Source organism: Vigna unguiculata, chromosome 10 (genome assembly GCF_037176805.1).
Source record: "Vigna unguiculata cultivar grain cowpea cultivar isolate G323 ecotype 2 chromosome 10, ASM3717680v1, whole genome shotgun sequence".
Lineage (NCBI taxonomy): Eukaryota > Viridiplantae > Streptophyta > Magnoliopsida > Fabales > Fabaceae > Vigna > Vigna unguiculata.
The window spans coordinates 49,669,025-49,741,113 of NC_140801.1; the positions used below are offsets into that span (position 1 = coordinate 49,669,025).

General features: G+C 27.7%; 4 protein-coding genes and 1 long non-coding RNA gene across 15 annotated transcripts; 1 reads left to right on the plus strand and 4 right to left on the minus strand.

Annotated features, from left to right (window-relative positions):
- Positions 1-8,845: 8,845 nt before the first annotated feature.
- Positions 8,846-13,142, plus strand: CIPK9 (CBL-interacting protein kinase 9). 2 transcript variants are annotated; one of them, XM_028052735.2, is made up of 15 exons: positions 8,846-9,346; positions 9,549-9,611; positions 10,141-10,212; positions 10,351-10,458; positions 10,590-10,664; positions 10,876-10,929; positions 11,021-11,146; positions 11,229-11,318; positions 11,474-11,596; positions 11,721-11,828; positions 12,081-12,200; positions 12,273-12,329; positions 12,423-12,497; positions 12,625-12,696; positions 12,778-13,142. In XM_028052735.2, exons 1-14 carry the CDS (start codon positions 9,170-9,172, stop codon positions 12,685-12,687), a joined length of 1,311 nt encoding a protein of 436 aa, XP_027908536.1. In that variant the 5' UTR covers positions 8,846-9,169; the 3' UTR covers positions 12,688-12,696; positions 12,778-13,142. The 2 variants fall into 2 exon arrangements, with proteins under 2 accessions (XP_027908536.1, XP_027908535.1); XM_028052734.2 differs by having other exon boundaries at positions 8,851-9,346; positions 12,793-13,142.
- A 2,061-nt stretch (positions 13,143-15,203) lies between these two features.
- LOC114165037 (uncharacterized) lies at positions 15,204-19,026 on the minus strand. 2 transcript variants are annotated; one of them, XR_003599680.2, is made up of 3 exons: positions 18,901-19,026; positions 16,386-16,456; positions 15,204-15,680 (listed from the first exon to the last, which is right to left on the minus strand). It is a non-coding gene; the product is annotated as an uncharacterized LOC114165037 (long non-coding RNA). The 2 variants fall into 2 exon arrangements; XR_014985015.1 differs by lacking the exon at positions 18,901-19,026 and having other exon boundaries at positions 16,386-16,512.
- Positions 19,027-24,246: 5,220 nt separating this feature from the next.
- LOC114166177 (putative L-gulonolactone oxidase 6) lies at positions 24,247-28,887 on the minus strand. Of its 3 annotated transcripts, none has more exons than XM_028050858.2 (5): positions 28,756-28,887; positions 28,047-28,657; positions 25,531-25,786; positions 25,307-25,408; positions 24,247-25,205 (listed from the first exon to the last, which is right to left on the minus strand). In XM_028050858.2, the coding sequence occupies exons 2-5, from the start codon at positions 28,578-28,580 to the stop codon at positions 24,490-24,492; spliced, it is 1,608 nt and encodes a 535-aa protein (XP_027906659.1). In that variant the 5' UTR covers positions 28,581-28,657; positions 28,756-28,887; the 3' UTR covers positions 24,247-24,489. The 3 variants fall into 3 exon arrangements, with proteins under 3 accessions (XP_027906659.1, XP_027906660.1, XP_027906658.1); XM_028050859.2 differs by having other exon boundaries at positions 28,798-28,882; XM_028050857.2 differs by lacking the exon at positions 28,756-28,887 and having other exon boundaries at positions 28,047-28,748.
- Positions 28,888-36,545: 7,658 nt separating this feature from the next.
- Positions 36,546-39,563, minus strand: IQD17 (IQ-domain 17). Its single transcript, XM_028051975.2, has 5 exons — positions 39,099-39,563; positions 38,679-38,975; positions 38,322-38,567; positions 37,963-38,100; positions 36,546-37,758 (listed from the first exon to the last, which is right to left on the minus strand). The coding sequence occupies exons 1-5, from the start codon at positions 39,228-39,230 to the stop codon at positions 36,937-36,939; spliced, it is 1,635 nt and encodes a 544-aa protein (XP_027907776.1). The 5' UTR covers positions 39,231-39,563; the 3' UTR covers positions 36,546-36,936.
- Positions 39,564-46,059: 6,496 nt separating this feature from the next.
- Positions 46,060-48,667, minus strand: LOC114166117 (RNA-binding (RRM/RBD/RNP motifs) family protein). Of its 7 annotated transcripts, none has more exons than XM_028050784.2 (6): positions 47,977-48,667; positions 47,669-47,860; positions 47,352-47,460; positions 47,229-47,265; positions 46,888-47,150; positions 46,060-46,793 (listed from the first exon to the last, which is right to left on the minus strand). In XM_028050784.2, the coding sequence occupies exons 1-6, from the start codon at positions 48,181-48,183 to the stop codon at positions 46,660-46,662; spliced, it is 942 nt and encodes a 313-aa protein (XP_027906585.1). In that variant the 5' UTR covers positions 48,184-48,667; the 3' UTR covers positions 46,060-46,659. The 7 variants fall into 7 exon arrangements, with proteins under 7 accessions (XP_027906585.1, XP_085523840.1, XP_027906584.1 ...); XM_085667714.1 differs by having other exon boundaries at positions 46,888-47,134; positions 47,352-47,454; positions 47,728-47,860; positions 47,977-48,664; XM_028050783.2 differs by having other exon boundaries at positions 46,060-46,799; positions 47,977-48,663.
- Between the last annotated feature and the right edge of the window lie 23,422 nt (positions 48,668-72,089).

Below are 72,089 nucleotides of genomic sequence, written 5' to 3' on the forward strand. Positions count from 1 at the left end.
ATTGTGACGTTTGAATTTGTGTTACACTCTTAAGTAAAAAGAACTACACTCTGATTAAAAGTTATAGCTTTTAGTCTAGTAGTAAGCATTCTCTAATAATTGGTATTAGAGCCAAAGTCACGAGTAGACAATTGTTTTTGTACTATAGCTTTTTTGGTCTAATAATAAATGTCCGATCAAACAATATCGGCAACCAGCTCTGCATATGGTTTAAACTAAGATTAAATACTACTTCCTTTGATGCACACGTGTTGTATGTTGGTGAGACATTATGTGATAACTATAGTAAGTAGGTATATAGTAGATGCTGTGTTTGGTTTTTATTTTCTGATTGTTGTTGGTATCAAATAAAAAGTGTATTCAAGGTTTTGTTTCGGTTACGGCTACTAAATCCTCATTCCGAACTTAATCCACATCTAAATATTAGACAATTTTATGTCCTGTAAAGTGTAGTCACAATTCACTCTATTAAAATACAGAAAATACAAGTAAAGAAGAAACAAATGGAGAAAATAAGAATCCTTTAATTGATTATGGAACGAAATAATCAATTGAGAGTCAATTTTGAAAGTGTGATGGTGGTCCAATGTTGTTGGATCTGAAGAGTGAAAAACTTTGGTGAAAAACAAAACTCAAGATTCTGAGTGTCTTAGTGACAAAAATATAATTGGAGGTTCCATAACACTGCACAATGGCTTAGTATGATTTTAGAAGCTCACGTGATGGATTAACTTACAGGATAATTGAATATGATACAAGTTCAATTTATGAGTCAACTTCATCTTTTGTTCCATTCTATTGATGTAAGTCTTTATCTGTATAAATAACACATTTTTAAAAAAGTACAAATTTGATTATATTTTAATAATTAAAACTAATATTCTAAGTTTTTTCTTCTGCATATTTATTTTCTAATATTTACTAAAAATATAAAACATTAAAATAATATATATATATATATATATACTATTAATTAAATAACATAGAATAATTAAAAAAAATTGTATTAGAGACACACAAAACAATGATAATTGTAATTAATATAAAATAACTGCACAATGATATTAGAAACATCTCACTAACTCGTGATAGTTATAAAACATATAAAATAGTTAAATAATACAAGATTAAAGATACCATAGTAAGATAATTATGAATAATATAAAACAATTAAATAAGATTTACCCCAATAATTATAAAAAACATTAGATAATTAAATAAAATGAGATTAAAAATACTTCCAAACAAATATAATTGTAAAGAACATAAAATAATTAAAGAACAGAATATTATAAAGTAAATAACCAAGTACAAAAACAATAAATGTTTTCTTCTTTTATTGAGTGTACATTGAGTTTCAAAATAATAAAATATATAAATTATCTAATAATAATATGATTTAAAATATTAAATTAGAAAATACTTTATTATGAGTTAGGAATATTAAACATCACTAATATACAATTTTTTTTTTCCAAAAACAAGGAAAAACATAATAGATAGTTGAATTATATTTTATTTCTTTTTTCAAAACTTTTTGTAGGTACCTACGATGATGTATACTCAATCTATAATTAGTTTTGAATTAAAAGTGATGGGCAGTGATTCTTGTATCTTAGTACACCGAATGCAACTTTATAACAGTTTTTTTTAAGACATTTTAAACACGTATTTTCATATCCACTATCCTTTTGAAGTTAGTACAAACAAAAAGTAAAAAAATAAAGTAATAAAAAGAGATAAAGATACATCATAAAATTGGTTTATCTGATTAGGGATACTTCATAAAATTTTTAATCTAAAGAAATTTAGTTATATTTAATAGAATATGTTGCAAAGTATAATATGAATAATTTTTGAACTCTTAATCACTTGTAACTAACTTCTTGAATATTATTTGAGTTATTAGACACTCCTCACTAACATCTTATAATACTCTTTATATAATCATTGCTAAACAAGGTATTATTTCCACAATTAGGTCAACAAAGTTTATTTTCATAAGTCATTTGTAATTCAATCAAATATTCTTCCTGATCTTAATCACTTCTAGGTGATTATTCAAGTATTATTTCTATAAGTTATTTATGAGTTAATAAAATGTTTTTTTCCAAAGAAAAATATCATCTATTGACATATATAAATGTGTGGTCTCTTTTCTAGTTGACTAATTAAACACAAACATTGTTTTTCATGAAACTGTTTATACAAAGTAGTCTATCATTTTCTCTTCTTTTTAAATTGCTTTATATAGACTCTAGAAAAAATAATTGTTGTAAATATGTTGGTCATTGAACAACTTCAACTTTTCTTAATGTTATTTTTGCCAATGAGCTTAATTGTGAAAGACATATTGAATGCACTTCATGCAAAATTAAATGTTATTTTTCTTATTTTCATAACCTTTCAATAGCTAAATGTTCTTATCTCTTTTCACAGGGTGCTCTTACTTGAGTTTGACTAAAGTGCATAGTAGGAAGCAAATAACTTTTTCAAAGTGAACAATGCAAGTACCAAGGTATTATTGAAGAAAATCAACTTTAACTCTTTATCCAAAGATCATATGATGTGACTTGTGCTTTTGACATATTTTATTGGCAGACGAAAGTAATAGACATTTCTTGTAACATAAAATAAGCATGCATATGGTTTCATGTAGAATGAGGTTAACTTAAGTGGATCTAATTATCATTTGGACATATTCATATATTGTCAAACATAAAATAAGACTAGATAATGTTGTGTCGTTTGTGAGAATGGAATACATGTGTCTTACATTATCTATTGGTGAATTAAACTATAGTTTTACAAATGAAACACAATAATATTTTATACTATATTGTTTTTCAATACTTAACCAAAACCATAAAGTGTTTAACTTTTTGCTTTAAGAAGCTTACATTTTATTAAAGGTCTTTTTATACTATAGTAAGAAAAATAAGTAAAAATAGATAAAAGAATAAAGTAATTTCAATTTAATGTTGAACTTTAAGTCTAACACACCTCACAAAACTGACTCATAAAGTAAGGTTTGCACACACTTATATCTATAGTCAATATGATATCTCGAACATACTTACCTCACACGAGGCATATACATCGTGGAATTAGACATCGATGGGTGATCTAATAGCGACTCGATAGCGGGTGAAACAATTGATCTGTTAGCACCATATAACGATGAAGACCCATAAAATCATTGTCTTAAAGTTTTTGGTTAACAGTGTTGTTAATACTTTATGTGGTTGAACTTATGTCTAATTAGTGTTGTGTCTTCCCGATGATTCTCTCCTTGATAAAAACCTAACATGACCTAGAAAACAACAACCCAACTCTAACTCATAACTATGATACTATGTTAAGAAATGAATTTGAAAATTTTAAACCTAACTCAACAACAAACAGACCCTAACTCAAAACTATAATACATTTTAAAATTTTAAACCTGACTCAACTTCACAAAACTGGTTTATAAGAAATGAATTTTTCCCTTGATAAAAAGACCTAACATGACCTAACAAACAATAGTCGGACTCTCTAATTCATAATTGTGATACCATGTTAAAAAATAAATTTTAAAATTTTAAATATAACTTAACTTCATGAAATTGGGATTTGCTCCCTCTAATTCACCCAATATTGTTAGGCATCTATTACTGAGTCACTTGCTTTTTTCTTGCATTTCTTACCAAAAGAGGTAAAACTTGATTAAAAGAAATAAACTTGAAAAGACAACAATATGAATACGGCCCGCCCTAGCAGCCCAACAATTAGCCCAAACGCTTAGCTGGAATCTCAAACCTAAATTTTTAACTTACAAAAAATAAATTAAATAAACCGTTAACCAATCCATTTTAATCAATTTTAAAAAGACGATAATAATTTTTAAGTTTTTAATGAATTTAATAAAATGAATCAAATATAAAATTGAATACACATGTCCAACTAGTATAGTGTGTGGGTGTAAATGTGTCTGTGAATCAATTGATCGACGAAAATGCCTTTTTGGATTTATCTCAGAATATATAAAATTAGTTTGAAATATAATTAATAAGATTTTAAATAAATATTCATACATTCAGTTTCCTATAAATAAATTTACATTAAAATAAATTAAAATAATTATTAACATGCCACATTAGGTGATACTAAACTCAATTTTCTTAACTAAGGTTTTAGGTTTGTTTTCATTAAAAGTGTTTAATAAAGCTTTTGACAAAAGTTAACAATTTACAGTATTAGTAGGATGGTTAAAATTTTAAATATGAGTTTTATAAGAAAATGATATTTTATTTATTTTTAAATTTAGTTTTAATCAGAAACAATTTTATAAAATTAATATGTATAATTGAAAATCGTGTTTTTGTGAAGCTCACACCAAAAAGACCACTAACTCCACAAAATATGCAATGATACGAATGGTACAAATGGTACGGTGAAGGATAACCACATGGGTGGGACCATGACCCAAACAAATATCAACTATGTGGTCCAAACTATGTTGTCTTCTTCTCCATCTTCATCCATTACTCAATAATGTTGTTTTTGGACTTTCTTAATTATTAGTTTTACTCACACACGTGTCTTGATTAGTAACTATGAACATAATCTGGACATTTGCACATTTGGTATATACTTCTTCCGATTAGAATCACATGGTTAAATTAGAAATAAACACGTCTCTTACAAAACTTCTTAAATCACAATAGAGAATGTAAAGAGAAGCATTCATCAAATTTGTTAATCTTCATTACCAATAGCAAGATATTTTACCTCTTCAAAGTACACCATTTATGGTATACGGGAAAGAGCCATTTATAGTACAAGTTCTTTTTGGTACCTATTTATGGTACAAATTTGTTGTATCCTAAGATATTTTTACAACAAAAGTATCCTAGGATATTTAACTCCATAAAATAAAGTATGTTTATTGATATAAATGTGACGGTTTATGTAAATAATGTTCCTTAAAAAAATATATTTTGAATGAAAAGAAGAAGAAGCATATTTTAGGAATTAATATGAGGTTATCGTCAAACTTATTACATCAAATTGAACCCTCAATTTACCTAGTTTAGTACTAGAGTAAATGAACATTGAAAGATTTTACAAAAACTATTTTACCGAGCGAGAGAATATGACTTCCATAAGACATAATTTGTTTAATGCCCAATCTTCTTTAAATTCTTAGAGTTTTCACAAAATTAATTTTGTTCAATGAAAATTTGGTTCTTCTAATGAGTTTTTATATCTCTCGAAAAACTCGAATAGTAGATTAAGTATTCAAATTGACTTTTTTTTTTCGTTTTTCTTATCAAAATTTATATAATTAATTCAAATAACATCAAACTAAATCAATTTGACAGAATAACAAAAAATTAGACTATCAAAGATACATTTGTCACTCAAGTCAAAACATATCAAATTAAATAAAAAAATTCAACAAGATCATTCCATTTCCAAATTCATATTCTCTAACCAATAGTATTATGGTTGTAACATCCCTGGCGTACCACGCCCAGAGCATGTCAGGTTACTATAGCCCAGAGGTGTTAAAGGTCAGGTTGGGGGTTCGATTCCCACTGGCAACAACCCACCCAGTATGAATGGACGGAGAAGGGTGAGGGGTTGGGGTGCATCGGACTATAGTAACCTGACATGCTCTGGGCGTGGTACGCCAGGGATGAAACTAACTTCCTTTAGTTAAATTAAGTTTCTTAACTCTAAAAAAAATTCAAAAACTTACATTTTTCACGTGATATAATACCTGCACACACAAAATTCAAATAAACAATTTAAACATATCATAACAATTCTAGATAATCAGAAATTCATCTTGAACTTACATAAGTCACATGTAAGTATTACCCTACTCATACATGCAAAACTTTCAAAATCTAAGTAAAGATTAACTTACTCAAATAAATTTTTTTTATTAATAAGATTATTGTACTCACACCATGATATTTACGACAAATCCTATATTTTTTTAAAGATGAACAAATCATTTAAAAACTTAGAGAGAAGCTATAAAGAAAAAGAATAAATAATTTTGAAAAAATAGTAAATATTTTAAAATTAAATATAAATAATGAATTTTTCTATTTATGAGTTTTATATTGTAATAATAAAATATTCAAATTTTATTTATTAAATTTCACTTATAAGTCCATATTTAGCAAACTAAATAACTTTGAACATATATTTAGACCACATATTATCTTAATCAAGCTTAATTTTTAATTTGTAACGCTTCGTGTGTATCTTGACTGAAGAGTTTATTATCATGACTTTTTTCTTCAATTTTTAAACTTCTATTATTGTCTCGTTCGTTTATTCATATTTGAAAATAGAATAATAAGACCATTATATTTTTAATGTATTTTTCAATCATTAAACCGACATTTAATAATTTAGAAAAGAAAAATGTCCATATATACTTTCAGAGTCAAAGGTGGATCACAATGACGAGGACAAAAATATGCACAAAAGATAAGATATACACTGCATCCTCATGTTTTAATTTCTTGATTCTTATTATGAAAGCAAATATACTACGTTTCTTACGTCATATTATATTAATTTGAAAAGATAAGCCTTTGTTTTGCATGTTATAATCCTGAACGTAGTTACAAAAGAGTCCTCAGAACTTCTTCATATTTTAACTCCTTATATTAAATATTATTTCGGCAAAAGCATTAATTATGCAATTTTTTTTCAAAATTACCAATCGTGTAATTTCCAAAAAAAAAAAATATACAAAAGATAAACAAGTCAGATAAATTTGTGATGACTTCATTATGAGAAATTGTGCTAACTTGACACAATTTTGATTAACTAAAATGGAATTGTGTCCGGTTGACATGAGTGTTATTAAAATTTTAAAAAAATTATATATGTTTTTAATTTTTAATCACTTAATTTTTATTAAATTTATAATTAATCTTTTTAGAATTTTTGGTCCAATCTAATCTTACAATTTTAAAAATTTAAAAATTTAATATTTTTTATACATTTTTACTTTAATATTAAATAAATTTAATAAAATTTAATTAAAATAATTAAATTTATGAATATCTAACATGAAACTAAATTAGAACAAAGTTTGATGGATAAATTAATTATAATGTTCACCGAAAATTAAGAGAGAAAAAAATGTATCTAACTCCATTTAAAAAACAAAAATTATAATGCATTGAAGTTATGCAAAACTGGCGTAATTTAAGTTTATATCATGATGCACTTGTACGATTTTAATTAAAATAATAAAAAAAATACAACTTACCAAACTTCACTTTAGTGAATCGAGAGGGTATTAATCTGGTATAACTTTTTCATAATAATGAGATCGTACCAAACTAACAAAACTTACCTATTTTTATATTTGTTTTAAAAATTTGTACCATTTCAATAATTTTAAAAAAGAGTGTTTTGTTTGACATTGTTTCACATTCAACCTTTTTATTTGCTTATTAGCTGTTATGTCTTTCTTCTTTTATATAACACACTTATATTAAAAATATAATAGTTCTTCAATTGTTTATTTGCATTATATTTAATTACTTTAAATACATTCGTCGTGAGTACGTATATTTAAATATTTGTTATTGTAATTTATCAAATTCAATTAGTTTAGTTTATAAACGGTATAATGAGACGATACAAATATTTAAAAATAATGAATAATTAATAAAATTATTAGAAAAAAATATAACTTTTTAGAGTTATAAAATTATGATTACATAAAATAAAAAATATAGGTTAAAAGATTCAAACTAGTAAAAATAAATAAAATATAAAGGTGAAAAAAAATTGTAAGTTACAGATATATTACCAAATAAAATATAAATAATTTTTAATAAACATTTTAATCTAAATCTAAATCTGAAAGTACAACAACTTACAAAGTATTATAAAATAAATGGTTATATATGTTTTTGGTCCCTCAAGTTTCAGTGAATTTTGGAATTTGTCTCTCTTTGAAATTTTACATTAATTTAGTCATTTATCTTTAGAGATGCGTGAATATTAGTCTTTCTTACCAAATTTTGTTAAGTTTATTTGACATTTTAAACGCATTTTATGATAATATATGAGTTAACATTGAAGCGAAAATATGTCAAACAATATAAAAAATTCAAATACTATCATGAAATACGCTGAAAATGTCAGATAAATTTTACAACATTTGATTAAAAGAACTAAATTCATACATTTTTAAAGATGAAAGACTAAATTGATCAAAAAGTTTGAAGAGAGACTAATTTCAAATTTCACTAAAATTTGAAGGACAAAAACATATTTAACCATAAAATAAAATATAAATCTTTTTGTAAAAAATTTAATCCAAATTTAAAAAAATAAAAATCAGTTCAATAAATATATAAAAAAGAAAATAAAATTCAAATTGGTGATAATTTTATGCATCTGTTCTTAATAAATAAGTTAAAAATTATATTATTAAGAATAAAATATGAAAAATAAAAGTGTGTGTATATATATATATATATATATATATATGAATGTAGTTTTTTTAAATATATTCTTATATCTTAATTACTTATTTATTTTTATATTTTTCTTAAGTATTTTTTATAAATATAATTATATTATTTAACTAAATTGATTTTTATTGGTAATGTCCGAGAAGTAGTAAATAAAAACTAACATACTGTTTTTATTTGTATTATAGGCGCAAACAATTCTGTTTATGCATACAGAAAAAGGAAAAGATTTAAGTTGTGTGTTTAAATATTTAGCTGAAATTATATTATGTAGAATGTGGAAAGAGGGGGTATTTTGGGAAAGGAATGAACTGAGCAATTTCCAGGAAGGTGCATGAGCAATGCAAGCAAAACCACTAAAGCAAAGAAAGAGATGGTTGATTGAGTATTCTTGTATTCTATTCTGTTGTGTTCTTCTCTTCCCAAAACAAACAACTACACCAAGTGAGGGGCCACGTTTTCCCACACGCTTCGAACACGCAATCTTCAAGCACATTCGTTTTTCTTTTTTTCTCAATCCATTCACAAATCTCTCGCCACTCTTCTCATCATTATCTTCATCATCATCTCAAACAGAAACATATTTGAAGCAAGTGAGAGATTCATACTCATTTATCGAACCTGTTTCGTAAGACCACACAGACAAATATCGTAGGAAGCGAAAAATGAGCGGGAAGCCGGTGAGACCTCGTACACGTTTGGGAAAGTACGAGCTCGGAAAAACCATTGGCGAGGGAAGCTTTGCCAAGGTCAAGTTCGCAAAGGACGTTGAGAACGGAAACCATGTAGCCATCAAAATCCTCGACCGTAACCACGTACTCAGCCACAAGATGACGGAACAGGTAACAGTCACGCTCCAATTCAACCAGACATCATATACTACTTAACCTTCTGATCACTTTATTATAGTTTACTTAAAGTAACCGTTAGTTTCGACTTTTTTAAGGTTGCTCATTACTAATGCAGCCTTTGTAATTTGTGTTTCTTGTGCCGATAATTTAAGTTATGGAGGTTTTGTGCTTTTTCTGCCTTTTATTTTCGCAGCTGAAGAAAGAAATTTCAGCGATGAAGATGATCAATCATCCAAACGTTGTCAAAATTTATGAGGTATGACACACTTTTCTCCTTTTTTTCTTCATCTGAATAGTGAACAACAGCGAAAACTCTTTCAACATTGCGGTCAGAATTTAGAAAATTAAACTTTTTCATAAAATATTATTGCTAATGTTACTGTTAATATTATCACTGTCTTTATTTTTTTTCGTGGTAGATTGTGGAAATGGCAAGGTCTCTGTTTTTATGAGAGAGGATTCTTTATCTACAAAAACGAAATTCTTTTTTTTCTTATAAATAAAAACAATGAATGAAACTGAAGTATCATATCTGGTGGAGCACGTGATAATGTAGCAGATTTTGTTGGAGTGCGTAAAGAAATAAATTGAGGTTAACTGTACTCAGCTTCTGATGCTGTGGGCCCAATATTCCTTTTTTCAATGAACTCGGTTCTTCTGTGTTTTAAGATTTCGGTTCGGGTTAATCTTACTTAGTTTAGAGATAAATAAAGTCTTGACTAAAATTGTATAATGTGAAAACTGTGCGTACTCAAAGTCATTAACTGTTCTCTGTTTAAGCATAGGTGATGGCAAGTAAAACAAAGATCTACATTGTGCTAGAGTTGATTAATGGAGGAGAACTATTTGACAAAATAGTAAGTTGCTCATTCATTTCATATTATATATTTCTACTGTTTCACAATTTTTTTTCTTCTCTTGGAGGTGATATTATTAGAATAATAACTTTCAGTACATTGAGATTTTCCTCGGATCTTGCATAATTTGATTTGTAGGCTCAAAGTGGGAGACTTAAAGAGGATGAAGCAAGAAGTTATTTCCACCAACTAATCAATGCAGTTGATTACTGCCATAGTAGAGGGGTGTACCACAGAGATTTGAAGGTCTATATTATCTACCACAATCCTCTCCACTAATTTAATTAACAGATTCATAACTCATATGAGTGTGAGCAGAAATCAATTATTTTTCTTCTCGAGTGAGACTCATATTTAATACTCAATGTATTTTGCAGCCAGAGAATCTTCTTCTGGACTCAAATGGTGTTCTGAAAATTACAGATTTTGGATTAAGTACCTACGCACAGAAGGTAAGATATGAATATACATTTTTGCCTTGCCATATTCAAATACCTTATGTGTATGTTATGCATTTCTGGTTTGTCCATAAGAAATATAAGTGCTTAAACTTGAAAGCATACCCTATTAGTTGTTATAACTTTCATTGTGTTGAAGAGTGATTACATGATTGCATGAAATTAGGAACTTGTTTTAACTCTTAACTGAATGTATTGATTACAGGAGGATGAACTTCTTCGCACTGCTTGTGGAACTCCAAATTATGTTGCTCCTGAGGTACCTACTTTATAATTTTAAGTATCAGATGCAAGACTTGATTTGTAACTCAACCTGCATTGGAAATTATACGGTGAACCGTTTATGTTAGGTGCTTAATGATAGAGGCTATGTTGGTTCTACATCTGATATCTGGTCCTGTGGAGTCATTCTCTTTGTGCTGATGGCTGGTTACTTGCCCTTTGATGAGCCAAGTCAAATGGCGTTGTACAGAAAGGTAAGTAATATCAGAATATAATCCATGAGAAGAATGAATGAAAGAAAAGTTGCTTATGTCAAAACCTGAACATGTTTTCCAGATTGGCAAGGCTCAGTTTACATGTCCATCATGGTTTTCCTCTGAGGCAAAGAAGCTATTGAAGCGTATTCTTGATCCAAACCCTTTAACTGTGAGTTCTGAACTCAAAAGCTTTCTTATTTTCACATGTTCTACCTGCTTATAATATATAAATTTATAATCAATTCAGAGGAATTAAAAATTAGTTCATTTTGTTAATAGTAATTTTGGTATATACTTTTGTTAACCTTGAGTTGCTTTTTGCAGAGGATAAAAATTCCTGAAATCTTGGAAGATGAATGGTTCAGAAAAGGATACAAACCAGCAATTTTTACAGAGGAAGAAGATGTCAACGTAGATGATGTTGCTGCTGCTTTCAATGATTCTAAGGTGCTTTGTTTATGACAATACTTCTATCCAATTTTCACTTACATTGTTACTATTATTTGGAAGTGCAAGAAAGAGACTGTTGAAGCTGTTCTCAAGTTATATATTTGTTCTCTTTGATATGTAGGAAAGTTTTGTGACGGAGACAAAAGAGAAGCCAGTGTCAATGAATGCTTTTGAGCTCATATCTAGGTCTCAAAGCTTTAATCTTGAAAATTTGTTTGAGAAGCAGACAGTAAGTAAAAATTAGTATTCTTTCATGATGCTAAAGTGTAATGCATTGCAAAAGGTTTTATTCAAATTACAACTTACAAGTCACTTTCAAAACTGTGAACTACTTGGTTTCTGGATCAACTTTTGGTGGATTTATGTTTACTTAAGAGCCTGATCTGAGTTCAGTTATCTCTATAGGTTATTGATAAGGAGATAAAATTATTCTTTCAGGCTAATGATGTTTGTTTCTTCATTTTGTTTAAACTCAATACAGAATGGGATTGTTAAGAGAGAAACACATTTCACGTCACAACGTCCTGCAAATGAAATCATGTCAAAAATTGAGGAAGCTGCCAAGCCTCTGGGATTTAATGTTCACAAGCGAAATTATAAGGTGATAATTTGATTAAATGGTTTACTCAAGAAGAAAACAATGTTCTAACTTAATCAGATTTAAATTATGCAGATGAAGCTGCAAGGTGATAAGAGCGGAAGGAAGGGTCACCTTTCAGTAGCTACAGAGGTACTGAGCCATTTTTTCATTGTTGTAGCCTTTTTCTGTGATATTCATCTAATTGCTGAGATAGTAAGATTCACTGAATATATATGGTAACAGGTTTTTGAAGTGGCTCCCTCATTGCACATGGTGGAGCTTCGAAAGACTGGGGGTGACACACTGGAGTTTCATAAGGCATGTAACATTTTCTTTTATAATGTCTGTTCCATTTCATATGTTAAGGAGGGAACAGAGACATCATGTTAAATGGTCAATGTCTGAGTTATGTTACGATGCTGATTTATGCTAACCTCATTTGCAGTTCTACAAAACCTTTTCATCAGGGTTGCAAGACGTAGTGTGGCATTCTGAAGCAAAAATATGAAGAATCAAGGTATAATCTATACAAAACATAGACCTGTAATCATGGTAGTCTTATCAAATTCATTCACTGAATTTCTCACTTATTCATTAGTTAATTATGCTGCAGGTGTACATCATGCATTTATTTTTGTTCATGACCTTAATTCAACGGCACAAGTAACTTATAGTTGCAGAAAGAGAAATGAGTATAATCAAGGCCATGTTCATTTCTCGGTTTCGAACTCTTTGAACGGTGTTTGCAGAAAGAGTTCTTTGATATCTTTTGGATTCATTGTAGAGGGTGGTTAATGGGTTTCCAAGCATAAGTTAAATTTTTCTTTTTGTTGACGAGAATGTATTATTGTAATCGTGTAATTTTTGGCTTTCTGGGTTTTCGGTTTCATTAGTTAAGTCCTTCAAATATTCTAAATAGATCCAGAAAAAAAAAATGAATATCTCTGAATCACTTTTAAGACATTTTCATCTGCATCCATTTCTCACTTCCTCTGTATTTATCTTTTCACTCATTTTTTTTTTCTTTGATCAAAAAGTTCATCAAAACAACAATAAAAGAAAAAGACAACATCTTTAAGCTATTAAATAAATTTTCCATCAGAAATTTTGTATTAGACAGTTTCGCAAATGTCTTAAAAAAATCACTATCATAATGATAATCCTCTCTGTCAACAAATTAACGTTCCTTTTGTGCCGTATAAAAAATTTAAAATAAATAAAAATAATGATTATATAGTTGAAGAAAAAAATAAATAAAATTAATGATGATTTATTTCACGAAAAAAATGTTTTTATAAATAATCATGTTATTTAATTATTTATATATTATTATTATTCTTTCAATTAACCGTTTGTGCGGAAAATAAGTTTCTCACTCTGCACATTCTTTTCTCTACTTGGACATTCCTTTTTCTCCATTTGATATTTGATATTTCCAATCAAATCTAATCATTTTTCCTTATTTTCTTTCTCTTTTCTTACCACTTCACTTTCACGTGATTTAAAACAACCTAACTAATTATTTTGAATTTGTGAAAACGGCAAAACTCACAATCAATTTTAAATCAATTCATTTGAAAAGATGGACTGAGTTGACCTGTAAAAATATAAATGCTATTTTAATGTGTATGTATATGAGGATTACATGAAGAATGCATAATATGTATACATATGTATTAATACTGTTGTTACTCACAACTTCTGTTACTAACAACTAAATATATAAAGCAAATTAATATAAATAGAATAGAAATTCAGTATATGGTCAAATAAGTCAAAAAGAACAATTCTCTCAATTGAATAATTAAAATAATACAAAAATAAGAGATGAAAAAAATATTTACTTTATTTAAAAATCTGATCAATTTAAAACACTTATTAACTTTTCAACTTCTGTCAAGTACGATCAGATTCTTGAAATAGATGAAAATAGGAAGAGAAATTAAGAAGAAAGGAGGGAAAATGGTTAGTCGGATAATCAAGGTGAATTAAAAAAAATTTAATTAAAAATTAATGTTAAAAAGTAAAAATAATTTGTTATTATAATAATTAATTTATAAAATTAAAAATTATCGATTATAAAACAGTCATTATTTAAAAGAAATCTTAATTTCAAATAAAGTACTATATTTTGATTACATGTAATATATATATATATATATATATATATATATATATATATAAATCATAAGTATTCTTGAAATAAGTGAATCTCTGTTTTTTATTTAAATTTGAGAATATTATTTTACTTGCATCGAAATTTTAAAATAATAATATATAAAAATTTTGAAATTTAAAAATACAATAAATTTATTTTATTTATGAAAAAAACGTTAAAATTAAATAGTAACGCATAGAGATTTCACATAAAAAAATAAATAAAACCAATTTATAGTAAATGCAAACCTTTATAAAGAGTTGAATAAGGTTTAAATTTTACTTTTTGAGATGGTTTTAAATCACTCAAAACCTATTTAAACGAATTTTATTGTTTGTTAAACATATTATATCACAAGTCCAAATTCTTTGTTGAGATTTTTTTTATGTTTTCTATTGAATAATAAAATACACCGATATTGATATATTATAGTCCTTTTTAATATATTTTAGAATATCAAAACCGGTGTCAATCAATATATTTTAAAGACATAACAAAAAGACAACACAAAAAGAGAGAATCCAAATTCATTGTATCACTCGTTATCATATCACCCACCAATATTCATAAATTATGAACAATTCCAAATAGGTTCATGTTAGTTATCACTCACTACCATAACATAAGTATTTTTATTAAAAGAAAAATAAAAACACACGAAAGATCACACCAAACTTATAATAAAAATGCGTTGCACACATAAATAAAAAAATACTCATTATGAAAAAAATAAGTAAATTAATACAACACGAATGAAATTAAAGTTCAATAATAAAATTTCTCTTTACATTAAGATATTTATCATTAATTAACTCATTCATGGTTCACACAAAGCTTTTAAAGGTAATAAATTATGAATAATTAACTATACAAAACTAAATATTAATTTTCATCATTTCCCGATCCAAATATGTTTTACTAAATCTACTTGAAATTGTACCATACTTGTGTAAGCATCGCCAATTCACATGTTTCCATGCTAAAAGTATTTCAAAGACCAATTAATCAACCCTTTCATAAAACACTTCCATTGGAAATGTTCTAAAACACTAAAAAAAAAAATGTTACCAAAGAGCTTGACTAAAAGTGAAGTGACATCTTATTTATATAATGAGAAATTTGTAAACATGAGTAATATATTAAAATTATTTGAGTTAATTAGCAGGTATAGAAACAAACACATTGTGGAGTCTCCGCAATAACGCACTGTGAGGAGATCAACTTGCTCTTGATCATATATTCACATAACATCGCACAGGCATTGAAGTCACAATCACCGTATTGCACCACCTTCTCACACAAACACTCTTTCTCTCCCACCACTTCCCTTGTCATTGAAACACCTTAAATAACAACATGCACACACAAGAAACACAATTTAGTTAAAATGCATTCACAATCTCTATCTTCTCTTCTTTTATAGTTATTCAATAGATACATCATAAATACATCATATACCATATCTCTTTTTATATAATAACTGCTTCATGTAAAGATTATCAGAGAAATACAACTCCAATAAAATATAAAATGAGTCCGTTTAAATTAAAATCACTTCTAACCCAAAATCTTCAAATAGTAAGTTTATGAATTTTCATATTTATACATTGTTTAATTTTTTTATTTTGAAATTCCAATCTTAGTTTGTTTTTGGTTCTATATTAAATTGATATATAATTAATTTTCTAACGCAGAATTAATATGTGTTTGATTTTTCAAAAATCAATTAAGTACATGTTTGATTTTTCAAAAATCAATTAAGTACATGTTTAGAGTTGCGTTAAAATTATTTTTGTTTCGAATAGATTTCATGGACGTAGAAAATGATATCTGTGGCTTCTTTTGAAAGTAAATTTTGTAGTTTTAAATTGATTTTAAAACCAAACATACGTAGTTATGTTGAAAATTTATAATCAAACATACTCTAAAGGATAAAAAATGAGAAATATCTTAGAATTATTTAGCCGATATCAATTCTCCAACAAATAAATAAACACACAAATATAATTTTATTGAAAAATGTCGTTAAATGATGAGGATTTGCAAACCTGAGATGACAAGGAACAAGGCAAAAAATTGTATGAAAGACATCTTGGCCACCATCTCCAATGACTAGAACCTTCAAACAAAGATATTCGAAAAAATAATTGTATAATGTGTTCAAAAGTAATTCGCATTGATTGATTATCAATAAATAACATTAAATGACAATGAATATATATAAATTTAACGGTTATTGTGTTAAATGATAACAAGTTCAATGTATTAACCATGTCATGTATAATATATTATTTCTAAGATTAACGTATTTTTAAAATTAAATGTTTAAAACAGTTCTATTTTTAATATTTAAAAATTAGAGTTGGACGTTCTCTTTTTTCTACCGGAGTTTTCCTCCGGCTTATTCTGTAAACTTTTTTTTTTATAAGTTTAAAGGAGGGAATTTAAGTTATATAAATAATTAATATTTTGTATTTTAAACGTTATATGAATTATATACAATATAAAAAATATTATTCATTTATATAAAATATTTTAAATTTCAGAGTTTTTCTTTTTTCGTTTTATTTTTCTTGGATTAGAGCACATACTTGTAAAAGTACGACAGTACAACAAGACCATTTAATCCCATTATCCGGTTAGAGTTATCATCTAGTTATTAGTTAAAATTACGAGTTATAATCTATTTATTAGTTAAAATTATAAAGTAATGTGTTAATTTTAAGTTTATAATTAATATAAAGTGGTATGTTAATTTTAAATTTATAATAATGACATAAAGTGGAATGTTGATTTTAAATTTATAATAATGACATAAAGTGGTATGTTAATTCTTATCAATATCAATTTTTTCTAGTGATGCATTTCATATCTACCAACTATAGATGAATATGGAATATTATGTCTTGTTTATTTCTCATTCTCATTTATTCGACAATCCTTTGACTTCAATTTGAAGTGACATGTAAGTGGAGTGCTAACATGCATAGAATTTTTCATATTAAATCTCTTAAATACCTTTTCAATATATTTTTGCTGGCATAGCTATAATTTTCCATTCTTCTTGTTGTCACGAATAATTCTCATACCAAAGATTTGTTTTTGCAGGACCCAAATTCTTCGTTGAAAGGACTTACTAAACTCTCTTTTGAGATTTTGAATCTCATTCTTGTCATGACCAACAATCAACATATAGTAAAAGAATAATATATTTTCTAGTTAGAAATTTATCCACAAAAATGATATATATATTCCGGATGTCAACATTAATATATATATATATATATAATGGTGAAATTCGGTATCTATATATATTTCGGACGTTGACATCTGGTTATATAATTTCCTTAATTGAATTTTGACATCTAGTTCCTCCATTTTTAAGGGCGCATATTTTTGAGCGGGACAAAGTTAGAAAGGTATTTTGGATAATTTTGAAGAATTTGGGGATGCTGAAGAAATTATTGGAGGAGCGTGGAGAGACAGCCTTCAAAAATTGGCAAATTGCAAATAGGAAATGCATAATGGGGGCTTCTCCCTACACCTCCAATTATCTCTCCTGTACCCCAAAAACAAATATATTTCTATGTTTGCCCATGGTAAAAAATAAAAGTTACTCACTCTCTCTCTTTCTGTCACCGCATACCCCTTTGCACCCCCAAAATGCACCCCAATAAAGGGAATCAGATTCCTTGCACCCCAAAGGAAGGAATCTTTGACCTAGCAGCGGCAACAACTTTTTTTCGTATTTGACGTAGCAGCAGTGTGACAATTTTTCTCCTTGTCGTCCAGCATCCACATTCTTGCACACTCTTCTCCTTGGGCACACTCTCCTCTTCTCCCTCCACACACTATTCTTCTCCGCAGCCTCCCATTATCTCCTTTCGCGCACCTCTCCTCTGTCGTTGCCAAGGAGTATAATCCAGTTAAGTCATCATATACCATCTATCTATATTTTAATTGATTTTAGGAATGGTTGTGCAATAGATCGATGGTTATTATCTGCTCGATAGGTTTATGGCAAAAAAAAAATTTCACTGCAAATGAGCAATACGGATTTACAGATTCATTTCATAAAAATCAGAAACGGATCTCGTCATCTTTGTATTCATTTTTCACCGAAACGGATTTCGAAATCCATTTCGCAGAAGACTGAAACGAAACTCGACATTCGTTTCAGTTTTTTATTTTATTTTTCACCGAAACGGATTGCGAAATCCGTTTCAGATTTTTGCGAAACGGATCTCTACATCCGTTTCATGTTTTTTTTTAAATGCTTTTTATTTTAATTAATTTAATAATTTAATGAAACAAATATCGAGAATCGTTTCACACTTCTCCGAAATGGATTTCAACATCCGATTCAGTGAAAAACCCACCAGATCCGTTTCGGATTTCATCGAACATCAGTTATCATCACAAAATGAAATATAACTAATGAAATATAACTGCAGCAGAGAAAGATTTCAAAGAACCATTAATAAAAACATCAACGACAATACTAACTTGGAATATGCAAAGAACGAAGAAAGCTATAAGAAATTTGAAGCATGTGTGGATGACCTTGCAAAGTTTGGACCACCTAAAGCGACCCAGTTCACACAGAACGAAAGCAGGGACCACTACCAGTGCAAAAGCACTTTCAAATGAAAATGAAAGAGAGAAAGTTGGACCACTGCTCTGAGAATAATAATAACAACGGAGGAAAGAAAACGGAGGAAGAAGAAAGAGAACGGAGGAAGGAGATATACAAGAATTGGGGGTGCAGCACCGTAAATACCATCCAAGCGCAGTAAATTTGATTTAATTATCTCAACCACCGAGACATGTGAAAAATTAATTAAGATCAATTATGTCATTTTTAGGGGTACTGAAGATTCTTTGGGAATGCAGGAAGAAGCCCCCTCTCTAATCTCTGTGTGGATCAGGTTTTGCCAACATTCTTTTTGGGCCTCTTTGACCTTTTGGACCTAGTCTCTCTGTGTCACTCCAATTCAATACAACTCCCCACTGTTTTTATCCAATGTCACAATAAAAATCAATTTTTTCATCAATAAAGAATAATAATAAAAGCAAATAAAAAAATTAAGGATTTTATTCTACGGTTGCTATTGGAATTGCGTTTATATCTAAATTTTATTGTAATCAGATAAACCTCGTAGAATTTCCTTTAAATATTCAAAAAAAGAAAATCATATGCATTGCATGTTTGTGCACAAAAGATTTTATTTTTGCGGAATAAATTTATGGGCAGACTCCAACATCTAGGTCATGCTTGCGTGAAGTAGAAAATGATTGGAACACAATTCTTTTTACAAAGTGAAGTGGGCAAAAATTAAATCGGAGCCATGTCGCAAATATTAACTAATTAGAGACTGGACAGTCACAAAATTCAAAAATTTATTTAGATAATTAGAAGATGAAAAACCATTTGAATATTAGTAAACTTTGCACAAGGGTCATATAGGGATTGAAGAAAAAAAATAATTTTACAGACCCAGCTATTAACAAAAAATAATAACTCTTTTTTGGTGGAAATAGTGAACCAGCATCATTCATACTTTAGATTCATCAGTTTCTTACACCTCTAATAATTTTTCAACCCCCTCAAAATTTTTCAAAAACTTTTAAAACAACCTTTTAACTTGAATCCACTTACTGTACCCATAAAAATAAAGACATCGGATGTGAAATTCAATTAAAGAAATTAATTAATTGAATTTCGATATATATATATATATATATATATATAACATTGATAATAATAATAATAATTATTGTTATTTTGTAATTATTAATATTTCTCTAATTTCGGACATCTTTGGATAGAATATTAATCGTAAACTAAGGATAATAATGCCGTCATTGGATTGTTTTGTTGTACTTTAAAACATTATATTATAGTTACAAAATCTGTTACAACTTATATCAGGTAAACATATAACTATTATCAACAAATTATTTAATCATGTAGCTATAGTAATTACATACAAGTATATATCCCATGGTGATAGCTTCTTCCCCTAAAAAAATTATGTGAATTGCTTTCTGAATTCCTTCAAAATATCCGTTACCACACACGATTAGCTGGCATTTTCTTAATAATCCAATGCATTTAATTTCAGTTTGATAATTAATCATCAAATAAAACTCCCAAAATAGCAAGGGTCATAATTTATTATATTAGTTTTTGTAAAATTTGTTTTTTCGCGATTACGGCACATATTTCAATTTTAAATCACTCGGATTTTTGTGTTTTATTTTTAAAATTAAAAAATATATATATAATAAACGAATGATATTGTAGGATGATGTAGTGGAGAAAATGAGAGAAAAGTTTATTGGAAGAGAAGTGTTAAACATGGATGAAAGAAAAGGAAAAAGAAAAAAAAAAAGGTTAACTAACTAATTGGGAATGTTGGTTAGAGTGGTGTTAGACTGAGTAGGAGAACAGTGATAGAAACAAACACATTCAAGATGGTTAGAGAGACCAGCAATGCATTCTCCTGCAGCATACTTTTCTTTATACAAATCCATGCAAACCTGTGGACACTCCACAAACCCACACCGGTCTGTTAGTTCTGGTTTCTCACACACAGTATCTCTCCAACCACCACTCTTCTCATTGAAATACCTGCAACATTACACAATAATTTAACAATTTATTTAATAAAAAAAGGTAATTTGACAACATTCGATGACTATTTGACAATTTGTATAAGAATAGAATAGTATTAACAAAAATTAACTTTTATATGTTTAAAAGTAAGAGAAATTAAATAATAGTAAAAGATAGTGTCAAATAATAGTAAAAAAAAGAATGATGTCAAAATACCGATATTCTTATCTAATATTCACTCTTCTTTTCACCCTTCTTAAGTGTTTTATACTTCAATTTAAAAAATAATGGAGAAAGAAAATACTGTTTTCTAGCTAGAATTTACAAACATGAGATGATGAGGAATAAGCAGAAATATTGTGTGAAAGACATCTTAGCCACCATCTCCAATAACTTCAATACTTGAATACTATACTTTTTTTCAAACGATTTAAAATTTTAATTCACAGGTTAACACGGGTTTGTAGCTTTATATAGGACGAGAGGGTAATGACAAATTATTCACCTAATTACTGTTAGTTAATTCGAGAAATATTTACATCAACATTATTAATTTCACTTTAACTCCTACATAACGTACAATGTAAAATTGTACACAATGATAGTCAATGATAGTGCTGATATTAGGGGAATATATATACCAGGTAATCATGTAATGATAGTTTTAGTTACTAATTACGTAAATATGCAACTAGTTATGTAATAATATTTTTTGGAAATTATGTATGTTATTATATATAATAATTATAAAGAAAATTCCTAATCGCTTATGCCTAATTTTACTTACATCTTTAGTTAATTATGCACCCTTACAAAAAAAAAAACATTGATTATTATTTTATTTTTTTTGAAAAGAAAAAATTGTTGCGATTTTCTTATAAAAAGTTATCAATAAAAGATCCTGTGAATTTTAATGCGTCCGTGTTAATTATATATTCCTTATATTTAGATTAAAAAAAAAACGTAAGAAACGTAAATTATTTCCTCGGATTTTTTTCATAAATATAGATCCATAGAATCGGTTTAATAATATTGTAACAAATAACAGGAAATCTGCTGAAAATATTTTCTGTGAATTTTATTGCAAATTTTTTTTCAAAGGAAAACCTTTTTTTTTAATTTTTAATTTTTTAAATAATTAAAATTTTGTTTAATAAAATATTATATTTTCGAGTTAATTACACATATCTCACTGGATAATATTATTAGATAAAATTAAGTATATCATTCCAGCTTTATTATATAACTCTTTTTAACCACCAAAGTTGTTCCATCAATAAGCCCCGCTCTTCTCTCTTACTTAAATAAATAAATAAATAAATAATACATATAATAAAATCATCTCATTAATAACATATATTCATGTACATATATTTTAAAACTTTAAAAGTACTAAAATATATTAAATTTTACAGAACATAATAATGCGATGGATTTTTTTAGATAAAATACTTTTATTTTATTTTTCATATAATTTATGAATATTTTTATAACCATATAACGTTTTCATAAAAGTACGATCATAGTCACTATCCCAAAAAAATAAAATAACACATATAATTAAAAGAAAATTATTATTGGTCCTCGTGTTTTAGAGAAATTTTAAATTGATTTTTTTTCATTTGTTTCAAGTTTTTTCCGTCAATAATATACTTAAAAGCGATAACACATTAAATTGTGAACTATGTGTCAACTTATAATTTTTTTTTCTTTTTGATTTATTTAATCTATTTTAATTTTTCTTAAATCTTTTAAAAAATAAAAAAATTGTCACGTGACAATGATAATGTCATATGGTAATGAAAGTGTATGTGTATGTGTCGCTCTTGATTTGAAAAAATCTCAATTTAGTCTCCCTTATTATTATGTTGTATCAATTTAGTTCCTATTTCTTCTTAAACTAGAATAATTTTCATCTCTTTCAAATTGAGACTAAATTTAACTTTTATATAAATGTTACATTTATATTTTTATGATATATAATTGATATTTTTAAATTTTATTGTAAATATTTATATATAAATAATTTCTAGACAAATATTAGAATTTGTTTAAAAATAAAACTTTACAAATACAAATATAAAATTTTAAAACAGTTTATAACAATTTTAAATAAATACATTTATTTATAATTTTATTTTACAATTTATAACGTTTTAAATTGTTATAAAATTGTTTTAAAATACATTTATTTAACAATTTATAACATTTTAAATTGTTATAAAACTGTTTTAAAATTTTACATTTCAATTTATAGAGTTGTTATTTTTAAACCAACTCTAACATTTTTCTAGAAATTGTTGATATATAAATATTTGAAACAAAATTTAAATAAAGTTCAATGTAAAGTATAAATTTAAATAAATTTAATCTTGTTAAAAATATCCTTATAACATTTATATAAAAGGTAAATTTGGCCTCTATTTAGATAGGGATGAAATTGTTTGAGTTTAAAAAAATAATGAGACTATATTTAGACAAAATAACAAATATAAAAATTAAATTGAGATTTTTTTGTATTGAACAGTGACACGTGGCATTATAAGTGCCACATCATACTATTATCACTATGTGACACAATGTCAGCTTGATATATAACAAAATTTTTTATTTAAAAAAAAACATAAAAAAAATTAAAAAAAATATTAACCAATATGTGATACCTCTATAACGTTATCAATATATTACTAATGAAAAGACATGATTGCGACAAATTTACCAAAATAAATACGAAATTGAAACAAATAAAAAAAATAAGACCACTTTTAGATTTTTATACAAAAATAAAAACCAATGAAATGATTTAACCATGAATAAACTAATATAATTTCAGTTAATCACAATTTATATATATATATATATATATATATATATATATATATATATAAATGTCAAATTATTATTATTAGTATTATTATAAATTATTTTTTTATCTTAATCATATTTCAACGTTAATAATATCCACACACAATCTTTTGTTTATTTGTCTTAATGAAAAAATCCAGAAACTGCACCATCACAGACCTTTTTAATCTAAAAGAGAGGACCTCAACTACATAGATTCTTGGACACGTTTATATGATTTAGTTCTGAATGAAAGATCTGAATTTATTTTTTTTTTTCATTTTCTGAACTGGAAAATTGTTTGTCCCGCCTAAAATTAATGAAAGTGTCAAAGTGTCACGTAGAACCTGGTCTCTAGTGTATATTATACAAGGGAAAGTTATTGAACTCAACTCTGTTTTGGAGAATGGACATAGTAACACAAAGCCTCACCAAAATTCAAAGGGTGGTATAGGAAAGAAATGAAACCTTGTATTTGCTGTCACAAATTATAGTTCACCTTCACTAAATAGTTACTACATGACCTTTCACATAACTAGTCCTAGCTAGTACACCAATAAATAACTTAACCTTTCAACTTTGTATGCATCACAGTGTGTTTATTAATCATTTGGTATATGTAAATTACAGCTATAAATATCATCACTTATCACACAGTATAAATGGATCATTTTCTGTAAACTTTGGTCTCATTTGGATTTCAAATGAGTACAAACCCTTGCTTCCTTGTAAACTTTTCCTGCTCTGCAATAGTACCCTCTGCTTGGATTGCAATGACTATCCTGTGAGCAAATGCACAAGCCTTCTAAAGCACATCCATCCTTCACTATTGTCACCCCATCTTTTAGCCCAAGCATTTGATCTGTCCACGTACTTGAGAAAAGCCCTTCTGAATCATACTTCTCTTTAACCCTCAAAAATTTCTCTGCATTTTTGTACTTCTTGATGGCTCCTTCAAACGCCAAATTCCTATTCTTACCCCAATGAGGTAACCCTCCATATTTGAAAATCCCAAGTTGCTCAATCTCTTCAACAATGTCTTCATAGAGCCTAGGACTCATAGGGTCCTTGCTACGATAGTAGGTGATATCAATGTCTAAAGCATCCTCTTGCTTCCCCAAGTAGGCATTTGAAGCCTTCACATAACGCATCAGAATTCCATTGTAAAGCTCTAAGCCACACAACCCCTTTGGCTCCAATTCAACCAGCTTCTGCACATCTTCAATGAAATCTTTCACAACTGACAAGCCAATGCTGAATGTGGTTTGGTGAAAAAACTCTCCCTTCACCGTGGAATCCCAGGCACATGCTGTGATCTTTGCATCTTTAAGACTATCCAAGCATGTCCCAGATGCCTGAAGTCGGTTCTGAAATCCAATTACAGGGTATTTGGTGAAGATTATACCTGCAAGCACCAAATGTAAAACAAAAACTTCAGCTTCATAACTTGAATTCTCCGTCAAATCATAAACTAGTTTTACTATCATATTTTGACTTAGACAGTACCATTGTTAGTAAGTCCATATGCAGAGGTGATGAGTGTATTCGTTGTGGTCTTAGCATTTATGCACTTCCCATCGGCATCACCAGCAGATTCTTGAACATCTTCTGCTACCCCATCAAGCAAAAAAACAAACATGTTATCGACATGAAAGTTGGTTTGCTTTTTAACTACATGCATGCTTAAAAATAAGAACTTTATCTATGTATTGAATAAAAGGAAGGGAAACCTGTGGTTCTTAGGATTGCCAATGCAAGAGAAGGAGTGGGACGGAAGGGGATAAAGTCGTAAAGACCATTGCCCGATGCATTAATTGGCACACGATCATCAACACGATACACAGCCCTACGTTGACTTGGGTACCACGTTATATCACCAAACTCATGAGCATAACCAAAAGAAGCAACTTGTTCTCCCAAATCTGAATCATTTTTTGCGACATACGTGATGGATCGCTTGAAGATACCTTCTAGTTTTAGAGTAATCTGCAAAAAAAAATCCATCCAAATGAGCAATCATCATTGCATTCCTCTCGCATAATAATGGCGGATATGAACGTACCCACATCACAAACTTTATTGCACAGCTACTTTTCTCAATCACCAATGAATATTTAATTTAATTCATTGTGAAAACAGTAATAGAAGCTTGCAAGTTTGTAGCAAAAAATTATATTTTTTCTTCGTAGTATAGGTGTTTGATGAAAAGCTTTTAAACTTTTCATGCAAACGGTTGCCACGTTACCCAAGTCTTGCAAACGAAGTGCGTAATAGGAAGTCCCTTTCCACCATTGTTGAATTAGAGATAAAGAGTTTAGTGGTCAACATTTTGAAGTCTTTTTTTTTTTTTTTCTTTATCGGGTTAAAATTTTGAATTATATATAAGCTAGATTCTATGACAACGCATTTGTCTCTTACCATAAAATATAGGTTACGCGTTTTTTGCTGACAACTAATTTACCTTTCTCGCGTTTTATATATTTATAGTCTTTTGTATGCTTTTGAGAGTTAAAAATATTTAAATCTTATCTTACTATAAAGCATGTGAAGCCACCAGATACACAGAAAACAAAGAAATCATGTGAAAGCAAAGCGACGATGTTATCGATTTTTAACAAAGAGGTCACATAAAAAGATAATATTCAAAACATTTTTTTTTTCAATATAAAAGCATAAAATGTTTTAAAATATTAATCCGAAAGATACAAAAATGAAATTTTCTAGAGAGATCCATAATATGAAGATATTATTCAAACATCGTAAAGGAGTTCCAATAATTAGAAATAGGGACAGGTTCCCACCAAACCAATGTGAAAGATTTGAATTTAAATTTGAACAAACAATTAAAAAATTACTGAATACATTCATTGTTTATCTTTGTTTTTCAGTGATGTGTTATTGTATTTTTGTTGCTATCTTTTTGTTGCGCCATGGAATTTGGTGATAGCTGACTACAGCATTTGTCCACTATGGGTGGCTAATTTAGAAAGGATGATCTCAGACATTTGTCCACTATATGTAACCTTAGAATATGCTTCAAACTTTTATTTGTTTGCTACCTAATGGAACCAATGAATCAGTGGCACAAAAGTGAATCATAATATTTTATCGACACACATATTTTGATTACTAAATTTTGACAACTTTTTCTTATAATATAAGATGTCAATTTTTTATTGGTTTCAAAATATTGAAAATAAAAAAATAAAAAAATAAAAAATCACTTAGAAAATATCACCTAAAGATATAAAAAAAAGTGTCAAAATTTAGTAGTTAAAAAATATTTTTTCTATTTTATCAGTTTATGTAGATCCTCATTTGTCTTCTAGTGGTTGGTGAACGTTATTGATGAAGAAGAAATCGATTTCAGATTCTTGATGAGCTGGATATATTGTTTTATGATTTAAAAACTATTTCATGTTAGAGATTTGGGAAAAAATATACTTAAATTGTTGATCTTAAATGCAGTAGAATTATTGAGTATATCCAAATAAGTTCCTTAGTTGAAAATTTGAGGAGAATGAGTATTTCTTTTTTAGATTGAGGTTCTCACGTATAGTATTAATGTTCCAATTTTAAAAGAGACGATATTTCTAACTGATAATTAATTCTAATAATATTAACTCAATCGAATTATATATATATATATATATATATATATATATTATATTGACTTTTATTGATCACATTTATTTATGGAAAAGTCATAAACATGTATTCCTCTCTAATAAAATACTAATAATTTAACTTTCCTTCTTAATTCATTTTAATTTATTTAATATTTTAAAATAACAAAAATTTTGTATTGTTGTTGAAAATATGTTGTTTGTGTATAATCACTATGGAGTGTAATGATCTTATTTATAATAGTGGCACACTAATTCTTATTTTATGTTGCATTTATTCATAGTGGTATGTTAGTCGATGTCATAATAATTATCTAATGAATTTCCTCCATTATGACTATTGATGAATGACAAATGATCTGCATTCAACACTTAATTTCTCTACTCTGTTTCACACCAGAACTAAAGTGTTTTGGATGAAAATGTAGTTTTTCTTCTTCTTCTTTTTTCTCTCCTTGTGTTTTATGGCAACATTCAAAAGACCAGATTTCATTACAGTTTGAGAAACATCATCAACAATAACAACACCAGTAACAACCTAAGATGTTAGATTGTAACAAAACTCCGTAAACATAGATTATAAGAACGAAGTAAGAATTCAGAGAGAAAATGGTGATTACCTGTGAGATAACTCCAAGCACCCCGAGTGAGACTTTGGCTGCATTGAGATCTTCATGTTGTTGATCGAGGTTCTCAACCTTAGCATAACCTTCTTGAGGAGAAGCAGGCCTAACAATCCTAAGGTTCAGCACATAATCATGAACAGAACTTCCCTTCCCCCACAAAGTGCTTCCATGTGCACCACTTCCCATGAGCCCTCCAATGGTCAAACCCCACCAGTATGGTGCATATGGCAAGGCTAACCCTGCTTTTGCAGCCTCACTGATAAGATCCTTCAATGTCACACCACTCTCCACAACCATTGTTCTTGCTTCCACATCAACCTTCACTATCTTGTTCAGGTATCTTGTGCTTATCAGCACCCCATTTTCGCCTTCTGGGCACACCAGCTTCGGGATGCTGTGCGAAAAACGGGTCGCCACTTTCATCTTCGTTTTGCTTCTGGCTGCGGATGCAACCATCGACAGAAGCTCTTGCTCTGTTGTGGGGTACAGCACCTGAGAGACATGGCAGATGCTTCGATCGGGAAACATGCCATAGGAGTTTGTGATGGTGCAGGTTGTGTTCCCTGAAGAACACTTGATTGGATCCTCTGGTGGAGTAGAGAACACTGCAACACAGAAGAAAAGAAAGACTTGAGTTGAAGCCAAGGCTTTGTGAAACATCCTCATTGTTAGTGAAATTTGTTAACATTCTATGTTGTGTTACCATATTTATAGGTTCAACTCTGAGATAAACATACACACACACCCGAGATCCAAAAATGAGGTGCAATGATAGAAGGACCGAGAGAAACAGCAATGTCTTGTGGACTTTTACATAATGTTACTCATCATCCAGAAAGATAAACCGGAAGAAAAAAAAATTGTGATTGTATTTAATGGCATTTAAAACTTCAGCAAGTTGAAAAAAAAATAACTATTTTAATCGTTATTTTTAAATATAGTTAAATGTTATTAGCTAATTTCTAATTTGGTATTTGGTATCAATTTTTACTTTTGGTTTATACTCGAGAGTAGAAAAAAATATTCACCAGAGTAAAAATTATTCTTTTCATCTAATCAAACATATTCCTGAAATTGCGGTAATAATTCGTAAAGGCGTGTTCAATGAGGAAAAAAAAAAGAATAAATCTCAAAAGAAAAAATATTATATAGCAAAAAAAAAATATTAAAGGCTTAAATACCTTTTTGGTCCTCATTTCCGTAGTGTTTGTTGCGGATGACAGAATGTGTAAAATGGTCCTCATTTTTAGCGAATGTTTAAAATGGTCATCATCTTCGCAATTCGTGATTTATTTGATCCTTGTATGTAACGTCGCTTAAATCATTAACAGAGCATTGTACAAATGACATAGTTTGTACTAGGGTGTGTTTGTTATGTGTACTGTACAATGCTCCATTAATGATTTAAACGGCGTTACAGAAAATGATCAAATAAAACATGAATTGCGAAAATGAGGACCATTTTAAACATTCGGTAACAAAATGAGGATTATTTTAAACATCCTGTCAAGATGAGAACCATCTGCAGCAAACATTACGAAAACGAGGAACAAAAAGTATTTAACACTTTTAAAAAAGTAAACGTTAAATACAATATCGTAAACGTTGCTGTTTTGTTTTTTCAATTAAGAATGCCGTTTCTTGTAGTTAATGTACATAATAATAATATTCAGGTAAAACTTTAATTATCTAAGAATAGCAAATATAGTATCTAATAAGTATGATAAAATTTATCCTTTTAAGAAATCATATAAGTAGATAGATGACTGTGACAAATTATTTATGATTATCGTTTTCTATATTTATTTATGACTTTAAGAAACAAATTCTGATCCTTTTATGATTCATATAAATAGATAGATGACTGTGACAAATTATAAAATCTAATATATTTTTTTATTTGACTAAAATACCTCTAATTGTTTTTATTTTTCGAATTCAATAAATAAGAATTGGAATACATGATGTTTATAATATATTTTTTTTTCTTAAGACTTTGATAATGATTATTTATATTTATAGCAAGTAAAAATTAATACAATAAATATAATTTTAATAAAGAGATTAAAATTATTAAGCTATGAAATATAAAATGTACCTCATTAATCTTAGGGATAGTTTAAAAAATATTTAAATAAAAAAATTATTTTTGTGAAGGATGTAAATTTAATTTTACTAAATCTTAACTAATTCTTTTAATCTTAATGAATTATTTAATTAATTCCCTAAAAAATAAAAAAGAATAATAAGATATAAATATTTCAGAACAAAATTTATTAGATAACATAAAAGAAACAGGAAATTTACAGTAAAGTAAAACATTAAATATGTGTTCATAATAATGTTGGTGTATCATTACTCAAATAAAACAAAAATGTAAAAATATAAATTCAATGAATAATGTGAAAAAGAGAAGCAAAAAGGAGAATAAGAAAAATACAGAGAAAGAAAAAAAAAAGTCAATGTTAACATTTTCCATTCAGTTTTGGGAATGAAGTAAGCGTATCAAGAAAGATGTGGAAAAAAAGGAAACTTGACAAGCACAACTTTAATTGATTATTTCTTCCTGCAAACTCAATTTGGTGATTTGGTGGAACAGAAAAAGAATACATGTGTTATATTTGATGCGTCTGAAGTTTATTGCCATTTTATTTTCGTGTTTGAATAAATGGGATAACGAAGAGAAATAAATAATAATAATAATATACAAAATTATTAAAAGATTAAATTTAATTAAAAATTCAAGCATTTTATGATTTTTGCTTTCATAGCTAAAACTATTCACAAATTATTTATTTATTACTCAAAACAGAAATAAAGTAATATTGTATTTATTAATTAGATAGTTTCCTTTTTTTGACTAATTAAGAATGAATCAGTATATTGAAATGATGATGTTTTGGCGGATTGACTTGGAACCTAGCAGCATTAATACGCCTATCCTAAACTTGAGAATGAAAATAAGAAAAGTGAAATTATAATAAGTGTTGCCTTTGAACTCAAGGGTCATAAAATACATTAATTATGTTTATACACTCACAATTTTTTATTGTTTTTAACATTTTTTTCATTTTTCAAAAGAAATCTCTCAAAACATATTCATACATCTATTGGTTTTACAATAACTCTCCTTTTTTAGTAAGATAACATGTTCACCCCTGATTAAATAAAAAAAATAATTTCTTATAATTAAATATTTTAATAAATTTATATATATATATATATATATATATATATATATATATATATATATATTAAACAACATGCACCTGTGTTATATATTTGAAAAATACATACTGAGTAAAACTTAAAAAATAAATTAAATAAAATTAAAATAATGATTTAATTATAAAAAATATATATTTATTTCCCCAAAGTTCTTATTGATGACATTCACATTTTTTAATTTTAAAATAAATATTTGTTTCTTTATGTTATTAACAAAGTAACCCTTCTTTATTTATTTATTTCATATTAAAACAGTATCTTCTTAAAAATATATTTTATATTTTTATAAGATCGTGTATAATTGAGTAAAAGTATAATTTCATATATTATTAATATATAATAATTCACTCTGTATATAAACAATTTCCTAATGTGTATATTTAACTTTTTTATTAAACTTTAGCTAATATATTATTTTTAATAAAATAAAACAGGGAAATATGACTTTATTAAAATCCTAAATAATACAAGTGTTATTTATAAGCTAATTAGGATCTTTTATTGAAATACAAAAAATAAAATAATTAAAGTCAATGAAAGTATGAATTTATCTGGAATAACATGCAAGAAAATAATTTCAATTTTGAAATTATTTTATTATATAATAAATTACCTTTCATCACGCTAAATGTGACAATAATTTTCTAAGAATACATGGTACTAAGGTCAGGAAATGATTATAGCACTTAGACCACTTACTCATAATTGAATCCAACACACTCTCCTCCACAAATAATATTTCAAGTAATTATATTTTCATGACACATCCATAATGACTTTGTCGGTGGACACTATATATGAATTTTGCATATTTATGGGTTAGGAATTTTAACTTATTGTTTTTTAAGTTTTAAAGATTTTTTTTTTCTTAGACATATGTGATACAACTATTATACTGCATTATTTGTGTTACTATGATTTATTTTAAAATACTTTTACAATTTTTATATAAATTCGCAAAAAACAAATATTTTTCTACAAATTTTATGATAAATTTTGTAAAATCTCATAATATTACACCACACTTATAAAACTCTTACATATACAATATTTCATACTAATATTGAACAAAAGGTTAACAAAGTTAAAAATATTTAAAAATATATATTAATATATACATTCATCGATTAAAAAAATAAAGTAGCACTTCTATTCTTTCATTCTTTCAAGTCAAATTTTTGAGTGGAAACACTAAACATTTATTCATATAACAAGTACAATCATATAAGGTTTCACATGGATAACAAATACATGTTAAGCTATTGAGAACTTGCATAATAATCTTTCCATTTTACTCATAAATCAAACCATCGATATATTAACATAAAAAAAACATCGATCTCTTTTTGCATACCAAGTATTCATATTTTATCTCATTTTAGAGCTTCAAGTAATTTCTATTCATATAAACTTCATCAATAAGTATAATAATAAATCATTAACCAAAGTAAAGATTTATAATATAAAATAGTTTTGCGCGAGTCACATTTTTTCTTTAGAGCCAAATGCATGCCAAAAATGAAAAACATAAAGCATTATGAATTGTTATTGAAAGAAAATATTATTGACCTTGTATTGATTTGTTGTTTAAGGAAAATTTGTTTATCAAGGAAGAATAACATCAACAATGGAATGAAAAAAGGATGATAAAAAAAACACAAGGTTGGCATTCAATAAACCTATGTTTGATAACTTTTAGTTTGTTGTCAAATATTTCGGATATTCAAAGTAACTTTTTTAGTTTGAACCAAATTTTAAAAGAGCTACATATGAATCTGTTTGTCCATTCCAAACCAACTTATGAACAAAAATGCAAGTTTAGAAATATATTCACAAGAGATAGTTTGTTTGTCCATTCTCAACAAACATATGGATAGCCAAAGTCATACTTATAGTTTGATTTTTAATCAGCATCATTCATTCTTATATTTTCATTGGTATTTATAGTAAGATTCTAGTTTGAATTTTTTTTATTATCTTATTTAATAAATTTTCATGTGATAACAAATGATTGATGTATTTTTTGAGGTGTCAGCATAACTGAAATGTCAAAGTTCATAATAATGTCTAACTTAACTTCATTTGGAAACTCTTGATCTCATATTCCTTTGAGAAAAAAAGTCTTACATAAACAAAATTATAATACTATTCTTTATAAAAAATATCATAAAGGTATTGCTTAAACATAAAATTCATGTAGTTCAAAATGTTCAAATACAACCGTTTATTTCTCATGCGTCATTTTTCAATAATTTCAATTCAAAATGATCATTCAAAGATAATTTTCTATTTCATTGATTTATCAAGTTATTACAATCTAAATTCAATAAAACTACAATCTAATTAATCAACCAAATTTCAAAACTGAATTAAAAATAAATTGACTTCTCATTCCAACCTGTACCAAGTTTCCGCCAAACTAATCATGGCTAACATTCCAAAGTCATAACTAAAAAAAAAAGGGTCATCAACTTTATAATTTCAAACATCCATAAATTTAATCATCCAAGTTCAGATTCAACTCATCAATTCTTAGATCTAATTTGTTCAGAAAATTTTGATTTCTTACATATTACTATTATAAGATAGGATGTGAATTTAAAAAGAAATAAAAGTAAGAAACTTAGAGAGATGAATAAAAATATGATAGTTAGAAAAAAAGAGAGACATATTTTTAATGAGAAAAAAAAGAAGAAAAAAAAGGAAGAGAATGAAAAGAAACGAAAGACGGTGGCCAGTGAGAATATTTGGTTATAAATATTTTAAATTTTATATAAAAATAAATTGTCATCTAAAGAGAGACTTATGTTTTGAACAACTATTTTTTTTTCTTTTTTTTTTAAAAAAAAACCGGTTCAAAGAATTGAATACAACCACAAGTACATAACGGAATATCTGAATAAATTGATCTTAACTTTTACAAATATTATACCAACATATCTGCATAACTGTTTTTTATGGATGCAATTAGAAGAAAATAAAAATTTTGAACTAATTTTTTTGACTAATCAAAGCTAACTTATACGTAAATTAGAAATTTAATGTAAAAAAATAAAATAACTTATGCTTGTTAATTAGTTCCATTTTTAGAAAAAAGAAAATATTTACAGAAAAATTATAGAGAAAAACTTTGTTTCATCGGCCAAGTTCATTGGACAAAGCGTAAGACTTGATATTATTATCAACAAAAATTATACTTTGAGACCATATAACAACACAGAATACATTTTTTTACTATTTATTATAATAATATATTGATAATTCATATCAAAATATAAAAAGTACGATTAATTGAATGAACTTGGAAAAGGATTAGGGTTCCATAAAATTAGTTTTTGTCAACCTTTTTGTTTATAAAAAAGTTAAACAACAACCAGTTTTGGACTTTATTTTTGGTCACAGAAGTTTTGGGGTTGGGCTAAGGTCAGATAAGGTATGGAAATACAATACCAGATTATATAATTTAGAATTTAAAATGCAATTATAGAATACATAACGAAATACATTTCAAACTGTATAAAAAATACAGTTAAAAAAACTGTCTATTTTAAATAATTCGTCAATCATTCTTAAAAGAACAATTATAAATTTCCATAAACAGAAAATGGAAGTATTCTTCGATAAAATATTTCAGAACATATAATTTAGAAGATATTTCACATACTTTACAGGAAGTAATATTTTTTATTCAAATAATAAACAAATAAATTTCTTATAACCATATAGGGTGGGAAAAGAAATTATAGGGGTGGAAAAAGAAAATTCTGTATCCTTATCCGTGTACGTATAATAGAGGGCCTGAGATGCTTAGCACCATGTTGATTATGACATTTTGAACTTATTACTATTTTCCATTAATATATATACATATAAAAAATTAAATCTGCATATATATATATATATATATATTAGACATAACACTAACTAATTTTGTTTTGACTAATCTACAAATTAGACCTAACTAATTCTGGTTAGGCTAATATAGTGTGAGGCACATATTAAAATGTAGCTTAATGTTGAATAGGAAGATTATATGGAGGAACACTTTGGAGTTAGTTAAAGACAATAAGTATTAATAAATTAGGCCAGGACTAAATTGAAGCAGATTGTACTTTTTTCAACATCTCAAGGAGCCTAAAAAAGCAATAAGTAATTTATAATTTATATCAAAGTAACACAGAGGCCCTTATATTAATTAATACGTGCCTTCTCCAATTACCCTTCATCCTTTTCCTACAACTGGACCATACTAAGCCTTCAACATTGTTGGTCCATATTTGGAGTAACATTACTCCAAAGTTTATAATTATTATCTTTCTTCCATTTCAGGTTAATGATCTTCCTCTTAGTCTATTTGTTTAGTTGTGTTATGTACATCAAATTCATTAGTACCCCTCAACTACCTTAAAGTGAATCAAAATTGATTTTGGTACAAAACTTAGACGGAAAAATAGGAGAAGTTTTCATTGTTTTGCATCTAGCTGGAGAAGTTTGGGGAGTTGTTAGTTTTTATGTGCTTTAATTCTGAATGCTTAGAATAGAAATGGTTGGTACTTAGTAGTGGTTGTTTCAATTTGAAGCAATGACTTTATTTGTGTAACAACAGAATATGCAAATATTAGATATAGCCTATAAGTTCCTTGTAGGAAGCACCTAACCAGTAGTGTGGTAGTGTTCAGTAAAATGGGTCCCCAAACAGCTCATAATTCCAAGAAACCTCTGATTTATGAGTTTCAGTGAGCAAAAGTCTCTGTAACAATGCAATACCTGTTCAGACCATATCCACCAGTACAAAAATCATCTATTATTAACTCTTATTTTACCTTTTTTTATTTCTTTAAAATATGTTAACTTCTTGTTGCATAATGTTTTACAAAATGAAAATAAAAATGTCAACACTGAAGATAAAAAGATTCTGTTGTATAACACTACAGAACGTAAGACACAGTTCATGGTCTCTTCTCATTAAATGCTCAAGCGTATCTGCTTATTATATACCCTTTTCATGCTGCAGGCCTGAAAAACTTTTTCATAACAGTGCAAAATACTGAGCAAATTAATCATTCTTTGTTAATAACATGCATGAAAGTATCTCTTTGTTATACAAGGAATCGTGTTTTAATCTGAGGGAATGTTAAAAGTTCCACATCGACCGAGACTCACGTACCTGGTAAGTGTGAGGAGAATATAAATAATGGTATGTTTTTTTGGTGATGGAAGCAATTTGATTAGAAGAAAACAATGAAAGGAAAGAGGGTTGTACAATTTGCTAAGTGAAGGCAATGCTAAAATACGAAATATTACATGCTACTGTGACAGGACAGTCCATTAAAAGCTATTCAGATGGTCTAGGCAATTCTTTCAACATCAACACAACATCCCAAGTGAGGTAGGCCACCACATACGGCTCTCACTTTTTTTTTTTTTTATCTTTCCATCTTAACAAAACTATGAAAAAAACGAATCATAAACCAACACAATAAATTGTTTCCCTGCTCCTAAACATCAGATTCAGGTTACCCCGGTAAATAACTTTCTTCTGGGTTAAAACTAAAATTAACTCTAATAACATCACAAAAAGCCCAAATAAATGAAATCGAAGAAGTGATGACCTAATGGGTCCGGCCATGTTTCTACTCATTAAAGTAGCAACAAATCATCTCAACCACCTCCTAAGGTCGCCGGTTGAAGACGGAGAAACCTCACCACCGCCAACACTTTCCGTGCAGCAAGAGGAGTAATTTGATTGCTGCTCCAACCCGAAGTGTGATCCACTCACACTCTTGAAGCTTGGACTCCTCAAACTGTGCCCGTAGTTTCCATAACTCACTCCCACGCTATAAGGGTCTGGAGCAGGAAAAGAAAGCCTTTTCTTTGCCGATCCAACCCTGTCCCTCTCCGGTGTCGATGGCCTCTGCCTTGGCGCGCTCTGTGACCGGATTCGAGCCTTTGCAGACTCCGTCGCCGCCATGTAATTCGGCAATGTAGCAGCACCGTTACTACTAGTTCCAGATCCAACACCCCTTCCATTTTGGTACAAGTTTCCTGTGTAATGGTAATTGGACCTCAAGCTTGGTGTTTGTGAGGTGGGGTAGTTTCTGTCTTCTCTGATGCAACGAGGGCTTGCTGACCGGACTTGGATGGGTCTTGATTTTGCGGGAGAAGGGGTTGCCGGGGACTGGTGAATGGATCCATTTTGGTGAGATCTGTGGAGTGGAGAAGCAATGGAGTGTCTTTGTGGTTGATGGTGGTTTGGGTTGTATTGATAATTTGGATGTGATCTTCTGTAATTGGTTCCCAGATATGAATAAGGTTGAGAGGTGTCGATCTCCACTGTCTTAATGGGGTCTCTCTGATCTGTTGAAGCTCTTCCTCTGTTCTCCCATGGCTTCGTCGCCATCCACCGGTCTAGCCATTTTGGTCTCTCTTCCAACTCGTCTTCGTTTCCAATCGATGATGTCCTACCATTCCTCCAAATCTATGGATCACAACCAATCAATCAATCCAAGTCAAGGAAAGTTAATGCCATTTCCAGAATCAATTAAACACACTTCACAATCAGTCACCGAACCAAGTCAATGATATTAATTCCATTTCAATAATCAATAAAAGCGTTTCCCAATCAATTTCACCAAACAGAGTCAATGAAATTAATTCAATTTTCAGAGGATCAAAACAACACCTGTTGGGAAAAGGCCTGGGACAGGGTCTTATCTCTCTTCATTGCTGCTTCCTTCCTCTGCTGCAACATGGCCTTCACTTCTTCAACCGTGTGAGGACGTTCATCCCAGTCATCTGCAATGCTGCTCCCCTCTCTTGACTGACAAAACAACCAAAACAAAACAATTCAAACACAGAAAACCCATTTTTTCAACTGTGCTTGAGTAGGACTATGAAAATGAAGACTATTATACTTTTGCTTTATGTAAACAAAAAATGTACTTTTTCAAACATAACTGTTGATTCTTAAAGCAAGAAGAAGTACAAAAAACTTGATCAATGGCCACTAATGATGGCTTAAACAAGTACCCTCTCACTTACCACTGATTTCCTATCTGAAATATCGTGAAGATACCGCGAGTCCCAAACGCTGGCGGTGTCACTGAAGGTGGATTTTCTGCTACCGTCAAGTGAAGACCTTATGCGCTGGTCAAGGACCCTTGCTTGAACTCTAACCAAAGCCTGCATGCATCTAAGGGTCATCTTTGCCTGCTTCCGAACATTGTGACCCCTAACCAAAGCTTGCAACTTCACCAACCCCTTCAGTGCACGAAGTGCTCTTCTGGCCTTCAAACAACAACAAAACAAAACTCATTCAAGTTAATCAATTGATTTATGATGGTAACTCCTGGTAAAACCTTAACTTCTTTGCAATTTAGATCTGTTGAGGATACTCACCAGATACCCTCTGAAAGCTGTTTGGATCACAACAGAAGCATAATGCTCCCTTGCATGGCTAGCAGGTTTGGTCAGCCTTGCCACCTCCACCGCCGCCTGAGCGGTCGCCATGGCGGCTTCTGCGGTGGCCACTGCCACCGCAAGTGCATGCTTCTGATCCTGGTCTGTCCTTGAACCCCCACCAGCTGCTGCCGCCACATCATGCTTCGACTTTTGTTGAGTGTTGTTGTTGTTGGTGTTCGCTCCTTCTTGACTCATGTGAGTCTTCCTGAAAATCCATCTTCTCTTTTCCCTTTTCTGCAAAATTAAAACAGAAAAGTGCTAAGTGCGTGTTCGTGCTCATTCTCATGATCTAAGAGCTGAGACTAAATTAATCTGTGAAGAAATGAAACACTGAAAAAAAAAAAAACACAAAAGAACCTTTTCTTCGTCTTCTTCTTGATCACAGTCTTCTCTTCTTCTGCCACTCCTTTTGTCACTGTCTTTGGTGGGAGATCTGAATGCCCTTTTGACAGCAGTTAACCACGAACTACCACTTCCCTTCTTCCCCATGTAAATCTATCTCAGAGACAGCGGCATTTACAGCTTGAACCACTAAAAACAGCTTTCAGAAAGAGCCAGAAAATAACCTGTAATGAAGAGTTAAAGACAGAGGAAAGGTTGAGGCTCAACTCAACCAACCTCCTTTAACCTTGTCTGGGGAAAATAGACAGAAGGAAAAACAAGGAGAAGGCCAACACAACACTAATGGAGCTCTTGTTCAGTCTTTGTTATTAATTTGAACAAGTACACAACAACACAGTTGAGCAATGCTACAGTAACCTTGTCCTCCTCATGGCTCTGTCGCCAGTGAAATATCTGAGCCACCCTTCATTTAAAATCCTTACAAAACTATATGTAAAGCATCATGATTCAATTACATTTCAATATTATGCTGAATATTTATTCACTTATTGACCAAAGAAGCATAAAAAAGATAAAAAAAGATTATGCACAGTCATATTTTCATTTTCTAGAGTTAAATTAAATTCTACTTCTAATTATAAAATAATGTTACAGACTGTCATAAGGTGTGCTTACATAGGCGTTGTTGGGTCCATGAATGTGAATAAATAAACTGTGTGCAGGTTTTGTATATAGTTTGACGGTTTAAAATTAGACTTAAAAGTAAAACTGAAAAAGGATTTTATTTGATTTTTCAGATAAGTTTGATTTTAAATTGAATTTTTTGCAATCTTACTTTGAAGTTTAGTTCAAAATTAAATTAAACATAATATTTTTGCAAACTATTTAATTTAAGTTTATAAACTTTAGTTCAAAAAAAATAATATTTTATTTTAGAAAATGATTTTTTTTTTTTAATTTCAACATTAAATAACAATAACAAAATCCATTTTCAAATAAAATGGGCACGTGTGTTCACTCTTTAATAAAAATGTAAACAAGATGTTTATAAATATATGATTTATTTTATTGTACGTTAGTAAAAAAATATACATTATGTGTATGTGCTTACTTTTTTACAACAGTAAAAATTAATAAAATTAACGTTATAAAAATAAATATAAATATTTTTTATAATAAAAATATTTATATTTTTATTTTTTTTATAGATAGTTTTTTATTTTGAATAGTTATTTTAATTTTAAAAAAAGGTAAATTAAAAAATATTAAATAAAAAATATTATATGATAAGATTAAAAACCGTCAAAAAAAATGTGAATATCATTTGTATAATAATATAAAAATCGATATAAATTTGATCTAGATTAACATAAATTTCTAGAATAAAATTAGATCAAATTAAAGATTAATACTTAAATTAAACTGATTTATATTGATTTAACCTGTTTAATCTGTAATTTAATATTTCAATTCATTTTATAAAATAATTGCTAAGTATTAAAAAATATAAGTAATATTAATTTTCAAAATATATGCATTATTTATATTTATTTATATATTCAATAATTTATTTTAAATTTATTAATATGACTGAATATTTGAAAATACATATTTCATTCTTTTTACTTTTTTAAATAGATGAAAGTAGTTTGATGATAACAAACTCAAACTAAATTCAAATTTTATAACTTATTTAGAAAAAATGGATTAGAATAACTTGATAAAAAAAATTATGCGATCCATTTATTTAAAACTTTCAATGATTTTATGAATTTCCTTACACTTATATATCATTTAACAACCCAATATATATAACATTAACTTTCATCTTCTGCAAACAAAACAAGTAAATTATTATAAAGTTACTTGTGTATTCCATAATTTTTTACGTGTCAATTCTCAATATTAAAATAAATTATATATAAAATGAGATACACCTCTTATTTTACTAGCTATACTAAAATAATAGTAAAATTTAAATTAATTTAGTTTTTATTAAATAAGTTTCGTAAATGAAATCTGTTTCTATTTATTTATATTTGGTTGTAGTTTAATCAAAATCTCCAACAATTTGAGTTATAACTAATTTAAATTTTAAAAGAAAGGTTATTTTTTATTTAATTTTAATATTAGGCTGGATAAGGAGTATAATGTGAAATTTTTTGACCAATGAGAAGAAGAAAATAAAATAATGAGTTAAAATGTAGATAAAGATTATGTTGAGTGGCACATGGTTTACCCAATTGAATTATTTAAGTGACAGAGAGAGAGAGAGACAGCATATAAAGAATATTAATTTGAAAGAAGATTAATATAAAGTTATGGATTTTTGTGGCAAAGGTGGAAGTGTCAGAGGCTTTATAATGTTAATGAATAATAATTGAAGGCAAGGGTGGGGAAGAGAGAACCCAAAAGTGGCTTTTTCTATAATGGAATGAGAAAAAGTGAGTATTTCTTTTTGGAGTTAAATAATTAGTTTTTTAATGGTTAAAAAAATGAGGTGTCTCATGGTGTCACGTGGTGTGAGCAGATGGGGGATGGACCACGGTGGACTCTCATAGGAACCTGCATCATCATGTGTCCTTTACTTGGTAAAATTAATTTGCATCTTTTGCAGCAAAATCAGATGACACAAATATCAATGAAACTATTGTCTTAATCCTTAACCCAACTTCATAGCTCCCACTTTTACTTCATTGTTCACTACCAAGACCAGTCAAACTCTTTTAGATTCTCTACATCATCATCAATCTCAATTCAACCTATTTATTTTTCTACATTTTCTTTATTTTCAGTTTCATCAAATAAAAAAATGAAGATTCAGAGACGACAACAACAACATTGTATGAAGTGTTTTTCCAACCATGCACTTGACTAAATTAGTTTGTTTTTTTATGTGGTGCATCTGTACTTTTGACATGTTGTGTTGTGGAGTGAGTGAGGCAGAGGAAGGAACACTCAAAATTCTGGTGCTTTCAAGGAGATGAAGTCATTTGTCAAGCATTTATGGCTCCAAAATAGTTTCCTATTTCAGAAGCAAGATGCTACCATCACAAATTAATCCAATAATATATTATAAAATATCCAATAACATATACAAACAACTAAATGTTATATTTATTTAATATTTGTGGGACATTATTTTGGTATATCAGTCCCTTATATTTAATTGAAATGATAAAGATGTCAAATAAATATATGTGCTTCCAAGCAATTGGGTAGTGGTTATACTAATGAATCGATAAAAAAGATATTTTATTTTTTCATGAGAAAAAACAAATAAAAATAATGTTGTTTTATCAAGTTATTAACCATCGAATTGGGAGATTATATGTAGTTGTAAAATTGGTGTGTATTGGTTTTAATTTGATATAACATTACATAAAAATTGTATGCAGGTAGGTAATTTATGTTGTGATTATTTAACAAAAATAAAGTGTATCTCCCTTGGTAGTCTTGGGACTTGTTTGATTTAAAAAATTTTATCATATATTGATAAAGCTAATATCAGTTGACAAATAAAAAATAAATATAATTAATTTTACTATCATAGAAACTGATTGAGCTAATGACATTTCTGTGTCAAAGTCGAGTTATCACTCCTTAGTTGAAAAATATATATGAAAGAGTTGAGATGGAAAAGAGAATATACCAAAAATTTTAAAGTATTATTATCTAATCAGATTATTTTCATAAACTTTTAAAATTTTCTAATGAAATAACGTATTTTAATAAAGAACATTTTAAATCTTTTAAGAAAATAAATTATTTTCTAAAAAGTTATCATTAATATCTTGTGAAAAAAAGAAGATAGAAATTCATTCATTATAAACATTATTGACCCGTTAATTATAAATTAACAAGTCAAATGGTCAGTTTTTTTTTTCTAACTCTTCAAAAATCACACTTTTATACAAAATTTCAATGAGATAAGGTTAGTTTATTGTATTTTAAAAATACCGCCATGGTCTTGCTATACATAAGTAAATAACTTCAAAATTGTGGGAAAAAAAATAAAGAAAAAAATATGAATGAAAAACTTATCTGACAAGTGACATGGTGACTGAAGAGAAATAATTATAATCATCAGTTTCGAATAATGTTATAATTTTAAAGAAATATAAGAAAATTATTTTATTATTTTGGTTTTTTCCCTTGGTGGGTCAGTTCCTTTGACAGTGCGTGACCCACACCATGTTTGTGGAAGAGATGATAATGTAGTGGACCTTGCTTACATCGGTTCTCTGGTATTTCTTCCTGTACCTCCATACTTCCTGCACCTCCATAAGTAAAATAAAAAGTTAATTTTGCTTTCATCCTCTTCCCTCTTTTCCACGGCACCTCCATACTTTCTTCCATCTTTTTTCTCCACTTTCACTCCATTTTCTTCTTCCACCTCCACCTTCCTGGATTCTCCTTAAAATCTTGACCCTGTTCTTGTTCGATTCAATGGAAAAAAAATTTGCATTCTGGGAATGAGTAAGGGCAAAATGTTCTACCGAAACCTAACCTTCTGGCATCCCCAAAAGATTGAATGTGAAACTTTAAAAATTAAAAAATGCAAATGAAACGAGAGAAACATCAAATAAGTTTCCATTAAAGAAAAAAAAATGAAAATGTCATAATAATAAGTGTACCAAAAAAAAATAAATAAAGATCAATGAAGAAAGACGGAGAATGTAAATTTCAGGTTCGATAATCCTTGTACATTACAAATTATATAATGAGATGTAATTTGTATTATGAAAATGTAATTCACATTTCAGATTAATTATTTAAATTTGTATTATTCATTATAAAATTCAAAATATAATTCACATTACGAATTATTTTTCAAATTTACATTATGAATTGTACGCTTCAAAATATAATTTTGATATCAATTCATATGTAATTTGTATTTTAGACTGTTTTCCAAATTTGGATCATATTATAGAATACGTAATATAAAAATTACACAATGTATATAATCCAAAATATTTATAAATTGTACGATCTGAAACTATAATTACACCATCACTATAATTAGAATTTTAAAAAATAGGGAGTGCTGGAAGGAAACATGGGGTGGAGGAAGAAATTCCCCTGTTTTCTTCAGAGCTAACTGCTGCAATACTGGGCCTTAAGGCCTTACAACAATGTTTTTGAAAACAAAAATACGTCCATTGATTTAAAGAAACGGAAGAAGAGAAGGATATTTGAAGAAGAATATTGCCTTAACAAGATTCGCTATAACTTATTAATTTATCTTTATTTTTTGAATTTTCTATTACTCTTAATAGGAAGTAGACTTCTTCCAATTCTCTTTCACTTTAGCTTTTAATGTTTAAATACTTCAACTTTTAATAAATTATCAATAGACACAATATTTATGTCTCAGTAATTTTACTTTCTTTTTCTAGTCTTAAACGACTACTTTTAAAATAAAAATTTAGAGAAATGGCATATAGTAACTTTAATTTGGCATAAATTTAAAATATCTATTTACAAAAACCAAACCCTTTAACCTTATCAAGATATAGTTTGGTTTTGTCTACTAAGATGGTTATATATTTTTATTTAAGTAAAAGAAGAGAAAATGATTTGGTCGATTAGTAATGGGAATACAAACTAGATCATTGTAAGTAATAATATAGAAATGGTAAACTTTGAATATTGTTTGCTGATTCATAATTCACAAAGATAAATTAAACAAAATCTACATAATAAGAGTTTGTTTAAATCGTTGGAAGAAATACTAAAATTAATTAAATAAAGTAAGTTTAATTTTTTTTTTTAAAAATAAAAAATAAAACTATCGCAAGAAAGAAAAATTTAAGTGTAACTTTAAATTGCAAGAAAAATCAAACTTTTTACCGAATAATTATTCATAATTTGAAGGATTAGAGAGTTTTCGATTTTGGAATTCATGATTTAAGAAGTGAAAAGTATGGTGTGTTTTGGTTTGTTTTTTTAGTTCAGAATCTAGCTTTTGTCTTCTAACGCTAATGTGTCATTCGGCCTTTAACTTATCTTTCTTTCATCTACTAATTTGGAATTCAATGTCTCTCTTTAATTACATAAATTATTATTTAAAGTAGAAAATTAAAATTACATATCCTATAAAAAAAAATAAATTCCCCAAATCTAATGCTACAAAATTAATATATTTAAATATATTTAAATTAAAAATTATAGTAGTAAGTGACTTAAACTTTTCTAAAACAATGAGAAAATAGACCAGGAAATTATAAACTAGTATGATACTCGCTATTTTTATAGAAAGCGATAGACATTATATAAAAAAAAAGTTAAAACCATGGAAAAACTTAATTTGATTTTTTTAATTAAAATGATATTAAGTCGTGATATTTCTTCTTACCAGCAAAATGATAGCTGAACTAATATACTTGAGTTTCTTTTATTGTGTTAAATTCTGTTTCGACAATACTTTTTTTACTCAGTGAAGTCAAATTACTCCAAAAAACTATTAAGAGTGAGTAAACTAAAAAAACATTAAGTTCCAAAGAAGTAAAACTAAAAATCATCCTACTAGTAGAGATGTAGTTAGGCAAATCAATTCATAAACTTGTCTTTGTATTCAATTGTTTCATAGATGAATGATAAAAACAAACTGTTACGTAGATATTAATTATATTTCTGAAGCAAATGTTTCACTGTTTCATAGATAGAAAGGTATGAATTCAGTGATCTAAAGTCAAATTGGCAAAAACAAAAACCAGATTCATGTAAGAAAATTGAGGCATGAGCTAAAATTCAAAAGGGGTCAACAAAAGTGAAACCAATCACCCCATCTGCATATTATTAATAATATGCTTTAAAAAGTATTGGAAAGGTAGAAACAACTATTGACACCACACATGAGAGTTCCATTGGATTCCATATACGTTTGCAGTGTACAGAGAGTAAAAGACACTTAATTGATGTAAAAGAAGAATAATCTTTATCTAAAACAAAAGGAATGCGACGTGACAGCGAAAGATGAATGGTAAAAACATGATTATACGTGAAAAAGAGAGAAACAATAGACGCTGTGTGTTTCTTTTGGACTAATCCTATTTTGAAGAAAAAACTAAAAAACAATCATGAATGACAAGAAAAACAAAATACATGGTAGCTTATTGAGCCTTCCAAGCTCAATGCAGTGCAGTCTTCCTATTTGACCACCCAATCAAAGGCTTCAAAAAGATATAAAATGATCTTTTGAAACCATTTGCTGCAATATAAACAAAGGACTATGTCATTGGATGCTCCCATCACCCAAGACATAACAGTAATAATAATAACTTTGGTTGAATTACTCTAAAAGGTAGAATCCAAAGCTCAAATAGTTAGATTCTACCCAATGCTCAATACATGAATGAATATGATCTTCCCCTACTCCTACAACCTACTTAAAAAAAATTAAAACAAAGCCTATTTTCCTAAAACAAACATGTGTGATGATGATGATGACTTCTGAGTTCTGTCATAATGAAAATTGAGAAATGGTTAAGGTCGGTTAGGAGCACAAGCTTTATCTAACAAATGTCTTGTATTTTGAATTTGAATTCAGCTTTTTGATGATGTTGTTAGCTTAGCCTTGCATGTTCTGCATCTTTGAAGATGTAGAATTTTGTTCAGAAGCTGTTTGTGAAGCTTGTGAACTACCAGCCACTGTTGCTGTCATACCTGTTGATGTTGTTGGTGTTATAGTTGTGGTAGCAGTTCCTGTTACTGAAACTGTCACATTTTAGCCATCAATTTTATGTTTATGTCAACAATGCCAACAAGAAATAACAAGTTTTGGCATTAAAAATATCACCTGCAGTAGTAGTTGGCACTGATACTGAAGAAGGATAAGACAATATCCCAGTGGAGCCATAAGGGTGAGGCAAAAATGGAAACTGTGGCATTTGAGGGTATTGAACCCCAAAACCTTGAGCCTGAATACTCTGTGCATATTGACCATAATAGGGATAAATATTATGGATCAACCCTACTGCACCAGAAGCTCCAGCAGAAGGGTAGTAAGCTGAAAATTGTTGAACTCCATAGACATTATAGTAGTTCTGCAAGAGTTTACACCTAAGAGTGTTCCATAATAATGCAGGAAAATGAATCAATGTAGTTGCTTGTAAAAACTTTATCATAATTAACACCTACCATAGGATACAATGTGTCTTGTGAATATCCAGAATATCTGTCAGCAGATTGAATTGACATCAGAGAAAATGACAGAAAATTGAAAACAAAAATGACCATATCCTTAAAACAAGTTCATGTTACCCGTAAGCTGAATAAGGAAATGTGTATTGCCTAGGAGGTTGATGGGAAAATGTAGCAGTAGATGAAGAACCATGATAAGAAGTAGGTGGAGGCCTGAACCGTCCTGCACCTACAATGTGAGTTTACATTTCAAATCCTTTCTTCTCTTATAACACAGTTAATTTTGTTTTACATTTACTAAATAACCAACCATTGAAGCTGGTACCTTCTTGCCTAGGATGAGTTAAATCTATTAGGATATGAAAGAACAAGGAAACTCAAACTTGTTTTTGCAAAAATATGCAGAGTGAACTCAACAAAATAACCTGATATCTTACTTTATGAAAAAAATGGTAAAGCATGAGAAAAAAAGGAAGAACAATGTAAGGAAAGGGACCATGCTGAAAAGTTGGTGGTCGGTTCTTGTTTGCACCAAGAGAAGCAAGATTGCAGTTAGCCCTTCTTCCATCAATAACTGGAGATGGGTTCTGACATGCTCTCATGGCTGCTTCAGGATCCTTAAATGTGACCTTGGGAAACAACAAACCAAAGACTCATTGTTCAAGATCATGCAAGTACAACCATAAATGGAATAAACATGCAGATATAAACTATCACAAAATCCAGAAGGTAAAACAAAACTTACAAAGCCATAACCCTTGGATCTCCCAGTGTTCTTATCAGTGATCACAACAGCCTCCAAGATCTCTCCAAATTGCTCAAAATACCTTCTCATTGTGTCCCTCTGAGTCTCCCAAGCCAACCCTCCAACAAAGATTTTGGTAAAAGTTGTGTCATTGTATTGCTCCTGGTTGTTACCACCTACCATCTGAGCTTGCTTTTGTTGAGACATTGAAGGAAAATCAAATGCAGGAATTTCCCAACAGAAGCAAGAAGCCAAAAATCCGAAATACAAAACCAGAAAAAGAACAAAACACAAAATCCAAAGACAATGAGAGGGTGAAAGGGGAGAAGAAAAGAAGAAGAAGAAGAAGAAGAAACGGTTAATATTAAAGGTTGGCTAAGAAGTTGTTTCTTCTAAAAACCCATCAATGAAAACACTCGTGCACTCATGATTCTATTCGTGCTAGTCCTTCTTAACTTTAAAGAATGGTTTTTGTTTTTTTTTTTTTTCTGAGGCTATTATAGCTACTTTTCTACATTCACAGCAACAACACACTCCTCAGATTCCTCAACACTTCACATCGCCCCTAACAGAAAAACATCATTGCTGTCGAAGGAGTGAAAAGAAAAAGAAACTTTCTTACAAGAAAACATTTACATGCCAAAGAAACTTAGTTGCTTGCTTGTTGGGCATGGAGAAGAAGAGAGAGTAATAATAATGATAAAAATAAGGAGACAAAAAAGCTGCTAGTGGGTGCCCACAACAGTAGTAGGGCACATAGGCTGTCTCCAATGAAATGTCAAAGACCAAAAGACCAATCTTTCTCGTTGTAACCCACTTTCTCTCTTCTTCTATATCCACACCAAACACAAAAAATAATAATAATAATGAATCTTATTATATAATATGTTTGTGGTAATGTTGATTTTAGTCAAGCCATTTTGCTGTCTCTTCAACCTCATCTTCCTCACAAATTGATTGGCTCCAACCTGTCCTCCAAATCCATGACATTGTGGAGCACCATTCAAATTAACCTTGGAATCTCAGAAATTAAATTGATGGATGCTTAATTATTTTGTTGGTAGCAATTCCTCTGGCGCAAATGCTGTTATCAGTGCTCTTTATCCAAATGATTTCTCTGCTATAGTAGACAAAAAAGAACATCAATTGTGTTCCTTAATAACCTGGTCATGGTCCTCCCTTCTGAAATGCAAGGGAAAAGTAGAACAATGAGTCTGTATTTACCGCTATGTTGATACAATGTAAAGTATAACATAGTGTCCATAAAGGGATACACAACATAACTCCACTATTTGCAGTTTTTGATGGAAAAGAAAAAGAAGGGGCATCTAATGGTGTGTGTTTTGATTCTGAAGTTCTTATCTTTGTCCTAAATTTTACCGGCTTTCTGTTTTGACAGTTATAATGAATGATGGTATCTAGCAGAGATTCTTGTAAACGGTGTTCTGATAGAGAAATGTGTTGCTACTGTTCTTTCAAACCTCAAAGGAATGTGAGTGTTACTGAATTGTGTACGTACTTTGTTGGGTGCACTCAGAAAACGAGGAATAACATAGAGTCGGATATTTATTTTGATAATGATATTTTTAACTTACAAGTTTAGTCACTCTTCTTCGGTTTTTTTCGGTATTTTGACGTGATAATATAAATATTATTTTTTTTTTCTTTTTAACTTATGTTAAGAACAATTGATCATGTCTTTTTATATAGATTCACTTAGGTTTTTAAAATTTATATTATGATTTTTTTAGTCGGTAACATAGCATTAAATTTTCATTTTTGTGTATGATATAAATTTCTTTCATTTATTCTTGTATGAGTATAACTCTCTTATTATAAGTATATCCATTTGGGCTAACTACCATTGACAATATTTTTCAAAATGAAATTTCTGGGCTGGACCCAATTTTTATCAGGCCGAAAGACAAGCAGGTTGGTCCATGGAATACGCGCATATTCACTATTTTTTTATCATAGTAAAATATAATAAAAATAAATAATTTTTTTTATAATTTAATTATAAAGAATTTTTATTTGTTTTGTAAATAAATTTTTAATTAAAAAAATATTAAATTTATCAAAAATGGTCAAATTCAGCTAAATATAAAATAATTATTCATAATTTAAAAATATAATAAGTAATATTGTGTAAATAAGATTATGAATAATTATTTAAAAATCTTTAAGTTTCTTTGTTGTGATTATTTGAAAATCTTATTTTTTATTGAGGATATTCTAGATTTTATTCATTTTTATTAATTTGTAAAAGTTAATTCGCAAGTCCTCAAACCTAAAGTGATGTAGGGTGAGTCAAACCTATTAATTCACACGTGTTAAACAAGTTATAACATGTCCAAAATCATTTTGGCGAGTCAAGATAAGGTGAGTTGACACACACGGTCACCATTAATCTTATAAGTGTTAGTATTTTATAGGGATGATGAGGTAGGACAAATACGAGTTCAACTATCTTATTCTCATCTTTGAAGTAAAATTTTATCTCATTCCTTATCCTATTACTTAATGAGTATGTGAACTATGATAGAACAATAATGATTTTGTTTTACACTATATTTTGATTTTCCTTTTTACGTGGCTCTCTTTGCATCGTAAAATACAGATGAAGCAATGGAGTAGAGAAATAGAACAAGAAAAATCATTATAAAATTTTAGTGCATAGAATTTTTATTATAATATTTTTTATTAATTGTTGAATTTTAAAATTTATATTTTATTATAATATATCAGATCTTACAATATAAAACATTTATATTTTAATCATTTTTATATGAAGTATATTTTATTAAGTTAATATATTTAATTATGTACAAAGTAAATCGCATTTGGAAATCTTTACTTAACTTAATGATTAATTAATATCACTATCAGAAAATGTGTCAATAATAATTAATTTTAGTTGTTAGGCACTATGGTGACCAATTTAAATATAAATCTATAAAATAAAAAATTATTGATCACTAAAATAATCATTATTATGAATAAAAAAATATAATTGGTCTCTAAATTGGTTTCTAAAGTTTAGCTATCAAAGTTTTAGCTACTAAAAATGATTAGTTGCTAAACATCAACTATCAAGATACTTTCTACTAGAGAGATTGGTTTCTAAGTTAGTTTCTGATTATTAATAATCAATTATAATTTTTTACTCACAATAATTTTGTATTTTTTTTTTTTTTGTAAATTAATATCTAAGTTGGTATCTATAGTCAATAGCAACTTTTAGCTACTAAAATTAATTGTTAATAAAATATTTTATTGTTGTACATTTTATAATAATAGTTATTTAAGTACATTTTTTTTGTTTAAAGTATATATAGACTCCAATTATTAGGTGATGCATTTATGAATCTTAATAGCATGTTCATTTGATGTTAATGCAACCTAAAAAATAAATGTATGTTTGCCCAAAAATAGCAAAAATAAAGCTTGTCTAATGAATTCACGTAAATGGAAACCAAACCTTATAAAAAAATTTGTAAAGGAAACAATTTATTTTAGGAAATGAATTTATGTGTTTATACTCGGTGATTAAAAACAAATTGGTTTATATTTAAATAAGTATAATATAATTAATTATCTATGTGTATGTATTTAAGAATTTAATTTTTCGTTCGATTAGTATAAAAACTTTTGTAAATATCGACAAACTTTACTGATAGAAATAAATTTGTTGGTAAATTTAAATTTATTGACGGATTTCGAAATTTAAATTATTGATAAATATTTTTGTTGGTAATGAATTCATTAGTAAAATTGGCTAATAAAATTTGTCAGTAAATAAAAATCTGTATTACTGATGGATATTTCAATCGGTAATGTATTCAACGGTTAATTCTGTTGGTAATTTTTAATTTTTATTACTAATGAATTGTTTTGTAAGTAAATATATCAGTAAAATGAGCAACAAATCTCTTGTTAAGTTGGGTTGGACTAGTCGGGTTGATATTCGACCTGGACTAGTTGGGTTGACATTCATCTTGAACCACTTGATTAAACCTTTGACTCAACTTGACTTAACTCGACTTTCATCTCGAACGATTAAGCTTGACCTTCATCATGAGTCGACGAGGCTTAACCTTCGTGAGTGGAGCAAAAAGAAATGGAATTTCAATTTTTTTTCAAATGAATTTTAAATTTTACTATTTTAATTATTTGAAATACTTTCTTGAAATTCCTCAATTTCAATTTTTTTTTATTTTTTTAACCAAACAAGTCATTCTACTTCAAAAAATTTCAAATGCTCAAAATAAATAAAATACTCAATTAAACTCCTTCATCCAAACACAACAAAAGGGTAATGTGGAGTTATGATTTCATGTTTTACATAAAACATTAGAGGATCACTTTGTTTTGGTCCAAAATGATTTTCTTTTTCTTTTATCTTGAAAGACCTTATGTAGTATGGGTTTCTCGATAGTTGCAGCACGCACTGGATAGTTGATTTTTGAACCCCTAATAATTACTTTCTACACTACCTCGTACATTGAAATGTTAAGATGAATCTTTCAAAATCCTTATCCTTTCTCCAAAATGTTATCTTGGATGAAATAAAATGTTTATGGATTGCTTGCTTGAACAAATTTCATTATATATATATATATATATATATATATATATATTTTAACTTTTATTGGAATTTAGATTACAACTATTAAATTGTTATATTATGGGACCAAAATGTTTTGAATTAGTTTGTAGCCCAATTCCGAAATCTGCCCTGAATAAGGTCGGGTATATATCTTTAACTGTCATGAGTTATGCTATTTGTACTCTCCTTTTTCTTCTAAATGCTTTCAATTTGTTGATTCAAAATAAACTTAAATATTATAAAATATTTTTTAGAATTTTTTTATACTATTAATAAAATAAATATGTTTTGAAAGTTACTTTAAACAATTTTGACAAAATTAAATATGTTCAGAAAAATATATTCTGTGAAAAAAAAGTATTTAATGGAATATTTTTAAATTTTTTTACACTTTAAAATGTATATTTAGAATATTTTTTCATTTTCATGTTTTGCAACATAATTTTTAAAATGTTAAAGAAAATAACTGTGTTTAGAAAATACATTTCAAAAGGTAAAGAGATTTCTATTTAGAAAATGAGTTTGTGGAACACTCTTTTTCCTTTGATCAGTTGGGCCTCTTCCGCTTGCTCAACGGAGGATATTAGTGCAAGCCCAAATCGTTTAGTTCTAACAGTTTGATAAAATAAATTATAATTAAGTTTATTTTCTATTAAAAAATAAAAATAAATTGTAAATTATAAGCTTAACCCTGTTCAATATAAAATCCAATAGAATTACCTTTTTAGTATTATTTTTATTAGTTGACAACATTGAACTTTCAAAAACCAATTTATGTAAAAAATTATGTTAACATTTTATATTTTGTTTATTTTTTGTATTAAAATTAGTATGAAATTATTTCTCAGTGTTATAATAAACTGTTCAATGTTAATTTGTCAAGGTGAATCAATTTGAAATAAATCTAAGTGCTCTACACCTTTGTTGAAAAAAAAAACACATTTTTGAAATTATATTTTCTTTGTTGTTTAAAAAGCATGTAATTTATTAAAATAAAAAATGTCGCAATGAGACATAATTCCGAATATTCTTAACTAAAATTTTATAAAAAAGTATGCGAAAACATTTATTCATTATTTTTTCCTCTATACTGTGCATCTAACACCTTTGTGGCCTAATTACATTTCTATTAATTGATGTTCAGTATTAAACAACAATTTCTTCTATCCTATAACTCTAAAAAAATTAACTTGGATGAAAAGTGAATATTCTATTTTTTTAAATTATAATTTATATATAACTTAAAATACTTTGTTCTGATTTTTTTAAATTATTATTTTATTTTTGTAAGCTCTATAAAATATTAGTTCCCTATAAAATTATGAGGTTATTTTCTTTTCTTTTTATTATCATAACACACAAAGAAGTCCGCGATTAGGATAATATGAACTAATTGAATTTTAACCTCTTAAGAATAGGTTTGGATTTCTCTAGCTTTCTTTTATAAAAAATAAGGTCAAAGAAACTAATTTGATATAAACAATTTAAAAATAATTAGTAATTTTAAATATATATATATATATTAATGAACCATTTGCTATACAAATTTGAAATTGATTTGGAAATGAGATAAGAAAATCAGAATAATTTTGATAGAAATTATTGTTGATGCGAATAATATTATAAATGAGTAAACTAATGAAAATATTAGGTTTACGGAAATCTTTATGCTTTGTGAGATGTATTGGTTTGAGTTAAATTATTTTAGTTCTATTTTGGTTTAGTTTTAATTTTTAGAATATTTGTAGCTCTTATTTAAATATTATGTTAATTAGTAGGTTAAGTGATTTGAATCTACGAGTTAAAAAAGTATAATTTGATTAATATGTGGAGGAAAAATTGTTTTGCAGTGAAAATTTACTTGTTTTAGTTTAGTTACAATAAAAAAAATTAGAATTTTATATTTTTTCACACCATTCAAGCAATTATATACTGAAGTGATGAATTTAAAGCTCAAGGTGTGATGGTAGCTACAAAACCGATAAAGCGAATAAGAATGAATGATTTGTAGGTGATTTGGTGTTCAAATTCACAAATTTGAGAGCGAGAGAAGGAGAAGATTAGCGGAATTGAAAGATTTTCAAATCTCGCTTCAAACTGAAATTATTTGAGGTATACATATGCAAATATAGTTTTACTATCAAATTAAAAAACACTTTCTTTATGCCTTTGAGGTGAGTTATTGGCCTATGGTGAATTTTGTGTGTGTGCGAGATTGATAGAGTAACCAAACGCAATAGTGCTACGAGTGTGGTGAGGTTCCAAGATGGAGGCTACAATTGTGGTGAGGGGATGGATGTTGTGGTTGAAGATGAAGCAGTTACCAGAAGGGAACCAATTCCTTGAAGTGCAAAAGGTGAAGGAAATTGATTTCTATGATGCTGGAACTGATTGCATGACATTGCAAAAGAAAAGGTAATGGGTTCCTATGACCTTGTGAATCACTCCAAATGAACACACCACTAGAGTTTTTGTTACTTAGGAAATTAATAATGGATCAAATGAGAGAAAATTTTTAATAATTGTGTTTCCTTGAAAAGTTTGGTCACTCAAGTGTTTAACATCATGTTCAAATGCTAAGGAAGAGATTGCATAATTAACTTTTCTTTAAAGGGATGAAATTCAAGTAAGAAACATCTCACTCAAGTAATTATCCATGTGGATGAAACTTTCATTTCTTTTTGTTTAATTTAGATTTAGATAACCATATATTGTTATTAATTGTAATTGATATTGTGGTTGTTGCACTATATGAAAAATATGAATGAAATATTTTTATAATGAAGTGTGAATATTTAAGATATTGAGAATGAGATATGTCAAAATGTGTTGAGATGATGTCATACATATATCATTAAAATGTGTTAATGATTAAGTGTATGTGTGATTAACATGTGTCACAATGTTACGCACAAACATGTATCATATGGAAATAATCATATCTCAATGATTGATGGGAAATGACTATTACCGAAATTTTAAACTTTGTTTGCTGATATAATAGAAGTTATGGGTGCATTTAGAATCTTTTACCAAAAAATTTAGTTAGGTCTTATATAAGGAGCACAATATAGGGTGAGTCATGTGGGCTAGCTCATAGTCGTCCATTATAAGAAAGTGTGGAATGGAATGAACATTTAAGTTTATTGGTCCATATCGACATGTCTCGCATAACCCATAGCTAGCATAAGCTAAAGTGTGGGATAATTCGTTCTATCTTGCAACTTGCGTTAAATTTATTTGTAATTATATGATATGGTTTGTAGGTTGAACATGATTACATATTTTTAATCATTATGTCATCAATGTCATATATTTACAAGGATGAATCTAGATTTTCTTTCACAGTCCATTTTAACATAGTTTTTTCATGGTATGCTTCCTTATTTACTTGTAATAAATAATAAATCATTCATCTTTAATTTTCTTTGTTGTAATTTGTTTGAAAACCTTATTTTTTTATAGAGGGCATTTTAGATTTTATTCATTCTTTTAATTTATCCAAGTGACTCGCAAGCTCTCAAACCTAAAGCGATGTAGGGTGAGTCAAACCTATTAACTCATATGTGTTAAGATACAAAATGAGATATTGAGAAATAGAGTTTTATGAATTATAATGATATTTTACTGGTTTGCAGTAAAAATAAAAGAAAATATCAAGTATGCAACTAAGTCACATTACTGGAGCTGAGTCATGGAAGTAGAAAAGAAAAGACAACCTATTTGAACTTTCTAGTTGAGCACAAGAGATGGAGCTGAGTCTGGTGAGAAAACCCTCTTTGCAAAAAAATTTAGAACCCAAATCCATGAGGCTGAGCAGCCAAGAAAACCTTTCGAAGAAAGAAAGGTCATGTGCTAAGCACTAAGACAAGGGGCTAAGCTGATAAGGAAACCCACTTGTGAAGTAACCCCTTGGCTGAGTACCAAAAGTTGGGCTGAGCACCGTCCAAACATTTTTATAAATAAAGACCTTGGGTCTACATTTCAGACATTGAGTGGAGGTCCAAAAATGTACCAGTAAGATAGAATAGGGTCTGTGAGGTACGATGGAGATGCTCTTAGTGTAGATCTTATATGTAGATGCTGTTGAAATTGCATTGTAATATTCTATGAGTAGCTGAACTCCCTCATGTCCATGTTTGATATAATCAATCTTGATTTTAGACACTTCTACTTCTTGAGTATTTTTCTTTGCTTTTATTCAATTGTTTGTGATTTGATTTATGCTTAATGATGACTTGATCACTCATCTTATTTAACGGGTTTGATTTGAGTTGGAAGACCGGTCTCAACTTGTGTGGATGATTTGACGACTCATCCTATTTCATTGGTTTGGATTGATTTGAAAGACTGATCTCAAACTAAGGTCCAATCAATCATCATACCTGTACTGGTGCTTATTTAGTAGCTAGAGGGGATGCTGGGGAAGAGAGTCTTGCACATTAAAGCAAGGATTCATTCTACCATGAGTTAAGGAATACATTGGGTTTGAAGCCCTTAGGTTCTGGTGTATCAAGGACGAACCTAAATCTACATAGAAAGAGAGTACTCCCAGGACATTGAATGATTTGCATAACAAGTTAACATGATGATAATGGTATAGTAGAAGAAGATGAGATGAAATCAATTCATAGCTCATACTCCGCTCAGTCTAATTATTATTATCTATTTTTACATGCACTCTTTATCACAAACCAAAAAGCCAAAAATCAAACTACCAATATACTTACTAAATCTATGTGAATATGACACTTGTTGATACTACTACGTATTAGTGTCCTAATTCTTTATTACTTTTCCTAACTCTTTATTACTTTTCCTTCCACAAAGTCACATATGGCTAATAAAACCAGTTATCAGTGTCCTAACTCTTTATCACTTCTCCTTCTACAAAGTCCAAATTGGTGTAAGATATCAGGAATCTACAAATAAATTTTCTTTAAGGATAGGGACATGAAGGTAGAAAGGTAGCTTGATAAACCTAAATAGAATTGGGGGATTAGAATAAAAGACATTGAAATGTTTAACAAAGCCTTATTAGCTAATTGGAAGTGGATACTAGGTGTAAGAGACTAGGGATTATGAAAGGATATCCTATTGTAGAAAATATGAATCTTGGGAAGGCTTAAATATGAATACAAGACGATGGTTTGACCATAATATTGAATAAAAAGTTTGTTCAGAGTCTAGGATCAAATTTTGGAAAGATACATAAGTGAGAAATGTTCTCTTTAAATTCCTTAGGTTGAATGAAAATTCAATTATTGTGGATGAAATAACAAAGGAGTTTGGGAGATGAACTAATAAGGGTGAGAATGGACAATAAAATGGAGAAGAGAATGATTTGAGTGGAAAAATAAGTCTAATTTATGTGTGTAATAAATCAAAATCTAGTGAAGGTGAAAATTTATCGATTTGGAAAGATGAGGAGAAAACATATTGTAAAATTTGCATACACAAAATTGAAAGGTTCATAAACAACAACATTATTAGATATATAACATATTTTTGTGCAAATATACGGTCACAATATTTTAGATCGAATTTGACTGATTTTTAAATTTGAACATTTTTTTTAAAACTAAGATAAATAACTATTTCTACCGAAAAATATACTTATAAAATAAATAAAAATTATTTAGAATAAAATTATCTATACCTATATATATATATATATATATATATATATATATATATATATATATATATAATGAAGATGTTTATTTTGGTAATTGTTCCGTAATATTTTTATGTCCACATTTTAATACCACTTCTACCCAATTTTATCTTTTAATTTTGTATCTATTTTTATATAATTAATTTTTAAGAATATACTTTTTTTTTAAAATTTAATAATAATTAGAATAATTAATTTTACTTTATTTTATAATCATAAGTGGATGCAGAAGCACATGTGTTTGCACTAATTCAAATAAATTTTTTTATAACAATAATAATAATAGTTATTTCATTATTTTTTATTATGATAAAAAATGAATAAATAGCTCAGTGTATTTTCACTGATATATACACGCATGTGTTTAAAGAAGTAGGTAAAAAGTAAGGTAGATTTTAGGCACGTGAAATTATTTGTTACATTTCTTCTCCAAAACACTCATTTACTCAGTCCCATCTTTTTGTCTTACCATGACTTCTTAAATCTTGAGAGCTTGCTAGTTTTCGATATTAATAATTTCAGGAGTGAAAAAAAAAATTTAATTATTCAGAGTGGTAAGTAAACACGTATACGACAAAACATAAGACGCTGTCGCCATTGTTTTTCTATAAAAAACTAAATACTAAGAACCCTAAAGTCGACATGTATACGATAGAAGACATACACAGAGATAAATTATATAGAATTTCCATTGGCGAATGGTGTGAGATATTTGTCGATGGAAAAAGGACCCACAAAGGAGAGAAAAAGACAGCACGGTGGTGAAGGCAATTGCCAATTAATAACAAACAATCCTGTCGTTAAACTGTTTGATTCTTTGATTCATCCACTTCGCCACTTCGCAAATGCATGGCTAATATTTATATAAAATATCAAACATTTCCGTCTACATGTATTAATATTTTCTTGTCTCATTCTTTTTGTTTCTTTCTTTCTTCGGAGTACGTACGTACGTTGTCGTTCCTTTCATCATCGCAACTCGACATACACAAATATCCTTTTCACAAAACTACAAAATATCGATTGTGAAATCCTCTAATCAATCCTTCTTTTCTCGAAACCTCACTTTCGTTTCAACCTAGCTAAGCTACCTCAATGTGTTAAATTAGGTTTAAGTTTTTAATTATTTTTGAGGCTGACATAATTGTTCTTTTGTTTGGTCGTGTACACGTATCGTGATGAGTTTGGTTCATATAGAAATATGGACACATAATTGGCTATTGGTTGACAGGTATATATGTTGTGCTTCTTTGCTACATTTCAAAATCGGGTTTGTGGTTATTCCCACACTTTCGTTGCAAATTCTAAAACATAATTGCATCTGTGGCTTCTCTTACACAGGATACGTTTCTCAACTACTGACAAAAAATTCAACTAGGGTGTATTATTCATTTTATATTAACTAATTTAAGGTAACCAAATTAATGCTCGAACTAGCATATGCCTTTTGTATACAATATGAACAAAAAACATTAATAATTCAAAAATCTTTTGCATGATGATTATCCAATAATTGGTAAAAACATGTAAGGTATAATAATAAATCAAAGAATAAATTTTATTATGATAGGTTTAAACTCAGTATTTTGATATTATATTAAGACATAATTTTTTAAGTTTAATTCAACAAGTTTAAAAGATAATTGTTTATATATTGTAAATTAATCTTATTTTCGATCCATGTGAAACCTTGTACCATAAATTTCAACCCTTTTACAGTAACATATCAAAAGAAGGTTAATAACAAAAACGTACACAAACAAAAATTCGCAACCAAATTAGCTAAAAATAGAAATACAATAATATATTCAAACAAATAAGCATATTTATCTTAAATTTTAACGTATTGAACTAACTTATAATCTTTTTAATATCCTAATATCTCTATAGGTCTTACTGTCATACAAGTATATTGCTGAGCACCACGATCAAATTCAAATTTAAAACATTATCTTAAATTGATAATTAGGTGGATGTTTGATTAGACTATAATATCTAATCTTCTTTCCAATAGATAAAGAAAAGACTGTAATATTTAGTCTCTTATAACTATTGCCATTATAAATAAATTTTGGATACAGGTCGATTTTTTTGTTTGTGACATTGATTTTTGTTTTTTAAATAGTACAATTGAGGGTTCAAAGTTTATGAAATAAATATTATTATACGAGAAGTATATTTGATAATTCAAATTTTGTGAACGCTGATATGTGTCTTTAGGATACTGCTTAAAGTATAATTAATGATTATAAATTTTATCACTTTTATATTAAAAATTGAAATACTTAACTCTTTTAATTAATTATAATATAAATTCATATAATATATTTTATAAAGACAAAAATATCTTTTAAAATTTTTAAACAACATCTTTTTTACATATAAATAAACATTTTAAAATTTTTAAAGTCTCTACTAAAATAATCTCTCTCAAACTCTAAAGAATGAGTCTCTTGATGAAAGTTTAAAATATAAAGACTTAAATATTTGAAAGACACGGATCATTAATTTTTTCAAAAAAAAAATCTCTTTAAAATTTTTATAACAACATTAAAATATAATTATTTTATTATTTTTAATTTAAACTATTTTATGTTTAATTACATCTTATTTTTAGCAACATTAACTATTTATTGATATATATCAAATAAAATATTAAAAATAATTGTACAATAATTATAATATTTTTTTCTCTAAATAAAATAAAATAAAATAAATAATTATTAGGTCAGAATTAATTTAATATTATAATTAATTATAAATTTATAAAAAATTCTATAGATATTATTTATTCTTAACGAGAAGGACACTCGTTAGACACTGTTTAGTAAAACTTTTTATCTAAACTTATCTAAACATATCTAAACATTACTGGAAAAATGTTATCTTGAATATACTTGGTGGTCTTTAGTTTATCTTTCCAATTATTCATTTAGACAAGAAAGAGAGAGAAGAAAGTGTGATAGAAATTGCAACTATAATTACTTTTCTAAATAATTGGTGCTGTAAAATAACTTTCGTTCATTTTCTTAAATAATAATTTTAAAATAAAAATAGTACGTTTTCATCCTTCAATTACCTCTGGTACTATTTATATTATATAAAAATAATTTTTTCTGATTAAAGAAAAAAGTGCAATTTCATTTCTACAACTTTTTCTTTTACAATTTTTACGATCAGGGGCCAGATATGAAGAGAGATATGTTAGATATAGAGTCCGTACTCTCTATTAAAAAATAGTTATAAGAAAAGTATTATTATAAGTGAGTGGAAAATATGTAAAAATAATATAAATCTTATTATGACTAAAACCTTCCAATTATAATCTTTTAGTTCAGAAGATGAAATTAAATTTATACTCAATTTTCAATCACTGCTGCCTTTGAAATTGTAAAACTCATGTGCTATTAAAACCCAATAGTCATTTGCTAGCATAGGCATGAGCATCCATTTTTAAGAATAAATACTAACAATATTATATATATATATATATATATATATATATAAATTAAAGCTTTAGCCAATTTAAAAATGATCATATATTTAAAAAAGTTAGTTGTTACAATAATTACTTTAACAATTATAGTTATAATAGTTTTTTAATTAGTTGGTAAATTGAATATATCTATACTTGTGCTATCAAAATTTATTAATTTAAATTTCTTTTACTTATGAAATAACATGGATTTCTTTTGTACTTCATTTAATGTTTTTTTTCTCTCATAGTTTTGCAATTCTTTGATGAAAATCACCAAAAGAACAAAAGTTGTAGTGTTGTATTCAACTATGTTGGAGATTCTAATTAGAAATCAAACTTATTAAAAATATATGAATGAGACAATTTTCATTTTTCAAACTAATTTTAAGGATGAATTACTTTTTGAGATGATATATCATCTCATTTTTATTCTCAGATTTAATGTTTTTATTGTGGGTTAGAAATCCTATTATCGATTACATAAATATATAAATCTCATGAGTTGAAATTTTGGTTAATTTTGTGAGTTATATATGTTTTTGTCCCTTAACTTTCAGTAAATTTTAGAATTTATCCATTTCAAAATTTTGAACCAATTTAGTCCTTTATTTTTTGAAATACGTGGATTTAATCCTTTTAATCAAATTTTGTTAGGTTTATTTCATATTTCGTACGCATTTCAAAATTGTATTTGAGTTGTTTATATTGTTTGACACATTTTTACTTTAATGTTGTCAAATACTATTATGAAACATGCTTGAAATGTCAAATAAACTTAATAAAATTTGATTAAAAAGACTAAATCCACGTATTTTAAAAGATGAATGACTAAATTGGTTCAAAATTTCGAAATTAACTAATTCCAAGATTAACTGAAAGTTAAGGGAAAAAAAACATATTTAACCTTTTGGCGTAAAATTTGAAAGTAAATTAGTGGTATGTGAAGACAAATTTAGATGAAGAAATGGTTAAAAATTGGTGGCAATTGTTAACAACTTGAACGGACACAGTGGCCCAGAAGTGTGAGGACGATATTGATTTTTTGCACAATGGCAATCAGTGTTCAAAGTAAACGGGTCGCTCTTTGTTACTCTCTTATTGAAACTTTGTCGTGGGAATCCTCCATGATCATTGAAAAGAGGAAAGAAAGAAAAAGCTGGTGTCCTCGGAAAGACAGGGAAAAAAAAAAAGGATACGTAACTGATGGCTACTGATAAAAAATTAAATAATTAAATAAATAAATAACTGATGATGGATGGATCTACCACATTTATGTTACATGCTAACTATTAAGGTTAGGCAAGTGACAACAATGTCTAATCAGAAACCTTAAATTCATGATTGTAGAAGCCAAAGGAATAATAATCACTTCGTATTAACATGAATATATGCAAAAACTTATTAAGCCTAGCTAGCTACAGTAATAGTAGTAGTAGTACTAAAGATTGAAACGAAGGAATCTCCGGCAAATCACATGGAGGATTAAAGTAGGGGAGAGAGTTGTCTCCTTCTCTGATGAGAACCCCATGTTCTCTTATTACCTGGAAGTTAGTGAAAAGAGAATAAATGTCTGAATATCAGTGTTAACAAGCGTTTTTGGAGTGAAGGGTTTGACAAAAAATATCAAGGAAAGGCGATAACCTTTTCCCATCTTTTAATCTCTTCCAGATTTGATTCTTTTGGCCTTGCATGTTTTTCAAAAAAGAATAAAGATGAGGCTTCTAAAGCTAACCCCTTTTCAACCCATCTAAATTGGAATTATTGAATGTGTTTCCGTTTTGATTTAGATGTTACACCTTGCCTCTACATTACACCTTGTCCCCACCCACACCTACCGTGATTAACTCACTTAATTTCATGCTTATTCGCTTCCTAATTATCCTCATCTTTTGCAATGGAAGAATGCGTGGAAATCTCATACATCAGTTAAAGATAAAAACTAATTTACAATATATAAATAAACACAAATTTTATATTACATGCTAATCTTGTGAGGTTGAATTAAACTTAAAATTCACTTCTTAACGTATCGACAGAAAAACATACTGTATAGAAAGGGAAAGAAAGAGTTGAAACGAATAGATGGTAGCCAACAACCATTTTATGCCTGGAGAGCATGATGGCCTCGCAAGGAGAGTGTGACACTTAAGGGAGACCTATGGCCTAATGAAGGCAGAGCCAGTTGTTAATTCCAACTTTGTCGGCCAATCCCTCAACCTAGTTTTGGCTTAATGTGGGTCATGCTTGTAATTGTAATGGGGCATGCTTTCTCTACCATGATAAAAAGATGAAATCATTTCCACACCCCACACAAAAAGAAGAGATGGACCTCAGGGGATGCTGTTTTTCCTCATTTAATACAACATCCCATAACTTAATTCATCTTTATGCTTATGCATCACTGATGTTAATCAATGCAATGCTGTAATCAATTTATTGGCTTTTAATCTATTTCTTGTCCATGGGATATTTCCTATTGTTAGAAGATCCCACATTATACATATATTAGAATAAGATAATTTACAATATATAAATCGGTGTAAATTTTACCTTATAAATTGATATTATAAGATTAAATAAGTCAATATTATAAGATTAAATAAGATTTAAAATTTATTGTTTAAGATAATATAAGAATCATTTTAAATTTATCATAAAAGTATTTGTTGTTGGTTGAACTTATCATATTATCTGTTATTGATTGTTAAGCTTAAAGTTTACTTTTTAAACGATTCTTCATCATTTTCTTGTCATGTCTATCTTGAAAATTAGTTGTTCTTTTTCATATATAATGTTCATAATTTTGTGATTGTCAATGGTAGTTGAATGATTTCAAGGATTGATTATGAATTTGTTGTTATTTTGAAGATCAATGTATATAGGTCGAATTGATGAAGTGGTGGGTTATCAGTCTTATTTGTATTTTGGATCTCATCTAGAGGAATCAAAGCCAAGTTCATTATTAAATGTTGGCCTATTAGACCTAAAATATTGTATGAATTGATAATTTTTTGACTTACGTTGACTTTGATTATGTAATTTAGAAACATATATAAGATCCGATAAACAGTTTATCAGCATATATATAAAACTTAAAATAATAACGAAATGCATCTTGGAGACATCCCCCATAATTCATCAAGAATCATAACCTATGCGAACATGATATATTAAACAAGTTATATAGGCTTCAACTACCTTTACACTCATGTTATATACTTCATAGAGAGAATATATAAAGAGAAAAAAAATATGAAAATATATTGTTCGGTATCACTCTACCTACAAACATTAAATTAAACATATTTATAGATGTGTAATTGGAGTGTAGATTGTATAGACTCTTAATGATTTCATTTGAATAATTTTATCTCATAAGTTGGTGGTAAACACAAATATAGAAAGTAATTAATTTTGTTGGATTATTTGAATGGACGTAGACATCATTTTTAACTCAACATCTTAAATAAATTTTGTAGATATTTTTCTTTATTTATTATTCATTCTTTATATATTGGAAATCTCCGCCGTCACTAAAATTTTTTATATTGCATGGAAATTTTCGTGCAAATTTGTTAAAAGAATTTGCAAGAAAAGATCTTTTTCTGTTATTTTTTCTAAGAATTTTAATTGGCAGGTAATTTTTTTGTGGGTAACTATTTCTTACACAATTATAAAATTCGTAAGTATTTCTTACAAAATTTGTTGCGAAAATTATTTTATACAAAATATTTTGCAAAAAAATTGATAGCAATTTTCTGTAACTTTTTTTTCATAACAAAATTTATAAGTATTTCCTACAAAAAAAAAATCGAAACAAAACTAACAGAAAATATGAATATTTTTAGTAATGCACTTAATAGGAGATCCCAAACCTTGAAGTTTTCAAAAGAAAAATGATATTTTGACAACTTTCTTTTACAACATGAGATGTTATCTTTTAAGTGGTTTTGAGATATTGAAAATGAGAAAAAGGACAAATAAAAAACCACTTAGAAGATGACACCTAAAGTTGTAAGAGAAAATTGTCAAAATTTAATAGTTAAAAAATTATTTTCCTTTTCAAAATCCACGGTAATCCTTTTTGTATTAAACTCCTCTTATGTCACTGATGCAAGGTTAAGAGAAAGACTTTAAGTCTAACTCAATCCTACAAAATCAACTTATAAGATAAAATTTAAACTTCAAGTATATATTATGAAATTATCTTATCTTTTGTCGATATAAGACTTTCAACGTGGAGTAAAAGCAAAACATCGTATGAAAAACAACTAAACCAACTAATAGTTTTGTAATTAAGTTGAAGTAAAGTGTATCTGTCATCTGATTGATTGCAGAAGTTCACCCTTTCTACTGTATATCCGAACTGTTTTTATTACAAATAGGTTAGATTTGATTTTGTGGTGGATGGTGATTATTGTAAAATTAGTTGCAAGTGTTGGTGATGCAAGGTCTTTGGCAGAAAAGGGAAAACTTTTTTACGTGATGATGGCAGTGGAAGAGAGGTTGATTAAGATTCTTCTTTTTTGGTGGTAAACCCGATCTGATTAGTTGAAAAAGGTTGAATAATGAATGGTGTGCATTGAGAGAGCACGTCCTATTGTGTATAGAGAAGTAGGTTTTATAGACCTTCTGGTGGTACTTTGTCGAGTAAAAGTTGATGGGAAAATACCAACCTTCATCAAGATAAAGATTAGAATAAAGCAAAGATAAAAAGAATTCTAAAAACAAACCCAGTTTTAGTGTGTAGCTTTATGATGAAATGTTGGTGGAAGCATGGTTGAAAAACGGAAATATTGCTATTCAGTGTGCCTTCAAAATCTGATAAAGGAGTTGCGTACGGAATCTGGCTTTGAAAAATATTTGTAAATTTCACATTCTGGTTTCACTTCATCAACAGAATGGATCAAATGCACAGAAATTACAAGTAATTGATTTGAAACAAGTGCGCTTCGATTTAACACGCGAATCATCCTAAGAAGCTTCGTCCTTTAGTTGATAGCTATGGATCTCTACCTTTCTTTGTAACGGCGTATATGTCAGTATTATATGCTAACATGGTGTTTCAATGTTGCAAATTATTTTTTAAAGTAATATTTCTCTGATCTTTTATTTTTTGAAGTAAGTTAATATTCGTCATTGATTTTTAAAAAAAAAAATAGTGATGCATTAATTAATAAATCAATGATTTACAACAAGATATATAAAATAAAAGATGAGAGTTAAAAAATAGAATGATACTATTATCGTCTTTTCTTAAATTTTACCTAAGTATATGTATTTGGTCCATTAAAGTTTTTAATAGATTCTTTATTAAAGTTTTTAATAGGTTCTTTATAATTCCATGTTCAAGTTAAATTTTTGTTTGTATAAGTAAGGTTGTTTAAATGATAATTTACTTCAACTTTACATTCTTATAACCAAATATGTGATTACATTTTTCTTTTTCTTTTTGAAGTGTTGTTATTTTAAACAGTTTTGAAATAGAAATTGTTTAAGTAAAGGGGCTAATATATTTTTTTTTTCAAACAATCGAAAATAATGTATCACTTTTAGATTTGATGAATTAAAAATAAAAGTAAGATTTGATAACAAAATGATTTAATATTTATTATATTTATTTTTAACTCTATAATTTCTATATTTTGTTAAAAAGATGTTCTTACTATATTATATGAACATTGATGTCCTTCCTTCAACTTTGTCATAGAGATTAAACAAAACACATTAATAATAACTTAACAGAAAAAACGTGAATATTTAAAAAAAAATACACTAATGATTAAATAAAAAAATATTGAAAGGATAAAAATACTATTAAATTTAAAATTAATTTAGATTTCTGGTGCCTCTAAAATATACTTATCATTAAATTAAATAAATAAGAGATGAAATATATTTTTGGTTTTATAATTTAAGTGAAATTGAAATTAGTTTTCTTTTCGAAATTTTAACGTAATTTAGACTCCAAATTTTATAAATGTGTAAACTTAGTTATTTTAATTGAATTTTGTGAAATTTATTTAATATTTTAAACATGTTTCATGATAATGTTTGACTTTTTTACATAGTTTGACACATTTCTATTTTAGTTTTAACTGAGAAAAACATTTAAAATGTCAAATAAATTTAATAAAATTCTGATAAAGAGAATAAATCTACGTATTTTACCAGTTCAAAATTTTGAAAATAAACTATTAACCATAAAATTAATTATCCAATATTGAACCTTTAAATAAAAACAAAAATTGAAAAGACAAAAGCACTATTAAACATAAAATTAATTCAAATTTTTGTGGCTCTAAATCAAAGCAATGATTAGACAGGGGTGAAATGTGTGATTTTATTAATTTTAAAGTTAAATTATTACAAGTATTATTATTTTTTATGAATTAAAAGTTGAAGAAACTTTTAAAGTTAAGAATTGTATAACATTTTCTCTACAGTAAACAAGAAAGGTGTCCTTGATGTGATTAATTATATTTATGTAATTAATCTTCAATTTCTACCTGTTTTTATGGTTTGCATTTTCTGAAGTACTTATAATTACTTGTAATGTCATTACCAAAGATCAATATAATATTATTAGTTATCTCTTTTGTCATTCAGTCTACAATAATATCTATTGCGATACAAGAATAAAAAGAATTAAAAAATCTTATAAATTGAAAAAAAAATTATTATACCTTTTTTTATTTCCTTAAAGAAAACTTTAAAACATAATTTAAAAGGAAAAGTAGTAGTAAATATAAATGGTAGTTTTTTATTGAAGCATTTTCCCTGAGTTTTACTATGAAAAGGACTCTTCAAACCAGAAAAATTGTATTTAGCTATAATTCATGTGATATATGAATGTCCAACCTGGAAAAAGAAAAGCTCGAGTTAAGCTGAATAGAAGCCACATCTTTAAAATGTACTATTTCTACCTTTTTTATTTGTTTGTTCTTTTATCATACATGCATGTTGATTCTGAAGAGACAGAGTATTCCAATTTTTATTTTCGAAAAAATAAAATTCATGACACTGGACATCAAAAAACAAAGTCAACTTCTATCTCTTATATAAAAAGGATCAATGGCTTTATCGATAAAGTAGTTTGATGAATAGCCCAGTGCGATAAAGGTTATATATTGTGTAATAAACTTTTTGAATATTCGAGTAGTTTCGAATACTTTTTAAAATTATTTACAAAATCCAAATATTTCAAATAAATTTCGAATATAATTAAAGTAATAAGATGCCTTGCCGTAGAGTAATTCAATAAGATTAGTATTAAAAATGATACAATTTGAAAGATTAATAAATTAATTAAATATAAACCAAATAATCAAATTACAGTATAAGTAATAGAGTAATTTGAAAACATATTTAAAATGAAGCTTAAATATAACTAAATAATAAGAATGATTCAAATAATATGGATATCTCTCTATATTCAAATAGTGTGGGTTCATGTTTAATTCTATCTTTATGTATAGTTTATTTTTCTATGAATAAAGTAAACTTAAAACATTCACCAGACCTTTTAGACACAATTTACATCAATATTCAATCAAATAACTCTTACTCTTTATGGAAAACTGTATTTTTTTTCTCATTCTTTTTGTTGTTCTATAGTAAAAACAAATACATTGAAAGGGACAATTCAACCCATATAAAAAACATGTACAATAAATAAAAATAATTATTTTTCCAACAAATGCAAAAAAAAATCCTTCAACCATCACATCTATTTTCTCTAATTATATAGTTGCTATGATATTTGACTCATTTAACTTAATAATAGATCATTTGAAATTCTTTTATTTTTCCTAAAATATACCTTCAAACTTACAAATCAAATTCTTTTCCTATGTAGTATAAGCTCTATGTAGATATAAGTTTGTCATATAAAAAAGCTTTTATTCTTCAAAATTCATTTTATTAGTTACATTCATGACTTAAATAGTTATTTTTAACTGGAGTTATTTCTGACATTTTTAGAGATTTTAATCTTTGTTAATGAATAGAGTTTTCCACAGTTTGTTATACTTAAGGAAGAATCAACATCATTAACAGATTATCGTTTTATCGTTTTATCTATGATCATCGTTTTTTTTTATATCTTGTTCTACTTTTTATGACTCCTACACCGTATTTTCAAAATTTTTTAATATTGTAACATGTTATGGTGTTACAAAGTTGCACATAATAAGTTCATATTATTCTCAAATTCTCTATCAACAACATATATAAAAAAAAGCAATTAACCAGAATTTACCGATTATTAAAAGTAATCGTAACCCATACAATACTAATTCGTAAATAAAAGTATTCATAATTAGAAATTAGAGATAGACATATATCAAATAGAAAGATTAGTTCTTAACGAATATGATATAAAATGATTAAATTTACAAAATAAATTCATCTATCTCTAAAGTTTATTGGAATTATAACATGCAAGTTCTGAACAAATTATTTAATCATGTATATGATATCATAGCTAGTTTGAAATAAAAAGAATAAAAATACAGAAATAATTTGTTTTGTTTTCCTTTCTTTTACACACCTTTGAAAGTAAGAGCCTACGATGACATAGGACACTATAAGCCAAGAAAAAAAGAAAGCCTAACATAGATGAGAATTAAAGTGCCGGAGAAGAGATCTACCTTTGATTCCACAATGAAATTATATTGAATCAGGAAATATATATAGAAGAAAGTTTGGTAAATAAAAAGTATACTCAGAACTTAAAAAGGCTTTTTATCTTTGATTAGTGAAGACTTTCTTACATAATATATATTACAAATGAATATATAGTTGAGAGTATACCTAATTATTAGCTAATAACACGCAAATTTACGTGGAATAAAAACATCCGACAAATTTACATCGCGGTCTATCCCAAGTTTGAAAAAGTGAAAATTTATGTCGTACTAAAATATTAGGTTAGATATAAAAGAGTTTGCTATCAATAAAATTATTATAAATATTTAGAAGAGTTTGTGAATATAAGTCAATATTAGAAAAAAAATTTATATTTATATATAAATATATATATATATATATATATTAGTATTAAAATTTTTTTATAAGTTTTTTGTTAGAAGAATGATAGTTTTGAAGTTGTATTTGATAATTAACCTATTATTTTTTTATATTTTATAAAAAACAAGGTCAAACATACAAAAATAAGACATGAATGTGAAAACTTAAAAGATAACAAGATAACATACAAATATTTCAATAATTTTTTTTTATATTTAATTTTATATTTTATTATTTATTAACATTAAATATTATATTTTATAAAAAAAAATAAAAATTCATCAAATTTTATTTTATTAATATAATATATTCATATCCACATTAATTAATTTATTTGTGATACCTTATGTTCTAGTTTTTTTTATGTAATTTCGGGATATATGTTCTCACAGTGACCACCATCAAAGTCGGATATGGATAAAAGAAAGTCAAAGGCTAAAGTTCTACTGTTAGAATGAATGAATAAAGCAATCAAATTGGAAAGAAATGTAATTTTGGTGACTAAGTTTATGTAAGTAAATTAAAACTAGTAAAAACATAAATTATATTATGTTTAAAACTTATAACAGATAAATATTTTTAACATTTACATTTAAATTATATTTTAGTTTTGGATAACTAATTTATGTTGTGGTAAATATTACTTTTAATTAGTAACTATTTTTAAAAGTATATTTGAATTTAAATTAAAACTAAAATGTTTAAAATGATACAGTATATTTATAATTATCAAAGCATGACATCAATTTGTATTGTAGTTTCCTGTAAAGTTATGTAATTTATTAATGAATATGAAAAAAATTGAATTTATAAATACGGTAATAATGATAAAAAAACATTTACAAATTTCTTTTATCGATCGTGACCACATTTTAAAATAATAATTTAATTTAGTTCAAATTTTTATATTTAATTAAAAATGAATAAACATTATGTTTGATTCATGTGATTTAATAGAGGATGAATCAAATTGATGAGTTGCAAATACTTACATGTCAATTTATTTTCATAAATACAAAATTATCAGAAATTATTTTCTTTCACAATTTTTGTCTCTAAATTTTTTTTAGTAACATTTTAAGTTATAACAACGGGTGAGAATTCACAGTTGAAACTACAAAAGAATCTTTTAAATGATTAAATAGTACTTTTGTTTCTATAAGACAACCAGACGTAGTTAACAGTGTTAATAACAACGTTTAATACATTTACAGAAAGCACAATTATAAAAATACAGTTTTTCATTTTTTCTAAACCTATTTAACACTTAATAAAATGTTCATATTTTAATATTCCTTCTTTCGTCTCTAAATATTTAA

What these genes read in the sequence shown, in the direction of transcription:
- CIPK9 (XM_028052735.2), top strand. Translation starts at nt 9,170, where the DNA reads ATGAGCGGGAAGCCGGTGAGACCTCGTACACGTTTGGGAAAGTACGAG. An exon ending in AAATGGCGTTGTACAGAAAG is followed by an intron (nt 11,147 to 11,228) that starts GTAAGTAATATC and finishes CATGTTTTCCAG; the next exon opens with ATTGGCAAGGCTCAGTTTAC. An exon ending in TTGATCCAAACCCTTTAACT is followed by an intron (nt 11,319 to 11,473) that starts GTGAGTTCTGAA and finishes TGCTTTTTGCAG; the next exon opens with AGGATAAAAATTCCTGAAAT.
- LOC114166117 (XM_028050782.2), bottom strand. Translation starts at nt 48,183, where the DNA reads ATGTCTCAACAAAAGCAAGCTCAGATGGTAGGTGGTAACAACCAGGAG. An exon ending in GATCCAAGGGTTATGGCTTT is followed by an intron (nt 47,861 to 47,976) that starts GTAAGTTTTGTT and finishes TTGTTTCCCAAG; the next exon opens with GTCACATTTAAGGATCCTGA. An exon ending in AAGACACATTGTATCCTATG is followed by an intron (nt 47,151 to 47,228) that starts GTAGGTGTTAAT and finishes GAACACTCTTAG; the next exon opens with GTGTAAACTCTTGCAGAACT.
- LOC114166177 (XM_028050857.2), bottom strand. Translation starts at nt 28,718, where the DNA reads ATGAGGATGTTTCACAAAGCCTTGGCTTCAACTCAAGTCTTTCTTTTC. An exon ending in GGCAATCCTAAGAACCACAG is followed by an intron (nt 25,409 to 25,530) that starts GTTTCCCTTCCT and finishes ATGGGGTAGCAG; the next exon opens with AAGATGTTCAAGAATCTGCT. An exon ending in ATATGGACTTACTAACAATG is followed by an intron (nt 25,206 to 25,306) that starts GTACTGTCTAAG and finishes TGGTGCTTGCAG; the next exon opens with GTATAATCTTCACCAAATAC.
- IQD17 (XM_028051975.2), bottom strand. Translation starts at nt 39,230, where the DNA reads ATGGGGAAGAAGGGAAGTGGTAGTTCGTGGTTAACTGCTGTCAAAAGG. An exon ending in AAGAAGAAGACGAAGAAAAG is followed by an intron (nt 38,976 to 39,098) that starts GTTCTTTTGTGT and finishes TTAATTTTGCAG; the next exon opens with AAAAGGGAAAAGAGAAGATG. An exon ending in TTTCAGATAGGAAATCAGTG is followed by an intron (nt 38,101 to 38,321) that starts GTAAGTGAGAGG and finishes TTGTTTTGTCAG; the next exon opens with TCAAGAGAGGGGAGCAGCAT.